At 47.7% G+C, this 72,089-nt stretch overlaps 1 protein-coding gene across 1 annotated transcript; it reads left to right on the top strand.

Moving 5' to 3' along the window:
• The first annotated feature begins 21,529 nt into the window (after positions 1 to 21,529).
• Positions 21,530 to 66,491, top strand: LOC119444750 (solute carrier family 2, facilitated glucose transporter member 8). Its single transcript, XM_037709100.1, has 6 exons — positions 21,530 to 21,903; positions 27,651 to 27,912; positions 35,742 to 35,981; positions 38,498 to 38,680; positions 54,966 to 55,148; positions 65,751 to 66,491. The coding sequence occupies exons 1-6, from the start codon at positions 21,530 to 21,532 to the stop codon at positions 66,489 to 66,491; spliced, it is 1,983 nt and encodes a 660-aa protein (XP_037565028.1).
• Positions 66,492 to 72,089: the final 5,598 nt, after the last annotated feature.

Raw genomic sequence — 72,089 nt, 5'->3', positions numbered from 1 at the left:
CTGCACAGTTTATGGAAAGTGCGTATGGTATTCCGGAATGCCGACATCGATGCTCGCCCTGCGAGGCAGTGCTTTTAGATGCGAAAAAATTGTCGGGGCTATGTCGGGGCTATGTCACTCCCTCCCTCCCTTCCTCCGCCGTGCGGCGTCCACACCTCTACTGCGCATGTACGCCAAGCTCCGGCTTCCTGAAGCCGGAACCGGAAGCCGGCTTCCGCTTCTGGTTCCGTTTCCGCTTCCACTTCCAGTTCCGCTTCCGGTTCCACTTCTGGTTCCGCTTCCGGCTTCTGCGGAACGCTTCCGGCGTTTTGCCCAAATGATCCCCCGGTGCTTCGCCCACTCATCATCATTCACTTCGTGGATATGCGGTGTTGAAAAGAGGGCTTGAGCCGCTGCCACGAAACAGCAGCGGCGACAGGCCGGTCCCGAACTTCGGGCTCGCAAGCCGAAACGAAACGTCAACGCCGCCGAGAAGCTGCTACTGATGCAACGAGGGCTCGCGTAATGGGAACTTGAGTCGACCCCATGGCTGCGTCGCATACTACTCAGGGTTCCCCTACGGGACGGTGGTGTAATTTTTTAGAGAGCATCATATATTTTATAGATGCACTAAAAATTCAAAGTGATCCTCCGGAGTGGATCAGTACGATGGCTGATATTGCTGACTTGAGGCATTTTTAATGAGTTCTCCGCCCAATGTCGGTCGGTGTTTTCTCTGAACATTTCATCTACAGTGGTCTTTCTTGTTTTTCGCCAAGCCGGCAATACAGAAAAAAAGAAGCGACAACCCAGCGCTCTGAACGACGACAGATGAAAATGAGTGATAACACTGAGCACGAGTTAGCAGGTTCGAAGCCAGGTGCGCATTACTTCTTTTTATTACTTTTTTGCTGCTTAGTGTGGCAGTTTGCCGCCAGATGGCATATCACAAAATGCAGGATATTAGTTAGGTTTATTGTTTTGTTTGTTTCCACCTCCACTAACGTTTTCATACAAGAATATAGCTGCTTTATTTCATGAACACGCGAACGTGCTTCCAAACTTCTTTTGCGCTTTAGATATAACGTATTTTATACAATAAATCCAAATAATATGTTTTGAAAGTTCATTTCTTTTTAAGCCGAATATTTATGAAAATATCACTAAGAAATATTTTTGCCTCTGGGAAAGGCGTGTTTTAGCCACTATTATGCTACGTGGAACGTGCCAGGAAAAAAAACATTTGCGTCCAATGTACGCAAGAAAAGACACAAAAACAGAGAAATCGCCAGCAGCCACACACGTAGTATTCGCTCTAAGGAATATTTTTGAAAATATTTGACGGAGTCCATTGGCGTTATTCCAAAGTAGGATTTTGCGCACCTGGTCTTGGGTGCCTATAAAGGCTGTCCGAGTTATTGCACAAGTTTGTTTGATTCGTACATGCGCATTTGGACGTGCACGTTACTGCATATGAATGCGAACCGCTACTTCCGTAGACAAAGATTCTAGGGAGGAGAAGAACAGCTTGTCTCAGCCCGCTTTGGAGGCTTTTTGAACAAAAAAAGTGCCTCTGTTTTCGGCGAAGAAGCCTCCACAAACGTGCGCTATTCTGAGCACGTTTTTATGAATGCGACTTTTTTAACAGGCACGTTTTTCTTGTGTGTCTCGAAGAATTTACTGCAGTAAAGCGATGGTGTGCATGCCTACCAAATGGCACATGTATTGCGGGTTGGCCTGTCAATAAACAGTTGAATATGATGACCGTGCTCTTCTGTTTTCTTTATGTGATTGTGTGCCACATTCATGCTACGCTTCTACAGACGAACGCCCACATAACCTTACAGACATAGAGCGAGCCTCAGCAAGCAACAAAACGTCACAGTGTGCTGCTCTCACGTGACCACCTTCAGCATCATGACTAGAGGCCGGATCTTTAGGCATTAAATAAGCGCGTTTTAGGCGCCAAAAATAGGCAGGCAAAGCAACATTTTAGGCCTCCAACGTCGTAAATATAGGCACAATAAATTTTTACATAAATGCAAATAATTTCAAACGAAGACTTGCGCGACCTGTATCTACGACTGGAAAACAAGAAATGTTATTGTTTATGATGGCACAAAGGCGCCAACAGTTGAACATATCCGTGCAATTGTCCCATAAAACTGCTGGACTAATGACGATCGTTTGTCGTAATTCAACAAGCACACTGCTCATATTCATGTTCAATGGCCACTGTACTCGAGCGTTGCACAAAGTGAAAGAAGCATGAAAAAGAATACGTGAAAGCTGGGAATACTGATTATAAAAAGCTCTACTTTGTCTACCTGACGCATTTAAATTAAGACACACCAAAACTCGACAAATAATAAATGCAAGAGAGACTACAATTTATTAAGAAATTAACATGTTCTTACATGAGGACTGTTAGGTACAACTCTGCTGATTTTCTCATGTACAATGACTTTATCGGAATTATAGAGGCAAAACGCCCCAAACTACCAAATACACTTCCGCCCATTTGAAGTGCACGTATTTGAAGAAATCTGTTTGGAGAGCACGCGGAACGTAGTCTAAGAATCACTGTGAAAATTGTGGAAACAATATCAAAATACCACCATCTCCAGATTTTTGGACTCAAAATTGTTCCTCTTGTCACTGAAATTGATCTTGTACGTTGAGAAGGAGCGCTCGACAGCAGTGAACACCTTAAAAAGTAAATTACAAACAAAACAAAAGCCACGTGCACATCACGTTTTTCTTCTTTTCCTCTTTACTCTCCTTTCCCCTGACGGCTCTCCGCGGTTTCGCATTCGCCAACCGCGGCGCGTCCCATTTCACTGCTGCTAGCGGTTGTTTTCCGAAAGTTGGTTGAACTAGATGACTAGGTTGAACCCCATAGAGTTCCGAACAGCCAATGTTGCCAGGTAACATGAATAACGGTCTCTAACTGCATGCACTCGAAAGCGAAACTTGAGGCTAAATAGTCTTCATATAGGCGCCGATATTGAAGATAGGCATTTATAGGCATTTAGGCACAAACGCCAAAATAGGCATTTATAGGCACTATAAAAACACTATAACAGCCCTTCTTAACCTCTAATTCATGCTCATATATCAAAGTGGGGCGATAGGAGCGCAAGGAACAAAACAGGCATTTGCCTAAAATGCGGTCTCTAATCATGACACATACTCCTACCTCCTTGGAAATGAAACCAATATTTGTTGGTTGCAATGCTCGTATAGGAAACTGTTTAGGCTGCTTTGAGGCTTCTGCATATATTTACGGCTGCAAGATCGGCGACTTTATTTCAATTAAGAAATAACGTCAAAAGTGTTATGCCAGTAGCTCTCCGCGTAGCAATTACCGGTACTCGCTCACGTCTTTTAGTTGCAATTTAAATTTGCCATTAATGACGATGTAATGTGAGATATGTACAAATAATTTGAACCCTTCATCCTGCACCTGTTGCGAAACATTTTTAAAATTATTTACTAATCTAAATGTACAATTTTACCTACGATCAAGCAATGTCAGATAATGCTGTATTTATTGTTCTTTCAGCTAACAAATATTGATTACTGCAGCATTACTGGTCATTGAGATTTGGTTATTACTATTATTATTGGCGTAGTATACGGAACTGTGCTTAAGGAGACATGCATTGGTGATTACGGCAAATGGAAGCAAATGGCGAGTAGCCACCATGGCCGCACCACCAAATAAACACTCTGACGTGATGCTTGGAAGTGTGGCGACGTTTCGCATGCTGCTTTTTTCGAGTGAGTGACAGAAAAGCTAGCTAGACTCGATGTCGCCGCCCATCGCCGGCCTCGACATGGTAAAACATGCGGCCTTTCGCATGCGACACATGAATTCAAGGGGAAGCTTGCTTCTGCGATGCTGGGAATATGCTAATTAAGGCGAAGTTGAATTTAACGCACCGACTGACGGGCCGCTATAACGTAACGACTCAAAGCCACACCTTCAGGCATTGTTGAACTAGCACTTATTTGCTCACCTTTGCAGTGATAACCACAGGCCACTGTCACCTCGAGAATGGCTGTAAACAAAAAAGATGCGTTGAAAACAAAAAATTCGTGGGCACCCATTATTTATTATTCATTATTTGATATTAAAATTAAAAATATTTGCTAGCATACAATGGTGCCTATGATAACGTTCTGCACGCGTCTAGTTAGTTTTATTTTGTTCATCTGCGTGCGTGTTGATCGAATGAAGTATAGCTATTTAAACTATTTCTTCCGCTTCCCGTTACAATGCTCCGACTATGATAACCCAACATTAATTCAACAATAATTACCCAACGATATGTCTAGGCACACTGCTATTTCAACGGTAACTCAACAATCACTCAATATTTACTTGCTCAATGGTGTTTCAATAAAATTTTAGTGGCCAATATTCAGGAGCTCTCAACGCTTCCGCTAACGATATTTCAGCAAAATTACAGAGTTCTCAATACGATAGTCAACATTGACCAATGGTATTTCAATTCTTTCTCAACGAATCTTCTGTAAGGGATAGCTGTCTACTAATTTGCTATCACAATCAATCCTTTGCCTTTCGGGAAAAACTGCGGCTTTTTGCCGCAATATTTTGGTATTTTATACTTCATATTTGTAACACATATGTTATTTCAGAATTACGAGTTACTAATTTAATTTAACCCCTTAAGGTACATGGGACATATGTGTCCCCGAATTTTAACCATGTCTCGATAAATACGTTTTGCCCCTAGTGACTTGCTGAGGGCAATTTACCGAACTAAACAGCTTCCATTACCGAAATATATAATTTCGGTTGACAAATCTATGACAAAACACCGACGAGGCGTGGCTGGAGTCGCACCTAAAAGTGCGCTTCACCACCGCCACATTAAGTACATGTCCTGTAGATTTTTCAACCAATAAATTAATAGAACGTTTGGAATACAAAGTTTGGTTACCAAGGGTTTGTAAAAAACCATGATTTTTGATATTAAGCGGGTATAAATGCATTTTTAGCGATAAAGAGGTGTTGGGACATATGTGTCCCAGTGTACCGTGACGAAATTCTCGATGCCATTTGGCGGCGTTCGCTTCAGGGCGGCACTTTCATGTGCCAATAGCCGCCTGAAATGAATAAACTTATATATGTTGTGCCGTTACGTGCAGCCTGGTCTATTTTATATACAATCTTATTTTCCGGAATTTTGGCAGAAAAACATTATAGAAATGTCTAATATCGGAAGAAAAACATTCTCTAAGATTTTGTTTCATGACAATGAGTCTGTTTTACAGCTTGACGAAGAATATGTTGACAACGTTAGTGCAGCATCGACGCAAAACACCCCGAAAAGCCATAACATTGAAAGCCACCAATAAGCGAATAAGGGAAGGTGAGCAAAACGTCGTGCAATTACTCCTCCCAAAATCGTGTTCCGTCAAAGGGTAATTGAATAGAAGAGGACGTGTAAAACGGCAGTCACAGGTGATTCCGGCGTGAAACAAAGGGAAATAATGTGTATTCCACCGTGCAAGCAACCAGCGGATCTTATATAACTAAAAAATTGCCCGCCAATCCACCCTGTGAAGGTGGTTGGAAAGCGAAGCTTTTTACGCCACCCTCACGGTGACTGCGGCGCACTTGATATTTCACAAACTACAACGTAACTTTAACCACGGCCTTTATTATTATTTACTTCACAACAATGTTCACTGCTGCTTTATGATCGGTGTGATATACACTACTAGACTACCCCATAGTGGTGTAGTCTAGAAAATGATCCGAAGCAGTTACTAGGCTGGAAGGGTTTCGAATGACGTCAACCCTCTTTCAAGCAGCTGCATAAGCTTTGCAACAGCTGCAATCTAATCTTACGGACCGCGCCGAGCCTGTTTCCGTTGTTTGCCCGCAGCCCTTATCATCCATCATGTTGGCTCATCACTTTGAAGCTTGTTTTTGTGGTTTTTCTTGCAAAAACGAGTGCTTAGTTGTACGCTGAATGCCTGAATTCAAGTAAGCTATACTGCTATACCTTCAATTGTTCGCGGTTCATCGGGATCGTTTTTTGCTTACAAAGACGGACACGACAGAACCCTTGGCTGGTAGAGGTACAAAGCTTCGCTTTAAAATATTTTCTGTTATGAAGGTGGAAAGCATCGTTATAAATGCTTGTGAAACAAAGCACTCGTTATGCTGAGAAAAATGCGAATGGAAGAAGAAATAAAACCTTTCTAGTTGTTAACCTTTTGATGAGTAATCACGTCCTGCCAGCTCAAATAAGGTAACTTACGATGTGTACTGCAGGTCAAAAATTGAATACTACCTTCGAGTGTTCTAGGAATTCCGGGAAATTGAAGTAAACGTTGCGTACATTATGTACGTCAAACTACAAGCTGACGAGCCCACTATGCCCGCTCTGACCTCCCTGCATTTCTGCCAAGCAGTCGCATGGATTATTTGGGAAATTTCTTGAGCCGAGATCGAAGCACAAGTCTTGAAAAGATATGCAAGCGCATAAGAATGTGTGCAAGGGAAGACACTCCTGCACACTAAATTGCAAAAGCTCCCGCTCGAAAAAGGTGCACGGATTGCTCCAACTGAACGCTTGAAATTCCCGCATTTCCCTGCTGCAGCATTTGTAATTTCACTTGTGCTCTCCTACCGCAAGGAATTGCTTCATGTAGTCTTGCGGTGGAAGCAGCTAAGAAGCCCACGTAATTTTTCGGTTCCCTTAAGGTACCCAGGGACACATATGTCCCATAGTGTAACTTATAAGCTATAAGAAATATGCTTTTGGAAAGTGTTTCAATGTTGTTTGAAAGGCCAAAATAAAGAACAAAAATACTATACATTGATAATTTGGCGGCTCATTGGCTTATGTACCTGAGGGGGTTAAACCTAATAAAGCAGTTGAGACTGCCTTTTTACTGCCCGCTTCATGGCCGATCCCGCCGAGTGGGTAGCGCCATTACGATAAGAAACATGCACAAAAACAATCTTGTGCGCCGCAAATGCTCTGTGATTTATTTCGAGTGACCTAATGTAATGCTCGCGCAGATGGTGTCTGCATTTTTCGCGTTTTTACTCAATAAACGCCTGTCGTGAGATGCCGCTCGACCAGTGCCTTTCCCTTTTGTGTTGCCGTTGTTTTCCGCACTGATTCAAAGAATGCAGGTAATATTTGTAATATAGGTTTTAGGACGAGTAAACAAAATATGTTTATGCAATAGCGAGCAATTTTTTTCTCGTCTAGGAGCATCTGACTAGAAATTTTGAGTGCGGTGATATATACAAATCAACGCGGAGCGTGCCCTAACAAAATTTACCAGCCGTGAATAGAGTTAGGCCTCTAGCATGCAGTACGACACAGTCGCTCCCCCCGAATCCCTTCAGTTTCACAAGCCATCACAGAGATCCGTTTTACACTTCATGTTCGTTCTGCCTCTTCTAAAATAGACGTCATCACTGAATTACTGAACGCCTTTTCTTTCTAGTTTAACTCGTTAATCTTGACTGAAAGTGGTACTCTGATCATTGCACTGCGATTCAAGTTGACAGTTACAATAATTATCTCATAAATTATCCTAATCGGCGTGGTTTCGCTGTATATGTACAAAACCATTGCAGTTAGGAATATGTACATGAATATAGTAAAATAACGAATGACTTTAAAATACTAGTGTTACGAAAGCGGTTGGAAATATTATGTGGAACCTATCACCCACCGAACGAAAATGTATCGCGATTTGTCGATTTTTTCTAACTGTTTCTAGATTATATTCGTACAAGCAGGTATCATATTATATGGACTGGTGACATGAACATTAACATCTTAGAATCAAGCACTGCGGCAAAACATTCACAAACACAATCTATGCCACTGGCTCCGTAAATCATGTCACAAAGCCAACACGCATCATTGTGTCTACTTTATCTGCATTAGATCTTACCTATATAAATATAAAAACAGTTATTTCACATGTTGGCGCGATTTCTTCCGACATCAATGACTACTGTCCGGTTTCATATGTTATCCATGTGGAACAGACGACTTGAATTTCTCACCCCAGGAACGTTTGATTTATCAGTATATATCCAACGAAGCCTTAGAAACATTCTGGCTGGCCGTCTCCACGTACGGCTGGTCTAGCGTATTAGATAAAACCAACACGGACGACGTCTGCTCTAAATTCGTCACGGTATTTGTACAAATCTGCACAAATCATTTTCCATTGGGCAAGATTGCGTGATTAAAAAAAAGCAAAAAATCCATGCCGGATACACGTCCATATTGGCATGATAAAGGAACAGAACAATGTTTGCCACAAGTTCATGCGCACTCGAGTACTAGAGATACCCAACGGTGTTAAGAAAGTAAGAAACTAAATGCTGAACTTAGATGGACGAAATCATCCAACAATCATGAAATTTTCGTCCGCATTAGAATGAGACATCTCGATGCTGCGTGGAAAATGATAAATGAAGTTTTAGGTTGACGACGATGCAATGCTTCAAATGATAATGCTTTTCACGTTGGCCAAGAACATGCTGGCAGACCACTAGCTGTTTACTTCAATTATTAAGCATTTTGTTAAATAGGTCGCATCAAACACAGTTGGTCCTGCAACAACATGTTCTTTGACTTCTTCTTGTTCTTTGACTTCTTTGCTGACAGCCTGTTTCTGGTACCGATTGAGAATTTTGAAGTTTATAGCTCACTCATCAAATTAAATAACAACAGGGCCCAAGATGCAGACAATCTCAAAAATTAAGTTCATTAAGTTCGCTCTAGAATTTATCGTACTTGTGCTGGTGCATATATTGAATTTGGTTCTTTGGTCGGGTGTGTTCCCTCCGACTATCAAGAAAACCAGAGTCGCCGTTGTTTACAATCCGGTTACAAACTACAGACAGATAAGTATTATTCCCACTTTTTCCAAAGGCCTTGAAAATATATTTTGTGTTCACGTAAGAAAGTTTTTCGACCACGAAAATATACCCTCTTAAGCTTTTTTTGAAATTAGGAAAGGTAGATGAACAGAAGATTTCTTCGCGATGTTCTGCGTAGTATCGCGATAAATTCAACCAGCCGCGTTCACAAGCCTCAGGATCTTCATTTTTTCGCACACTCGAACTCTCGGCTTCCCTCAATCTGAACTCGGGAGGAGGAGTAGGAGGAAAAAACTTTATTTTGACGGGGCAGTTGGGACCTCCCAGGTCCCCTGGGTCCCCGCGCGACCCCACCGCACTCAAAAGTTCATGTTTAACATGTCCATGACGCTAGCAGCCCGGCTGGCGGCGATCTTCTGCCTTGCCGGGTCCGTGGAGTGCTATGAGGTCTGTCAGTCCTCCCAGCTTTGGAGTGGTGTCGGCTCGACGGGGGGAGGAGAAGCCGGACAGGCCAGGTGTATGTGGGTGAGGTTTGCTTTCGGCGCATTGAACAGAGGTCAGGAAGGTGGGATGGGTTGGTAGTGGGAGAGGAGTGATGGGGTAAATAGGGTCCGTGTTTGCAGACGGCGCCACACGTGTTGCTCCCTGGTAGTGAGGGAAGAGTGGGGTGGTGGGTATATTTGCCTCTCGGCGTGAGCATTCGCGATGATCTCAGCGAAGGTACACGCACGCTCCCTCGAGAAACCCCCATGAGGTCCGCCTGTGCCCGGTTTCTCGACCCTCGGGCTAATGAATCGGCGGCCACATTGCCGGGGTTTCCCGAGTGCGTGGGCACCCAGATGAGCTCAGCGCTGGGGGAGAAAGGGGGGTTCTACGTCAGTATATGGAAGGTGGCAGGGTGAACTCTGCCTCTAGCATAATTTAGCAGTGCAGTCTTAGAGTCACTCAGGATGTAGGTAGCACTGGAGCTGCCGAGCGCTAACGCTATAGCGATCTCTTCCGCTTCCTCTGGGTCCGTTCCCTGGGGTAGTTCCTTTATTAATGGAGGTGTGTTCAGTGTGTAAGCAACCGCTGTGGCTCCGTGCTGATCGCATGAAGCATCTACCCATATAGCGTTCTGTTCATCGCCGTACCTGTTTATGAAGGGCTGCTGCTCTGGCTTTCCGTCGCTCGTGGTTTTGGTCGGGGTGCATGTAACGGGGGAGCGGTCGAATGCGTAGCGTTGACGAATTTCCGCAGGAAGGGCTTTTAGGGAGTCATGATTAGCAGGGATGTGAATTTGGAGTTTGGAAAGTATATGCCTCCCGGTAGAGGTACTGACTAGTCGGATATATTGTGCCTGTAGGTGTGCTTCGGTTAGTTCTTGTATGGTGTTATGCAAGCCTAACTCCACCAGTCGTTTGTTACTGGTGCATTTGGGCAGGCGGAGCGCAGCCTTGGTAGCTTGTCTGATTATGGAATTTATTGTTTGGGTTTCGGTTATATTGAGGTTTAGGTAGGGGGTAGAGTACAGTACTCTACTCATGATATACGCTTGTACTACTCGCAGAGTATCTTCTTCCCGCAGGCCGTGAGCTTTATTTGTTACTCTGTGTACTAGCTGCGTGGTAGCTGCTAGCCTGCTCTTTAGGCGTTTGATGGTTTCGGTATTTCTCCCATCTTGCTGCAGGTAGAGGCCAAGGATTCGAATGGTGTGGACCTGTGGGACCACCCTATCCTGTACGTAGATTCTAATGGGAGTATGATACGTTCTACCCTTTGGCGGGATCAACAGAAGTTCAGATTTTTCCGGTGAGCAGGTGAAGCTTACCTTGGTGACCTCTTCCTGTATTACCATTGCGGCTGTTTGCAGTGTTTCTTCGATTTGGGCGTCCGATCCATATGTAGCCCACAGTGTGATATCATTCGAGTACAGGGTATGGTCAAGATAGGGAATTTCCTGTAGCTTCCGCGCGAGCGGAATAAGTACTGCGTTAAAAAGGAATGGGGACAGCACGGAGCCTTGCGGTGTGCCTACGTTCGCTAGTCTGTAGCGGCGTGTACGAAGGTTCTCTACGCACATGCTGGCCGTTCGGTTTTGCAGGAAAGCCTTTATGTAGTTGTATGTTCGTTGGCCAACTCCTAGGTCTATCATGGGCTTTAGGATGGCCTCGTGCGTGACGTTGTCGAAAGCCTTCTTGAGGTGCAATCGCCAGTACCGCTTTAGTGTGCGCAGGTATGAGGGGGTCCAGAATAGCTGTTGTGAGTTGCAGCATGGCATCTTTCGTGGATAGGCCCGATCGGAAACCAATCATTGAGTGTGGGTATTGACCAGTGTCTTCCATGTGGCCATGCAATCTAGCTAGGATGACTTGCTCAAAGAGTTTGCCTAGGCTGGAGGTAAGGGAGATGGGGCACATATTTTCCGGGGTAACCGGTTTATTAGGTTTCGGGATTAGTAGAACCCTTCCATGTGTCCACTCCTCTGGCAGTGTGCCGCTCTGCCAATGCTTGTTGAAGATACCGGTAAGTTCTTGCAGGGAATTGTCGCCTAGGTTTCTAAGAGCGGCGTTTGTTATGTGATCTTCGCCTGGCGTGGTGTTGCGGAGTCTATGAAATGCTGCTCGGACTTCTTGTATAGTTATGTTCCTGTCCAGTTCATTATTAGGTGCGCCGGCGAACTCCGGCAGGGGAGTGGAAGTGCCCGGCGAGGTGTTTCGGCTCTTGAGTTTCTGTAGTAGCGCCTGCGTGTCATATTTATGGTTGTGTGTTAGTCGAGCGACGACATTTCTAGTGTGTTGTTTACTTTTCATGAGATCAATTAGATGTTTTAAAGCATGCCATGCTCGAGCAGTACTCAGATTGCCTCTGATACCCTCGCATATCTGCTGCCAATTCTGTCTACAAAGTTGTGTGCTGTAATCCTGAATTAGCTGTGCAAGCTCAGATATCTTGCTTTGGTGGTTCTTATTGGACTTTTGCTTAGCATATTATTTCATGAGACTTTCATGCACTTCTATTAAATGGGCCAATTTTGAGTCGATAACTGGGACTTGCTGTTCTGGGCTATATTCCTTGGTGCACGCCGCTTGGTCCTCGAGGACTTGTGCTGTCCAGGTAAGCGCATCCACCGGCCCTGTTTGTTAGTTTGTTTCCCGCTGTTTTCTAAATTTATCCCAGTTGATTAGTTTATGCTGTATTCTTTTTTGAGACGCTTGGGGACCTGAGACTTGAACTTCGATAACATAATGCTCACTGCCTAGAGTATGTGTTGTTCTATTCCATTCCAGGTTGTGGATGCGTCTGCACATCCTGAGATCCGGACTTGTGTCCATCATGCCTGTTGTACCTTGTCTGGTGGGGCAGTCGAAATCATTGTACACCATGAGCTGGGACTGTTGAGCTTGTGTCATGAGAACCTCCCCTCTGCCAGAAGTTTTCTGGTATCCCCAATCGATGTGCGCGCAGTTAGTCTCCGGCCATTATTATTGGTGTTTTATTTGCCGCTGCGGTAATTTGCGCTATTAGCTGAGCGCAGCGCGTTGCTGCCATACTGGGCGGATAATATATGTTGGCGATGAGTAAGGAATCCAGTTGAATGTCGATTGGGATAACTCCGACTACATTTTGTACTATGCGGGAGAATGAAAGTTTCGTATGCCTTATGAACCGGTTGATAAAGGTGGAAACAACCGGAGCCGTATCATTTGGTGAGTGATAAGCAGTATATCCTGGGAGCGATATGCTTGTCTTAGGGTCCTGTAGCAGAATTAGGTCTGGTGGGAGTTCCTCATTTAGTATGAGTTGTATTAGCGCTTCTCGCTTACGGCGTGTGCTGCGACAGTTCCAGTGCCAGAGTTTTAAAAGGGGAGGAGTCTTAGAATTATATGAATCACCTGCCATTTTGCTGCCCAGAAGTTTGGGAAGTGGGGGGGGGGGGGGGTGAGTGGTTTGGGGTTGGGGCACCGCCTGCATTTGGTTGGTTGCCTTCGCCACCATCAGGTCCATCTGTGTCCTGAGCTGGGTACAGAATGTATCTAGCTTGTTCTCTGAAATTTCAAAGCGTTCGTCATTGAGGCTGTCGATCCGAACTTCGAGAGTTGGGAATCGAGCCTCGAGTAATTGGAGGCGCTTTTCTAGGCATTGCTAATATTCGTCGGGCATCTGCTGTTGCAAGTGTGCTAGTTTCGCTGTTAATTTTGCCTCAAGTTTGGCTTCAAACTGATCCTCCATCTCAGCTGTTTTGTCTGATTGCTCCAGCTCTGTTGTTTTGGCTGATGGCGGAGGAACGTCTTTTCTTTTGTTTTTTGTAGGTGGGGTGGAGGTTGAGGTTTCTGCGGGAGATGAAATCTGCGTGTCTAAGGGTAAAGGGTGATCAGAGGATGGGTGTGAGGGTTGGGTGATGGTTTGGGTGACGGGTGATGGGTGGAGTTGGGTGATGGCCTGTCTGAAGCTTCTTACCTCCTCTCGAAGCCGGATCACCTCCTTGTCCTGGGGGTCTGGTTTGCGGACGATTCGTTCGGCCCATGTGAGCTCCTCGGGAGCCTTCGGGGGAGGGGGTTGGGGAGCTGATGAATTCCAACTACGAAAATCTTCTGGGTGTCACTGGCGTCTTCCGGTTGTTTCCCTGTTTACCGGCGGCGTCGTTGTTTGTTGTCGCTTCGTTGCTTTACACCATCCTGTTCCTGTAAGGTGCTCTCCGCCGCACAGAATGCATCAGGGCACGCACTGACGTGTTCTGTCTTCGCTGTGATCTTCGCCGCATCTTGGACATATCGGTATTTTCGGTTCTGGACACACATCATATCTGTGTCCTGGGGCGCGACAGTTCGTGCAGGCCTCTGGTCGCGCCGTATATGGCGTGCACAGGTGTACTCCCCCATAGTAGATGATTCTACGGGGGATGAGTCCCTGGGTAATGGTTATAAGGATGGATTGAGACTTGCCCATGCGCCTTGCTAGCAGAATGCCTGCTTCCGGATTTCTCGCTTGCAGATCTTGCAGAAGATCTTCCGTTTCATCCCAAAAAGCATTTGACATCACGCCTCTTACTGTGTCCGCTGCAGGGACTATGTACGCTGCCACCCCACACGCTTTTGCGTTTAGGGTAATGCTTCTGATTTTAACCAGGTTAAGGGCTGCTTCCTGGTTAGTGGTGGCTACTGTGCACATGTTGTTCATTGGGTGCACGCGTAGTTGCACTTCTACTCCTATCGGTATATTCGCTGTTTCACAGAGGCAGCGGAGCTGCAGCTGCGGCTGTATGTTGGGTAAGAATAGGCCTCCCTGTGAGCGGAAAACTACCTTAATCGCATTTTGTGGCAGTGGAGCCATTTGGTGACTTTTACGCTTGACTTGCTGCGTTGCACGCAAGTGCGCCGGGTTCGGGCCGTACGTCGGACGCCACGTCGACGCAGGGAGCGTTTCGGTGCGTTCCTCAGATTCCTTCTGTTTTCCGCGTACCCCGTTTGCATCCTTCATTCGGGCTTTTCAACCGGGACTTGCCTTGATAGGTTCCGATGACCTTAGTCCACTCTGCTGGGTCGTAGTCCTCTTCTCGGAGGGTAGTTCCTTCGACTTGTACTTCCATCATCGTGGGCTGCAGGTGATTCGCCGAGCTAGGCCTCGCGCCTGGTATGAGGCGGCCTGTACGACGTGTCAGGCTTCTCTGTCCAATAAGTCAGCGTTTGCTGGGCGATATGGTCGCCAAACTTGTTGAGTGGCCTCCACTCACCTTCCGGTAGCTGCACGGCAAGATTCTTGAAACTAGCTAATGATTTACTAGAAGGGCAGCATCGGTTTCACGGAGCCGATGTTGCATGCGTCCGCACTCGCCCGTTACCTGGACGCCTCCCTGAACTCGGGATATTCTCTTGTGCGGCACTTCGTTTCAGCTTCTCTAGCTCTCGCTTCTGTCTTTCGGAAGCGAAAAGTGTCCAGTTCTCTGGTCGAAAGCTGCCGAACCACCGCCAGAGGCATCGGCTGCAGTCACGAATACCGGGTGCGGTCGGCGTCGGCAGCAGCTATACGCGTCCCTCTGCCACGTGCCTCACTCCGCCTCTCCACCTCGCACCCGCTAAGCTGCGCGATGCTATTTTAAAGGCGGAGCTGTTAAAGCTGGCCATTATTCCGTATGTCCTCCACAAAAAATGTGGCCAGATCCTTGCGGTAGTTCAGAAAGAGTCCAAGCGCAATGGCAAATACCCTGTGAACTAGCAAAGCTGAGCCTGACTAAGTCTAGCTAAGCATGATTGGGACTACTTAAGCTCAGTCAGTCATCGATAGCCAATCGATAGCTAGTCGATCGATAATCTATAAATCAATAAATTCCGGGAAATGCTGGGGATGACTTGGTAGTGCTTAGCCTAGTCCAAATACGTAGGTAATACCTTGCGACAAACAATCAATAGCCAATAAATAGGTAATCGCTAATCGATCAATAATCAATAAATTTTGGAAAATGCTAGAGATGACTTCGTAGTGCTTAGCCTAGCCCAAATGCCAGGACTAGCCCGGTGCCCATCAGCTCTGTTGTTTCTTTAGCATTGTGCCTCCAGTGCAAGCTACGCTAGTTTTTTATACTCTGTTTTCACTCTTTCACAGCTCTCTTTCCTACAGCTGGGTGAACCTGCGGACGTCGGAATGATTATTATAGCGAGGTTCTAACAGCTAAGCTATAAAACCTTGCGCCGCTTCCACTTCCTCTTTTACGTTCCGATTGTGCGGAGTTACATTTTAACAGGAAAGCGTTAAAAGCTCCGTGTCGCAGAAAATCCGGCGTCGGTGTCGGTGCGGGCGCTAAGAATCGGCGTCTGGCGGAAATAATCATGCCGAACCACATTATCTTGAACCACATCCTCCCGAACCACCCCCACCATACATGCCCTCCGCGTGGCGCAAGGCGTTAGTGACCAAAAATTGAATTTTTCAAAACAAAATTCGTCATAAAAATGGTAGAGTACCACTTAACCACAACCTACAGACGCGACGGCGTCGGATTGTAAATTCAATATACGAGAAAAAAGCCTGATAAGCAGCCAGGGATCTTTGAATGCTATCGCGTTCCACTCAAAAAGGCGATGTTCAGGCGTCCTCCAATTATGATGGTGTTTCGCTCTATTTTTGTTCTCGGCAGCATAGGGGGGAATGTTGAAAACCGAGCCTTTGGAATTTTTGGACACGCGCGTACCTCGGGGCAACAGCAAACCATATAATAAAATAATAAAAAAAGGTCTAGGGCCTTTACATTTTGATATACGACGGCTGAAATTGCTCCTGAAAAAAAGTATTCACAGCAATGCATTTGTGTTTAAAAGTGAAGCCGACTTTAATGGGATCAGTGTAAGCTTGGTCTTTGTAAGCTGGCTTTCCCACCTTGTGTGCTGCAGTGAAGCCTACTCATAAAGAAAACTGTCATGCGAACGGAGCCCCATAAAGATATCGCTTTCCACTATTAAAAGCGAAGCTTAAGCGTCCTCCAAATTTTTCCTCCGGGGCCTACGAAGGTCACCGAACGAATCAGAGTGCGCGTTGATGGTACTGTTTCAATCGTGCGACGTGCACAGCTTGCGTCTTGCGTGAATGGCGGTTATCAGCCATCACTTTAGCGATGATGTAGGTCACTTCACTCAAGCATTTGAGAATGACGAACGGGCCCGAATACTTGGAGAGAAGATTTTGGCGAAGTCCCCTTTTCCGAACCGGTGTCCACAACCACACGAAGTCAGCTGCGGCGAATCTGACCGGCAAATGTTGTGCGTGGTATCGAGCATTTGCATGAGCAGTTTGGTATATGTCTGCTTTGGTCGAGTTGCGAAAAGGGCTGTGGCACACAGTGGCTTCCCGTTCAACTTGGCATCCATTGCTTCTTATGATGCTGAACACTGTAATCTAGCTCCATAGCATAGGTTCATTGACCAAAGAGCACTTAGGCTAAACAGGTCTTCCCACGTCACCTTTACAGTGTGCTGAGTTCCGGGCCGCAGTGGAAGTCAGTTCAACCACCTGGCCTACTAAATGGCTTACTCCTCACTTTTACCTGACATTTCAATAGCCACACTTTCTTCATACACTCGAGCTATGCTCCAAGCTCAGAAGTTCATTCTCAGACAAAACACATGTTCCCATATATACGCGTGTTTGTTCCAACTCCTTCCTCGCAACCTTCCTCGCAACCTCCCACATAAAAAGTGAACTTGAGTGAGATTAAACTCAGACCACCCGGCACAACAACCTGATTTTCTAACTATTAGGCTACGGTAGCTTTATTTTTCGGGAAGACTAGGGTGCCAAACGCCAGTGCAGCAAAATCTCACTCGGGAGCACTCCATAAACTGGCTATAGGTGCCTTCACTATAATTCGTGCATGCTTACCAATACTTCGCCTTGGGAACTATTGTGGCTCCGTGTCTTTAAACTGGTGGTACTTCTAGAATTCTACTGATCCTTTCTATTGAGTTCTGTTGATTCTATTGATGCTTGAAACCCTATCGAGATCAAGTCTGTGTCAGAATATCGAGCTGATTTCCAAATCACACCGAAATTCATCTTTATTTTCAACTGGTAAAAATAGAATACCAAAAGCATGCAGAGGCGTCTTTTTTAGCGTACATTGTAAGTTGACCCAAAAGAAAAGTGATTCCTGATAGCAAAAAATAAAAAAATATTGTCACGAGCGGCGATCCTGTGGTCGGTGCTTGGACGATGACGACGATGACGGGTGGTTTTTCTGGTGTGCACGCGCTCCCCTGAACGATTGTTGCAGCGTTGTGCGCCTTACCCTGTAAATATATCCATTCTATATATATTCTCCCCGTAACATCTTTGGTGGAGGTGCGGGGTACGCTCGATACAACACCGGGAACTGGATCTTCGCAGCGGACGGCGCGTTGCTGCCACCACAATGACCGACCAAGCGACCCAGTGTGACCAAGACCCGTCACCGGTCATTCTCTTGCACCCTCGTGATCCCGGGACATTCAACGGCACCAGCGGCGTGGACGTCGATGCATGGCTGGCAATGTATGAGCGCGTCAGCCGCACTAACAAGTGGGACCCGACCATAATGCTGGCGAATCTCATCTTCTATTTGCGGGGCACTGCGCTACTCTGGTTCGAGACGCATGAGGCAGATCTGACGAGTTGGGACGTCTGTAAGCAGAAATTACGCGATCTATTTGGGAGACCTATCGCACGACAACTAGCGGCCAAGCAGGAGCTCGCAGTTCGTGCTCAGACGTCTACGGAGCCGTACATCTCGTATATTCAGGACGTGTTGTCTCTGTGCAACAAGGTCGACAAGGACATGCCTGAAGTGGACAAAGTGGGCCACGTACTGAAAGGCATAGCCGACGACGCATTCAATCTGCTACTGTGTAAGAACTGCTCAACGGTGGAGTCGTTCATCGCTGAATGTCGTCGTTTTGAGCTGGCCAAAAGTCAACGTATCCCTCACCGCTTCGACCGACTTCCTAATACGGCTGCCACGTCCTCCTGCGAAGGTTTAGCCACGCTTCGGCAAGCGCAAGCTCCAGAAAACGTCACCAGGATCGTCCGTCGAGAACTCGAGGCCATGGCACCCGTTACACCTCATGACGGTATGCAAAGCAACAACCTGGCTCCGATTTCGCTAATTCAGGCCGTGGTTCGCCAAGAGGTCGCGAATATGGGCATTTTACCCACCTTTGATAACGGTCATACTGCTACCAACCCGGTCGCCCCTGTCGTCGCTGCTGCAAGACCGAACACGACCTTCAGGCCACGTTATCGAAATCCAGCCGATTGGCGCACACCTGATGACCGGCCCATCTGCTTCACGTGCTCTCGGATTGGACACATCGCCCGCCATTGCCGCAGCCGCTGGCCCACGTCCTATCACCCAAACACTTACAATCGCCCGGACCATGCACCATATGCCCCGTCGTTCCGTCCTGAGGCCTCAAGTGCTGAACGTCCTCCTAGGGAAAACCGGATCAGCCGCTCACCATCGCCCCAGCGCCGTCAGTCCCGCTCGCCCCCAACATCGCCGCTCTCGGTCTCCCTTTGGCCGCCTCTCGGAAAACTAGCCAGTGCAGCCCCGGGGGTGACGCTGCATTACGACCCGGCCTGAAAATCCTCTGATTGTCCCTTATACCCGATGCAACCTTCTTGAAGTTCTGGTTGATGGTGTGGCAGTTACCGCTCTTGTTGATACCGGCGCACAAATTTCTGTAATGAGCTCGAGCCTGTCAGCCTTTCCGCCCCTACCCGACGGCGACTACGTTGCCTGCCCTATTCCTGAGGTCGCCATGACACGCAACGTCGCGCTACCCTATACGGTGGTGACAGTTAGAAACAACGGCACCGCCTTTCCCATCCTCAATTTTGGCCTACTCGACGCAAGTTCTTCCTCGCGGCATATCACTCGCTCATCTGACCCCATTGGCCGGCCACACGGTTTCTGCCTTGACCACAGAACCTCCACCTGATGTTTCACCGCCGTCATCGCAGTCAGGTTCGTCCTGCGACCACTTCGCCCGCATGATATCAGGAGACCTCGCTCCGGCACAGTCCGCTGCCCTTCGCCGCGTGCTGGTTTCCTACCAGGATATCTTTGACTTTGGCGACCGTCCTTTGGGCCAGACTTCCGTCGTCACCCACCGCATTCATACTGGCGATGCGAGTCCTATTCACCGACGGCCTTACCGTGTGTCAGCTCCGGAGCGTGCTGTCATCCAACAGGAAGTGGAGAAAATGCTGGGCAAAGGCATAATTGAACCCTCATGCAGTCCTTGGGCCTCTCCCGTCGTACTCGTGAAAAAGAAGGACAATAGCTGGAGATTCTTTGTAGACTACCGCCACCTTAACCAGATTACCAAGAAGGATGTGTATCCTCTCCCGCGTATTGAGGAGGTGTTGGCACAGCGGGTGAACGGGAATGCCGGCTGCCACGTAAGCCTGTACCGCTATGGTACATTACTCGCAGCGCTAAACTCGAACGACCGGTCAACGCCGTTCAAGTGCACATAAATGCTTTCGCATTCAAAACTCATAAGTACTCACGTGTCGTAGGACTTTAATGGGTTAATTGCCGCAGGCGCGTTTTGCAAGCCCGCAGGCAGCTGAAATCAGCAGCAGCAAAGCGCCGCAGTGGGTTTTATTGCGATAGCAATTATATGGACACTCCAAAGCGGATTTCTGCCATCGGCGTTGTCGTCGCCGTTGCCGTCGCCGTTGCCGTGAGGTTCCATATGACGTCAACGGCGATGAAACCGTCGCCGTGCTCCTGACGCTGTATGTGCGAGTGAAAGGGCGCGAGGGACACGTGCTTTCACGGGGAGCGAACTCACGTCGGAAAGCAAACGCGCGTTATATGCCGTGCTCCCTGAAGGGCTGCTCTCTTTCCTCCGTTACAATCACCACATATAGAAAGCAAACGCGACTTCTTCCATGGGAGGGAGGGAGGGGAGGCGACGTTTAGCTGCGGCACCAAATGCGTATTTATATAAAAACGTTGCGAGGCGAGAAGGTAGGTAAGATTTCTGACGCTGCTCGACGAGTGTCCCTTTCTGATCTCGTCGAAAACCTCCGAGCCGCCCCCAGAGGCACCGGCAACAGTCACCAACGCCACGCGCGTTCAGTGCGAACGCGGATAAAACGCCGACGGCGTCGACAACAGTTCTGCGCGTTGCTGGTGCTGCTGCATTTCCTAGTTTATACAGCTGATAAAACTACTATCCTTACTCCGTATAGCTCTCTACTAATTTGCTGTCGCAATTAATGCTTCGCCTTTCGGGTCAAACTGCCACAATTTTTTTTTCAATGTGCGCCACCGACAACCTAGATGTAGCGCCGAGATGTTAGTGGCACATGCCCACTATGGGGGATTGGTCAATTGATACTAACGCGCGCGGCGATGGTGCTGCCCCGTACACCTAGAGGTCGCGAGAAATATATGTATGATGCATACCCACTCGGGGGCACTGGGCAAGGAACGAACTGCTTAAAAATATGTTTAGTCAAATCTAAAGAAGCGTTAATAATAATGCAACTTTCTTCTTCACCGCAGTGTCGTGAAACAAGATATACACTCAGCAAAAGAGACTTTTGGATATTCTGTATCGTAATCTAGGGTTGGATTTATGTGCTGCTGTTATACTTTCATTAGAAGCATCGGTGAGAGGAACCTTTCTCGTGCGGCGTAAATATTACCTCTGCGGAAGAAAATTATTTCCTGAATAATGTTCTTCTTTATTCATGCTCTATTGTATTTACACGAATCATCAAAATATCCATCCTCCATCAAAATATTCAACTTTATCTTATTTAAATACCAAATTATCAATTAAAAACAATAATTACTCATATCAATCTCTCAGAAATGCTGTTTAGATCAATCAACCTTTCCGTTAAGATAAATTAGTGTTATCAAGTTTTTAATGTTCCTTCTCGTTTATGCAAGCCCCACTACTCAAGTAGGCATTATTTCTTTTTTTTTTGATTTGTCATGGTTTCCTTTCATAATTTCATCTTTATTTTTGTTATAACCACAACGCTGTTATTGGCCTATCTCTCACAGTATGTTCGTGTGATTGTTGAAGAAATGATGAACATCATGTTCATCATTTACGCGCGCTGCAGAAAAATTGCACACAGCAGAGAGAGGACGACAAAGAAGAAGAACAGCCGACGAGAATGGCAGCCTCGCCGTCTTCTCCGCGTCCGGCCGCATCCCCGGCGGCGTCGCCAGTTGCCTCTCTTGGCCGAACGGCCTACGGATCTCCCAGTAGCCCCGGTCAGCGTTCGCCTCTCAGTTCACCGAGCTATGGCCGAACGCAGGCGGCCACGCCTACTCGCGTGGGCGTGGAGTCGCCGGAACTGCACATCAACGACCATGGTCCCGTGACGCTGTTCTCCTCGCTGATGGCCGGATGGATGAGCTCAGTGAGCATGGGCACCTCCATAGGCTACTCGCTGCCTGCTGGCCAAAGCCTCAGTCACGATAGGAGCAACATTACCAGAAGCGGTGACCAGCAACTCTTTTGGTACGGCTGCTTTGAAGTGGCAGGGTAAACGCATACATATTGTGGCTGTGCCCACCCTCTAAAAACGGTGACGTAGATTATAAGTGCGTATTTTCGCAATTTTTATGCGTACAAATAGAGGTTACATCGAAATAAAATTCAGAAATTACATTGTTTCAGTAATCATACTTAACCACAGATATTGCAATACTGGAACATTAGCCGATGAGTTCGCAATTGATATCCACTTGAAACGAATTCTCATGCTAACAGTCTCGAGATGTTAACTTTCAAAGTGTGCGACGAAATACCTTGGTGTTCCAGTTATCTTTGTGGTTCAATGCATAAACCAGCGTTTTATTTAAAGAGTATAGGTAGAACAACAGTGCATTTTCCAGTGCCAACCAGTGCCATTTTCAGAATTCATTCGAAGTCGACATGCCTTGCAAGTTCCCTTGCAAGAAGTTGTAAAGTGCAATATGTGCTGTAAAATAATTAGTGAATGACGTGAATAGTGATTTTTTAATTAGTAAACTACACATTTGATTGCTCGTGGAAGTAATGTCTGCCTCATCGAGAAATTTAGTTCTAGCATTAAAATTGCGCAGCCTGTCACAGGTGATTTCTACAAATTTGGGGCAGCTAAGAAAAAAAAGCACAGAATATATATTACTTGGTTTCGAAAGGGCGTCGCTACGGCTCTCAGCTTTATTTGAAGTGAAATACGCGCGTTGGGGTACCTGTTCAGGAGGTGGTCCCATAGCACATTGCTGAACGTGGACCTCCTGTTAGAAATTAAGGGGAGATAAATACAAAAATGGCATCAAAATAGCATTAAGCAATTAGTTGTAAGAATGGAAACACAGCGAATATACGTAATATACACCATAAGGATAAACAAAGAGTGAATAATGTAAAGGGCGCACAAAAAAGAAAAATGAAAAAAAAGAACGACAACAACATAGCAATGCAGATTAGTTACACAAGGTTTAAGAGAGAAGAATAAATGAAACAAGCTCAGTATTCGGTGGTATGACATTCCTAAACTGAACAGCCGCAAAAGTAACCGTATGTTTGCCGTAGTTAGTGCGTGCGTATGGTATTAAAAGTTGTTGAATAAATGTGATTTTTGCAATACATCCACTGCTATGGCACCTTTAGAGGCTTGAAAATAATAATTGTTTTGAATTGTGGTCGCTTTTCACGGGTTTCCCTCGTCACTTTTTGTCCTTTTTGTTGCTTGAAGCTCACACAACAGTTCAAAAGCGCAGTTAGGCAAAAATACGAGGAAAACGTCTTCGGGCGATTTTGACGCCATTCAATAAAGGTAACTGATATAGCGACAGGAGAAAAATAATGAAAACCAAGGGGCTTGATTTTACGGCGAAGCTGTTAGCCTTTTGGTGGTTGCCATTTTTCATGACTGTCCGTTAGCAGAATTTGTCATCATCCACAATGACTCATACCCCCTCCCCCCTAAGTATGCGAAAATGCAATGACTCATCCCTCTCATAAGGCAGAGGTGACAAGCGCTCATCAAAGTGAAGCGAATAGTGCAGACATTCATTGGAATCACACATACAACGTCAAGAACCAAGCTCAAATTAGCATACGAACCATTATTTGAGATACTCCCTCATCAGTCATAGTGGTGGTTTTGCAACAGCTTCGCAGGACATCCGCTTTCGCAGGGCCAGGATGACGAGTCAATTTTTCAGGCGAAGGTTGTATACGCTAGCCTGCGCCAGCGATGTCGCGCTAAAAAAAGTTGTAAACATTCGCTTACTAACTAAATAGACAAGCACGGTGTCACGCGCTCACAGGTAAACATGAACACATATCGCTCCATGGCCGATGAAACTCGCTGTGAAAACGCCGAAGTGAGAAAACACGCCAGCAGCAGCGGGTAAATTGATCTTCGAGTTGTCTCTCGTCTTCTTCAACGCGAACGTCGAACGCACAGCGTATACGAAGTTACCGGCACTCGGCGCATGCACTTTGTGCCCATCGCAGATCGCTTTGAAGATGAGGCCCGCATTTCGCCCACATTGCAGATTGCTTTCAAGATACGGCACCCGTGCGGCCGCGCTGTGAGCAGCAGCCGACGGGCAGAGCGCCCCCCTCCCTCTCCCTCACCTCGCCCCCGCGCCTCGCGCGCGAAAGACCGCGTGCTGCCGGTCTGCCTTCTTCGCTCGCGTGCGCTGCATTGAGCCGCGATTGCCGGTTCACCCTCGAACGCTTTCAGTCGCACACACAGCGTACGGCGACGATTTTTTCGCTGTTGGACTTCATACGGAATCTCACGACGACGGCGACGCCGACGACAAAAATGAGCTTGGAGTGTCCATATAATTGCTATCGCAATAAATACCAGCTAATCTCAGAACTGCCCAAATGGTCGGGTCGCCCTCGTGTACCTGCTCCCGCGTTCGTCGCGCTCGTTTGCTTCCACAGCTGACTGAATTGCCGATAATCATTCCAGCGTAGAATTTCACTTCTCTTCTGTCGTCGCAATGGGGAGGCCTTGTTTACGGGGGTATGAACCATTGCTTAACGGGATATGGGTGCAATGGACAAATTTAATTTTGAAGGAATGTCATGGAAATACATCCAGAATGCCCGCGCTTGGGAAAGGGCTCGTCGTTGACGTGCCGATTCTAGTGCGAGGGCTTCTGAAGCCCATGCGAAACGTCAGCGAAGAGCCGCGGACCCCGAGTTGAGGGAGCGCGATATTGAGACCAAACGTCAGCGTCGTCTTGCCCTCCAGGAATCCGACAACGGTTGTGCCCGCCTCGGCAAAGCTAGCGCCAACTTCCCCTGGTGCGACGCCCAGGTTTCAACGCGAGTTCCTGAACCGGAACTTTAGAGCCATCTGCAGTGCGTATGACCGGTTGTGAGTCGAGCACAACGTGGTACTCGTCAGTGCAATTTGTTCGGAGGAACACCAAAGAAACACACGACAAGCTTCGTTTACCCCAATTTCCTCGACAGTGGAAGGGCCACTAATTTTTTATTTATTTCCTACGATGTGTATCTAAATGATATATGACGTGCTAGCAGTTTCTGCACATGTTCTAAAGCGGAAACGGATGTATTCTAATTCGCCCAACTGTAATAGAACCATATGTGTCTTTGAGCGAGCATTTGCAATAGTCTAGATGCTGTATACCTGCTGATTTTAAGTTAAAACCAATGCAATCACGACGGACTGATGGCGCGCTTTTGTGATGAACCAGGCGTTCATAAGCGAGTGTTGTCACGAAAGGCCGTCTACATGCCAGACATGAGGTTCTGTTCTAGGTTGGAGCAACCTTATAGTTTTATTTTCAGTTTTATTCTACTGTAACAGTCTCCATGACATCTCAAAAATCCGTAATTGCCCTTTTCGCTTCTCTTAGGAAAAGCCAAAGTTTGCAAGCAGTGTACCCTCACTGCAGTCGTCGTACCTGTATTCACCTGTTTATATATGTTTGCTTGGAAGGCGTAGGAAGAGGCGCTTAATTGGAACCCGCAATTCGTTCGTGCCTCAGAGGCTTCCCTTTCAGAGCAATTCGCCGCTAATGCAAACACACAAACGAGATATTATTTAAACCTGCCAATTAAAATGTTAGAACATTAGCCAGAACTCTCCTAGAATAGGCTCGTTAACCCCTCTAACATGAACACCGTGTTATATAGAAAAATGGCAGAGAAACAGGCCAAGATCGCATGCTCCATGTAGTCATGCGTAGTCATAATTGTTACTGTGCATCCTTCCCCAAATTATATATGCCGCACATGAAATGGCTATAGACGTTTTCATGCGCTGTGTGTATATTGATACAGCCTGTGGAACTGTGACGTTGCACTTTCTGTTGGCTAATCTCTACAGAATTTCCGAAAGCATTCCACTAAGAAATTCTATTGACTGAAGGTCATCGACACCTACTCTAACGGATACCGATGCGTTGCAGGTTCATATATAAAAACCCATGAATCTGCATGGAGAAAACATTTACAGACAAACATAAAATTATCTGACAGTGTATATAGACATTACATAGCCTGAAGCCAAGCGCACAAGAACTCATAAGATACAGACCACGAAATATGTATGGTTCAAGTTTCCGCCCCGGCGTGGGAAGAAACGTTTGGGGAGTAAATGTTTAGTCCCTGGTCGAAAAGAGAGCAACGGCAGGACGAACGGCAACAGTTACTCCCCAAGCATTTTGCTGTTTTCGTCCGTGTCGTAGATTGGTGCGCCGAAAACCGTATTGTATATAAATCGCGAACATTTTGAAGTTCGTGCACTGTCTATTGAACTACATGCAAAGCAGCACTTTGTCTCTTCGTGAGAAAATTGTGTGAAATTTAAAATATGGAGTGTGAAGAAACATGCAAGTCATGTGCAAGCCATAAGTGAACCAAATCCATTAGACGCGCAAGTCATTGATGGACTGCCACATGTTCTTGGTCAATAGTACCCGAGTTCCAACCGTTCCAAGGCGATTACGAAATTAAGTGAAGCGATATGTGGCTCAAACTGGGCACGCTAAGTGACAGATAAGTTCGCCTTCTCTGTCGTCTTGCGTGCCCCGTACACGCTCGCTACACGTATGTGTACATTGTGTAATGTCTCATCGCGTAATCGGGCAACTTTCTTTATGCAGTCGCATGGTTGCAAGTACACACAGCGTTAGACTCTCCCCGCATAGCATACACAAAATTCCCAGTCTCTTGCACTGCCACACCTGCGTTTCGATCCATAACCTTGCCTCAGTATCCTGTATGGTTAAGCGAGCTGCCGTGGTATAGTGGGTAGGATACCCGACTTGTGAGCTGGAGGGCGTGAGTACGGATCCTGCTTTAGAAGCGCCTTTTTTGTCTCCTCAATAGCTTTTTTTTTCTTATCAGTGTGTAAATGGCTAATTTCGTCAATTCCATCCTTGCGGAGCATCAGAAAAAATGACCGTTACTCCCTTGAGGGGCATCGGAAAAGAGCTACCTGTTAGTCCCCTTGATGGAGTAACCGCATAGGGAGTAACAGTTCATCCCCTCGCAGTTACTCCCCAAAAGGACGAATGGTTGTGGCAGGTCAATTACTCCCCAAAAGGACTAACCTCGATACCCCATTTCGTCCTTTTTTTCTTTCAGTATACTGAATATTGTTCGTAGCATTTGTGCAAAGCGTGAATAACACTTGTCTAGAATAGTCAATCGGACTATTGAGCGCCACCTGATGTTAAGATACGTAGATGTTCTGTGTAAATATATTTTTTTTCAAAATGTCTTTATTATTTTTATTTCTATTCCGCATGCTCTTGAAAATTGTCACTTTAGTCAGACTGGGTATATATAATATGTGTGTAATTTCCCTCCAAAAATAAACTGAGTTGCGAGTCAGCGCCCTTTGCCTTATTGTCCTCGTTTCATGTGTGCGCTGCAGTTTCAAGATGAGTCAATCGGACGATTTGCTCCTTTTCTTTGCGGAAAGCAATGTACATGCCGACGGCACAGTAAGACCGCGCATGGTCATGCCACATGCTCGGCCCATATGCTGTAGAACAAACAGATGTGCAAGCCTGTGGCTACCGTCAGGTAGCTCATGCGGTCACAGCGCATACCGCTTGCAGACAGTCACTCGACTACTGCATATAAACGTGATTCACGATGTACTATAGTCATCATCAATCTTCTCTATCCGAGGAGGTGCCGTGATTCTTTCGAATCATGAATTATTGACGAGCGAGCAATCGGATGATTAGTGTAATGTATACCCATTCCCAACAATATACAACTCTCTTGACCTTCAGGTTCGACTCACTGCTTCCGTTAGCGGCCGTGTTCGGATCAATGTGGGGTTGCTGCCTGGCGTTCTGGCTGGGCCGCCGCTGGACGATGGTGATTGGTTCCATGGGCTCGCTGTGTGCATGGATAGCCCTCGGTTCGACCTCCACCAACACATGGAACCTCTACACGACAAGGTTCCTGGTGGGTTTAGCCACCGGTGTCGTCTCGCTCATCGCACCTGCGTACATCGCAGAAATCGCCAGCGCCAAGGACAGGGGCAAGCAGGTATGTTTATTGTCAACGAGAGACTGCAGCGCTCTAGGATAGGGATAAGGAAGTCGACAAACGAAGAGTCCTGGCAGAAAGAAGGCAGCAAATGAGTCTGAAGAAGCCAATCAAAACAATGTACAGCGTTCAACGATTCAAACACGATGGACACCCTGAATGGTGGACGTTACTTTTTCTGCCACCTATTACCTCTGGGTGATCACTGGAGGCTAAATACAGTCACGAAGCATATCACAATGACTTATGGCTTCACGGTATATCCCCATGTACCAGCTTGGTGGCACCAGCGTTCGCCAGTGGTGCAACAAATCATCGGCCGCCACGCAAGTCAATTATCGCGTTTGAATCACTGAGCAACGAAAGAGCTTTATCACTTAAGAGAATGGCAAGCTAACTATACTCATATAAAAAGGTCACGTCAGTCACTTCGCAAAAGCTAGCCACTGCTTCTCACAAAGTTAAAAGGGGTTCTAGTGAGGGCAGTTAGTAAAGTCTGCAGTAATTGCAGTTACTACCCAAAGGAGGTGGTGCATACGACTAGCTCACGTATTCCGTTTACGAACCATATATAATCATGACACCTTAATCATACATGTTTTCGTATTAGATTTCTGCCTGTTGAAAATGAAGATGGGGTTCCGTTTGACCTGATTATGCTGCTGGGACTCCTCAGCAGCTACTGATTTTGCATGGCAGTTCAGGACGTTAACATAGACTTGATCTCGACAGGGCTTCAAGTATCAATGGAGTCATCAATAGAATTCAATAGAAATAATCGATAAAATAATAGCAGATTATCCGTTTCAAAACAAAGAGCCGGAACGGCTCCCAAGACTCGAAGCATTGCGAAGCTTCCATGAATTTTAGTAAGGGCATCTAGAACCAGTTTATGGAGTGACCCAGAGTGAGAATTTGCTGGGCTTGAATTGTGCACCGTGATAATTAAAAAGCTACCGCAGCCTCATGGTTACATAATCTCTACATAACCATTATCTACACAACAGTTACAATATTATTATCTCTACGTATACATCAATCTTCCTATTAGGTAGATGACAACTACAGTTGAATTTGTCATTTAGTTTTCACCACGTAATGGTAACAGCGGGAACTGTTTGTACGATTTGGTTGTATTCCGTTAGGGCAAGTTTTAAGGACCAATACGGCTTCATTTATTATAGTATAACTGAGCTTTCAGTAGCAGACACTGGCTAGAGACGTCGGTAAATAAATCAATGTATCTACCAAATTACCGAAGGGTCTAGCAAATGAGCCGCAACGCTCTGAGTTTGGACTACGTTTTGGATTAGTAAAACGATGACAGACGGGTGGAAAGTCAAGGTAGTCGCAGTTATCTAGACGTGAAACTACCCGAGTGTAAGACAGGTTATTGTTACTGGCAGAAATGAGATAGGAACGGCCATTTAAACGTGGGCGAATGAGCTTGACAGCGCCATTTGTTTCGTGGTAGAGCTTTATATGCTGTAGATTGGTGAAGTAATCATAAGCGAGGAATCTCTGGCCAGAAAATAATGGCGGAGGACGCAGATTATGACGGCACTGCTTTATTACAGTAAATAGAACGGGAGTGAGAGCAGCCACACATCTTCTTTCTGGGGTTTTACGTGCCAAAACCAGTTCTGATTATGAGACACGCCGTAGTGGAGGGCTCCGGATTACTTTTGACCACCTGGGGTTCCTTAACGTGCACTACAACGCAAGCACACGGGCGTTTTTACATTTCGCCTCCATCGATCAAAATGCGGCCGCCGCAGCCGGGATTCGATCCCGCGATATCGTGCTCAGCAGCGCCTTAGATGACTAAGCCACCACGGCGGGTAGAGCAGCCACACAAAGCCGCACATACGTCACATATGCCAACAGCACATAGCGTGCTGCCATGGGCGAATTCTTCGCGACGAAGGTCTATGGCTTGACTCATGCAGTGTAAACGGTGCAAACCACAAGTAGAGCTCTGAAGATTGACGCCTGTCGTCATGTCTACTACATATGTGTATGTCATTAATTGACGCCCCTCTTCTATTAGCTTTGAAAGAGTCACGCAGTCTACATAAACGTTCAATAAACGGCGGCACATGGAAAGGATCAGCACAGAACTTTTGGATGATATGGCCGACGTGGCATAAACATTGCAAGATGTATCATTCAGTTCTCAAAGTGGACCTCGTTGGAATATTTCAAGGTAAAGAGTTCGTTCAGAGATGGGTAGCGATGGCGTAACGGGGAGCTAGATCGACGGCATGGCAGGGGAGTGGACTTGAATATGATGTGCGTAACAGATTTGGGCAGCTCATTGCGGACACGAATGTCGTTCATCTTGGTAAGATTACTTCTGTGGCGATCGTTGTAATCGGGACAGCAATTACGGCAATTACAAGATATGCGGCAACCTAATACAAATAGGACGGCTAGTGCCTCCCACTGGGCTGGATGTAGTTGTAGTCAAACCCTGATGAGCTTTCTGTAGCAGACACTGGCTAGAGACGTCAGTAAATAAATGAATGTGCCTACCAAATTACCGAAGTGTCTGGAAAATGAGCCGGAATTCTCTGAGTTTGGACTACGTTTCGGATCAATAAAACGACGACAGACGGATGGAAAGTCAAGGTTGGTGAAATAGTGTTGCTGGTGAAATCGAATTGAAATGAGGCCTACTAGGATCCCTTCAGCCAGACTTGACGTCCATGTTGACCAGGTCCAAGTTAAAGGTGTCCTAATCTAGTGACATGAGCTGGAATTATTCGACACAATGCGCGGACAGCATCTCGTGACATGACCTAGATCTGGTGAAACACAGTCCTGGTGGGGCTTAGATTGCAAATAGCTGGTGAGCAGATGGCGGTCGTCGAGCAATGATTTTGCAGAAGTGTTACTAAACACTAGAAATCTCCGTGGAATGCGATTACTCCCTATTTACTGAAAGCATCAGAATTACTTAATGTAGTTCATGGTCAAGTAATCCTTGAGAGATCATTACCGACGTCTTAGAGCACATGCCTAACTGTTTGATTGTAGCACATTTTAGTCCTTGAGGCAAACGAATAACACAAACTATTAAGATAACTTTAAACATGAACAATCAAGAACCCATAAGAGCACCTTTAACATGTAATTACACGGGAGTACGACGTGCAATCAATCTATAACCGGTTTCTAAGCATGATGTATCATAGACACGTTTTGAAAGGTAAGTTGAGCCGGTGTCACATATGCAGGCGAACATGGATACGTCATCAAAGAATAGTATTACGATATCCTCGAAAGATGTTCAAGAGACGAGCCGCCGCGAGAAAGACGATGAAGTGTGTCTGTACTCTTGGTGCGAGCGAGTGTGGGCCTGGCTGTCTGGCTCCAGTGTAAATAGCCTGTAAATAGTCTCTTAATTTCGTCTGTGTCCTTCCACACGTAACATTCAGGTGGAGGTGCTGGGTAGTAGGAGGCGGTAATTTTATGCTGTATTGAGCAGGCACGCATGATGTCGTCAATGGCTTTAGACAAGAACGTACGGCCACGGCCGGTGAGCATTTGACGCGGAGCACCATGCATCAAAATGATATCGTGTAGGAGGAAGCCCACGACGTCAGTAGCGCAACTGGTCGGAAGAGCGCGTGTTACGGCGTAGCGGGTCGCGTAGTCCGCAGCGACGGCAACCCACTTGTTTCCTCATGTAGATTCCGGAAAGGAACCGAGAAGGTCTAAGCCAACACGATGGAAGGGCTCGGCAGGGATGTCGAGTGGCTGCAGGTAACCAGCGGGGAGCTGGGAAGGCTTCTTGCGTCGTTGGCAAAGTTCACAAGCGGCGACGTAACGGCGTACGGAACGGGCAAGGCCCGGCCAGAAAAAACGGCGACGTACTCGGTCATAGGTTCGAGATACGCTGAGGTGTCCTGCCGTTGGTGCGTCGTGAAGCTCTTCTAGAACGTTTGAGCGGAGGTGTTTAGATACTACAAGTAGGAACTCAGAGCCGTCCGGATGAAGGTTACGACAGTACAGAGTACCGTCGCGGAGGACGAAGAGACGTAGAGTAGCATCGGCCGGAGAGTGTTCCAAACGGTCGATGAGTGCTCTGATGTAGGCATCACGACGTTGCTCGTCGGCGAAATGAAGGAGCTGGGATACTGAGAAAACGCAAGCAGCACTGTCAGTATTGCAGGAGTCAGAGTCATCAACAGGGTAATGCGACAAGTTGTCAGCGTCTTGGTGCAGGCGGCCAGACTTGTAGACCACGGATCAAGAAAACTCTTGTAGCCTCAAAGCCCATCGACCAAGCCGGCCTGTAGGATCTTTTAGCGATGAGAGCCAGCAGAGGGCATGATGGTCAGTGACTACGGAGAAAGGACGACCGTAAACGTAAGGACGGAACTTCGCAACTGCCCAGACAAAAGCAAGGCATTCCCTTTCCGTAATGGAATAGTTGCGCTCCGATAGTGATAAGAGGCGGCTTGCGTAAGCAATAACGCGATCCTGGCCACGCTGACGCTGGGCTAAGCGGCACCTACACCATGACCGCTGGCATCTGTACGCAATTCTGTAGGGGCATCAGGGTCGAAGTGGGCGAGAATGGGTGGTGAGGTGAGAAGGACGATACGACAGAAGGCGGTGGCTTCTGAAGTACCCTACGAAAATTGTACGCCTTTCTTCAGAAGATTAGTGAGGGGTCTAGCAATTGCCGCGAAATCTTGAACAAAACGACGGAAGTAATAGCATAGCCCAACAAAAGTGCGAACGTCTGCGGCTTTCTTAGGAACCGGAAAATGTCGGACGGCGCGAGTTTTGTCGGGATCAGGCTGCACTCCGGAAGCGTCGATGAGATGGCCCAGAACCGTAATTTGGCGGCGGCCAAAACGACATTTGGACAAGTTGAGTTGCAGCTTCGCCTTTCGAAATACATCAAGTATAGTTGTTAGACGCTCAAGGTGAGAGTCGAACGTTGGCGTGAAGACGATGACGTCGTCGAGGTAACAGACACGTAGACCATTTAAAACCTTGGAGCAAGGAGTCCATCATACGCTCAAAGGTGGCAGGGGCATTGTATAACCCAAACGGCATTACTTTAAATTGGTATAGGTCATCAGGTGTTATGAACGCGGTTTTTTCTCTGTCCATATTGTCAACAGCAATCTGCCAGCATCCAGAGCGAAGATCAATAGAAGATAAAGAGCTGGAACCGTGAAGGGAGCCAAGGGCATCGTCGATACGTGGGAGCGGGTAGACGTCCTTCGTAGTAATTTTGTTCAAATGATGGTAGTCTACACAGAAGCGCCATGTGCCGTTATTGTCGTTTTTGACCTTGGAGCGGCTAACTTTGCGCGAGCTGTGCGGCGTGCACCAATGTGAGCTAAATTTTAGGTAGGTTCGAGCTCGTTTATTTTATTTATTTAGAAAATACTGCAGGTCTTGTGAAGCCATGGTAGAAATGGAAGGATGAAGTAATACGTGCTGAAATGTACCCAAGGAACATTGGAATACGCATAAAGCAATAAAGAAACAATAGCTATACGGTAAACGCAACGCGCGAATGCGCAGTAACTGTAAAATGAAAATGACAAAGATGCAGCGTCCGAGCAATTTACAAAGCCGGGTGCAGATAATAACTTTGTAGACATGCTATTCAGTCGACTTTTCCCGATGCGGATTAAATTAGACCAATGCCGTGTCTTTCAAGTAAACTATCACCTTCAACGGTAATATGATGAAATCAAGAATATAGCAGAAACCCGTCTGGTCGGGAGGAGACATTGCAAGTATTTGAATGTTGGAAGCCGACCATAAAAGGCAGAAATAAAAAGACGTTTCAGCTCCGGTGGGGGAGCCGGAACATCTCTTTATGTCTAATTAGTATGGTTAGCGTCCAACCCTCGATGACTCACAGCATCATGATGACGCTCCATACATTTTTCACGGACGTTTTCCCGCATCTTAGGTCGTTCTTCGACGTCAGTAGCATCACAGCTGTAAAATGTACCATGATAGCAAAAGAAATAAAGCGTGACCAATGACATTCTATTGACAGTAACTTAGCAGCGTCTTTATCCGTCGCATTTTTCAGAGCTGAGACGAAATCTGCCACACAGTTCTGACTTACGCTGAGAGGTCGAACAGAATGCTGACCTCCACCAAAATATCAGAAATATTGTGTAACGCTTGGAGAAAGAATATTAACTTAAGGGATCCCCAGTACAGTGTTGAAGTGTGGTGGTGACAGCTAGCAAAAAACACTGCAAAAACAACTGCCGCTTCACTTCTTTGTCAATGCGTCCTGTAGCGCACCCACTTCTACAAAGATGCCCAAATGCAATGTGCTTTTCCTCTATTTTTTTGCAGAAACGCCAAATGTTATCGTGCAATATACGAAAAGCACCATTGCCACTGAGCCTGTCACCCATGAGAAAGAATGGCGATAAGCAGTATAGGCCAGTTACAACAAGTGCCGTATTTACTCCCGTCAAGCTCGTACATTCTTTCGCGGGAAATGCATCCTAAGTTGGGGCGTGCGGTAATTAGGCGAAAAAATTTTCACCAGTATTTTACAGGTGCTACATCATAAAAGAGAAGCAGTGGTTAATCGCGGTTGTCAAGTCGGTCACAATAAGCTCAAATAAACCATTACTTCCGAACTGCTGCTGCCACTATGATAATACCACGCGTTTTACAGAAGCAGGAACTTGCAAAGACATTTTATTTGAATGTACTAGCTCCACCTAGAGTAACTAGGAGAATAAATAAAGTGACTCTAGCCCGACTTATTCAGAAGTGGCGTCAACTCTGACGTCACTCATGGTGGCCTTATCGCTAGCCACGCCACTGCATCCGTAGTGTCATCGGGCTTCCGCTATCAACCAGCCGTGTAGCTTCCACAACGTCAAATGGTGAAGCGACGGGAAGAAAAACGATGCCGATGTTAAGTACCCACGCGCAACTCAAACTTACAACGCCAATAGTTTGCGTCACGTTCAACATATGGCGGCCGGTTGCCATTTGCTATCATCGTCACCCACCGAAACGTTGAGACCACAGTCGCTGCAGAAATTTTCTAGGGTTTGATAATTACTCGAGGAAGGAACTTAATTTTAACGCGATAGCGTTTAAGGTCCCGTGTCGCAGAAAATCCGGCGTCGCCTACCGGCATATGACCGCGGGCGGCGGAGAAAATCATCCTACCACATTGACCGCGCAGGCCCTCCACGTGGTGCAAGGTTTTGGGGAAGAAAAATGGAATTTCCCACAGTGAAATCTGTCATAAAAATGGTAAAGTACGACTTTACCATTCGGCGTCGGATTCGTCGTCGGATTGTTTACCAATCGGCGTCGGATTGTAATTTGAATGTACGAGAAAACCTAATTCTGCTACGAGGAAACTCAAACATTTCTACCAGACCAGCGCGCGTCAGGGAATAGCAAACAATGAATAAAATATTAAAAAAGTGCTAGCGCCTTCACATTTTAATATAAGACCACTTATATTGTCCCTGGAATAACGTCTTTCCAGCAATGCATTTCAGTTTAAAAGTGCAGCCGACTTTAAGGGGATCGGTGTAAGCTTGGTCGTCGTAAGCTGGCTTTCTCACGTTTAGTGTTCCAGTGAATGAAGCCTACTTGCCATATGCGAACGATGCGATGCGAACGCGTCCCGCTAACGCTATCGCGTTCTACTCTTAAAGGGGAAGCTTAAGCGTCCTACAAGTTTTAAATGGCTAATGAGGAGGGGTGGGAGCATACCACATACGGTATCTTTTTCTGCACTCTTTCCTTTCTAACGTTTCTCATGCATTATCTTGTTTATTCGCTGATTTTATCATTCACAGTGTGGGACGGTGCATACTGGAATAGCCGCGGGCGTGCTGTATACATACTTGGTGGGACGTTTCACGGACTGGTCGATGCTGGCCCTGTGGTGCGCAGTCCCATCGGCCTTGTCTGCGGTACTCGCCGTGTGGGCAGTTGAGTCTCCCCGCTGGCTTATGGAACAAGGCAAGCACGATGAGGCCCAGGCGGCATTGAGGCGACTACGCTTCATCACCTCTCAGGCAGATGGTGAGCTGCAGGTGAGTAAAGGTGATAGTGAGTTTCAATGTAAAAAAAAGCATAATGCAACAAATTGCGTGCTGTATTTCGCTGCTAGCACCAATGCAAGCACTAGAGGGAAGTCGTTTGGACAACATAGCGATGTATGATTAGTATTTAACAGTCAGATAACACCGTTAATGGAAAGGTATCTGTGTTTTATTTCAAGAAAAGCTTCCTTCCAACGTACGTGAATTAAAGCTTTTATTCCACAGATGTATCGCTAGATTTCCTTTACAGTAAAAATCGCATGCTCCAAGGATTTATGGATCCTAAGAAGGAGCTGCTAGAAAAGTGCGCGAATAAACGCATGTAAGCCTTGGACAAGCAAAGAACGTGTAGATAAAGCAGATGAACAAAAGCTCATTCATACAGGAAGCCGGGACAACGCGGATATTGATGTGATACTCACCGGAAATGAACCAATGCATCCTCGGTCCTGGCACCTATGAAACTGTCCAGATAGAGAATGGAAGCTGGCTATCGCTTATTAGCAAACAGGGTGTCCAAATTGCGTCAACTGCCAGTGAAATGCGGTAGTTTTGGACTCTGTCACACACAGCTGGGAGGTGTGTGACACGACGTTCCTGGCTTCCTGCTATTCGCTCATAACGCTACTATACAACACTGTTGCCATGAATCACGAACTTTTGAAGCAATGAATAAATCGACGAACTGTTCAATACACGTAAAAATACTGCATTACCGGTCAGGGCGATGTTGTACCTTTCATATATCACGTGCAGATCGCTCGCAGATATTTGAGAAAAGATTCTGCCATTGCTATCGACAACAGGACATCACAACTCAAAGTTCACGTTTGACCACGGTAGACTGTGAATGGTAGGTGCGGAGGCTAACTCAGAACATGGACAGCGCTAAACTCTAATTTATGCTCCAAGTTTGGCAGTAGCTCTCAATACGCAATCTTCTGAGCAGCAGCCACCTATACCGTGCAAGCCTCACACTGTCCCGCTGTTTGTTTCGTCTGTGCGCACGCGGCATCAACTTACATGCTGTTTTGCGTTTGTGCACGGACACAGATGTTGCATCGCGAAGTAGTAAATATACCGAGGCTTTAAGAACGCGATCATTTTCACACAAGAGATTTGTATGTAATTTTTTTTTTCATTTGAAAAGAGGTCAATTTTTTTTCCAGGCAGGGTAACTCACGTTCAACTGAACAAATATTACGAGAATACCGTGATTCATGTAGTTGTATATTTTGCGCGCTTGCGCAAGCTTGGAATCTGGCGTTGTGCAATTGATCACATGGTGGCACTCTGTTCCACACTCGCAAAACGTTTAACAATATCTGAGATGGGGATAGTTGGTATTCCACGACAAAACGTTTTTTTTTTTTTTGCGCTAGGAAACGGACGGTTGATTAATGTAAAAACTGTAAGACAACAAAAGCTCTATTCCAACGAAACTTTTATTACTCAGAACATAACTCAGCACAAGAATGCTGACTAGTGAACCAGAGGATAGTGGGAGCTGCACAAATGGCTGAGAGGCCACTGCTCATGCGTGAGTGTGCCATCAGTTACGTTTACGAGCAATTATTTGCGATATCTTGGCGTCGCGTGTGCCGATGATGGTTGATGCACAGATCCTGGCACGTTACGTACTTTTCCCCCAATTTTATATGTGAGCATGTTGACACTTTCTTTTTGGTATGTCCTTTGTGCACTTGTGTATCGCTTTCTTTATCTATGAATGACAAGGTATAAGGACAAATAATAAGTTGCGAGGTAGTGCTACTGCTTGCCCAACCCCTTTTGTATCCGGCATTCCTTGACATATAAAATGTTTCATTAAAAGTATAACAGCGCGACTTCTTGAACGAGGACCAAACCGAAAAACAGCCACGAACAAGCGCTTACTTACGATTAGCAGTTTTCATTGCTAACGAAAGATACTCGTATGGACATGTTGCGGATTGCAAGCGTAGAACGAAGGGATAAGCAAGACGAGCAGAACATATTGCAAGAGCAGCAGATGAACAAGCCGATGTCATCGCTCATGCATGATGATCAGCCGGCATGCGAAATCATTGCAACTGCCCAGAAGGTGCGTGAAGGCATACCATGTGTTTTCAAAGAATCTGTTAATTTATCGCAGAAAGGACTGTCGTTGTGTGGCGATGGCAAATCATGTTTTTATTGCTTTTTTTAACCTCTGCCCTATTCGCTTGTTGCTTCGTAGTTTGTACTTGGCAATATGTATATGCATTTCTGTTGCAATAAACACTCCAAGTTCAAAGTCAACACTTTTACTTGTCTGTTCGGTTTTCTTTTTGTTCAAGAAATTGCGTTTGATTGTTTTGAATTATGCAGAACTAACTACGCCATTCTTTGACGCTAAAAATTTGGTCGCGTATATTGCGCGATATCACTTGACAAAAGTGCGCCCAAGTGAAAACTCTGTCACTGTTTTTCCTTCTGTTTTATCGCCGCTCAAGATGCTTTCATTTACCTGACGATTTGTGCCGCAGGCGATCGAAGTCATCTATGTCAAGTCACCGACGCCCGTATGCCACTATATACTCGCCGTGATGATCATAGTGCTGCAGCAGTTTTCTGGCGTGAACATGATTATGCACTATGCCACAGGGCCCCTGCTCACCACCTCCACATCGACATCGCGGGACTTCTACATCATACTCGCCAGTGTGCAGGTGTGGAACACTGGAAGCGTGCTTCCCTGAACAACCCTGAGCTTACAATGTCCGGCTTTGGCGCTCTATTCGTGGGAGAGTGTTTGCGATTGGGGGTTGGTATACCGCCTCAGGATCCCCGTAGAACGTTAAGAAGATTGAGTATTTCAACTAATAATAATAATAACACTTTATTGGTGGCGTGTGTATAATACAATGAGCCTGCCAAACCGCAGTGGGCTTGAACGGCAGTGCCTGGCAGACGGTGACAGAGCAATCAGTAACACGTTATTAGCTTGTAGACAACAGTGAACAATGAAAAAAAAGAAAACAAGACAGGCTTCCGATCACGCATTAATTAATGTGTCTAAGAGCCTTTCTGAGATCACATTTCGCGTTCACGTCTTGTATGCTTTGGGGAAGTAAATTAAGCACTGCGGGGATATAACAATTACGGAGTCTTCGACCGTATCTCGTCGTACAGCGGGGTGTAACCTAAGGATTCTTTGGTCTCAGGCAACGAACAGGCACATAAGGAATTTTATACTGCATGGATTATCCAAAAATGCTTTAAGGCTACAGTTTCTAGCAGCAAATAATAGAAATCAGGTAAAGACAATGTTTTAAACACTCCAGATTTGGGGGGAGACATCATATGCAACATTCTTCAGAATACCACGAAGGACGGAATTGACCCGGTCTATCAAATGTGAGCGCCATGACAATATGTAGATATTCCATACCGGATTACACTGTAGCATAAGGCATGTACTACAAGCTTTCGGACAGACAATGTCTTGTAAAATTCAATATTATACAAAACACAAGACACTGCGCTTAGTTTTAGACAAATATGTGCGAAATGAGAATTCCAGGATAAATCACCGTCAAAGAAACACCAAGGTATTTAATTGAACGAACGTTTTGCACAGGGTCACACGAACAGGTATTGCAATGTGATGTGTGAAATATAATGGGGACGATAGGGTAACTTGCTTCACAGGGTATTGGAAACAGATTAGTTGTTTTTTGGACGCATTGATATCGACTACATTATACCGAAACCAATTCATCACTTATGTTGTTGCCATTTGTAAAGAAGAGATGACGTCAGTGTAACTTCGAGCGTATGAAACAAGGACAGTGTCATCAGCATACTGATATAATTTTACGTTCACAACATTAGATAAATCGTTGAAATATAAGTTAAATAATAACGGATTAAAATTGAACCTTGCGGGCCATCTTTAATTTCGGTCAGGTTGCTACGAAATTTTCTAATAGACACAAGTTGGTGCCTGCGAGATAAGAATTTTTTCAAAAGCCGCAAAAACGCACCCCGAAAGCTAGTATTTTGAAGGGCGGAGGCCTTACAGGACAGTACCATTTAAGCAGAACTGAGCTCGTCCAAGCAGGCTCAGAAGTTTACGGGATGGAGGTTCGGAAAAAAACCTCCGGCGTTAGCCCACTTTTCTCAAAGCCACTCCTATAATATCGCCCCATGTATAGGCCACATTTGAAATACAGGCAGCGTGTATAGCTTAGGAGCTATTCTGCTTTTTTTGAAACTGCGCATCGCGTAATCGTTTGACTTTGACCTTGCATTGGGAGGTACGTTAGAACAACGCCAGGAAATACGCAGACTCCAGAAAACAAAAGTCGGAGCACGGGCAAAGCCAATGGCGTAACATATAATTGCTGAATGAACTGTGATTTAAGTGTTCGAAGGGACAGGCTTGTGATTACAACAACACACGCACATACTCTCTCAGAGAGGTTATAGTACACATCACTGTTGGTTTGGCATAATAAGTGTAGCTGCTGTTCAGGTAACGGCACAGAATCAACGCTAACGGAAAATGTTTCTCTTCTATTCTATATTCGGTAATTTTCGCATGAGTTACGAGAACACTGGTAATGGAAGCGTTTACTTTCTAGCCACAGTGTTAAATGGATTTCCTGGTGAACGCAGGCCTCGCGTTTTCTTTAGATCAGCTATAAACAACATATTGAAGCTCTCAATCTGCACAGATCAAAAGGCGGCAAGACACTCATCTCAGCCTTCTTTCAGTTGCTTTATGGAAACAGGGGTTATATTTTCTTTCAGCAACCGTCAGAACACACGTGCTACTGTGTTGAAGTCATCGCTTTTTGTTTCTTTCGTAGTCGCGTTTCATTTATGCGGTTGTCCGTCGAAAATCTGCACTATTGGAAACGAACGATGTCATAGCGGAGCTTTAGGGATGCTTTTCTCCTTAGAGGATTTTGTTCGTCTATTTAAATGTGGTCGGAGAGTTCTGAATTCGGGTCGATCACGCTAAATTGTGCTCAGATCCAATTTGTCAGTGTAATTTGGCCAAGGCGAAGGAAACTTTCTTCAGACAACGCCCTTCACACGTTAAAAGTCCCCGAGATTACGCACTTTTGTTATTCTGCAAGGCATTTTACAACTGAAATGAGGTTTATTGATACAGACGTTGAACAGTTACGTTGGGCAGCGCTCTGAGCCGTAACTTCGGCGTCGTCTTTCGCGGAGCGATCACGATGCTGCTACTGTTGGTGATACGCATTATCTTCAGAGCATGTTGTTCGTCCTCTTCATCACAATCACTCCCGGGAGAAAAAGCAGACATCCTGGCGACTCAAACAGTAGTGATCACGAGCGGCTCACGGTAAAACGTAAGACAATCGACGTGAACCTTGTCAGGGGGGTGTCAGTGGTTCGATGAGGTAATTCACCGTAGACATGCGCTGGACAATACGATAAGGTCCATCGAAGTGAGGAAGAAGTTTTCAAGAGAGGCCAGGAGCATGCGCAAGTACTGATAGCCAGACGAGGTCACCGGGAGAGAAGGCAGGTTGCTCACAGGGAGCGTCATGGAGCCTTTTCTGGCGCTGTTGCTCAGCGGTGGTGAAGTGGCGCGCTAACTTGCGACACTCATCGGCATGACGTGCTGCAGTCGAAACGGGCACACACTCAGAAGCATCAGGCTGGTAGGGTAGCAGGGTGTCCACGGTATGGGATGGGTGACGGCTGTAGAGCAATAAGTAGGGAGGAAAGCCAATGGTAGTCTGGGTTGCAGTGTTGTAGGCGAACGTAACAAATGGTAGGATAAGGTCCCAATCTATGTGGTCAGATGCGACGTACATGGCCAGCCTGTCACCCAAGGTCCGGTTGAAACGTTCAGTGAGTCCATTCGTCAGGGAGTGGTAGGCGGCGGTTGTCCTATGAGTAACGTGGCACTGAGCCAGAAGAGCTTCGACAACCTCAGACAAAAAGACGCACCCTCTGTCGCTGAGAAGTTCATGAGGTGGGCCATGATGGAGGATGAAACAGCGCAACAGGAAGGAGGCGACGTCGCGCGTCGTGGCTGCAGGTAGTGCCGCAGTTTTAGCATATAGCGCGTAAGATGGTTGACGGCGACGATTATCCAGCGGTTACCGGCGGGTGTCATAGGAAGCGGACCATAGACATCAATGCTCACTCGATCAAATGCTCGGGCGGGACTGGGAAGGGGCTGCAAAGCTCCAGGCTGAACGGGAAGGCGCAGATTTCCGACGTTGGCAGTCCGTACATGAGCGAACGAATTTGCGGACGTATGCAAACATTCCTCGGCAGTAGTAGCGCTAACGAAGTCGTTCATATGTTTTGAAGACTCCAGCGTGGCCGCACTGCGAGTCAACGTGAAAGTATGCGCAGATAGTGGACCGCAGGCTGCGTGGTATGACGAGTAGCCATTTACGGCCGTCAGATGCGTAGTTTCCATCGCGTCCATCGTCGCGAACGGTGAAGTGAACAGCTTGGCGGCGGAGTGCGGGAGAAGGTGGCCGCGTGGGCGTGTCAAAAAGTACGTCGAGGAGGGCCGCTATCCAGGGGTCGTGGCGCTGCTCTGAAGCAATTCTGTCGATGGTGAGAGGCGAGAGGATGGGTGTTAGTGTTGACAGGCAACTAAGGTCGGTAGGCAGAGGAGACCGTGACAGAGCATCAGCATCTGAATGCTTGCGGCCAGAGCAGCAGACGGCGTTGATGTCGAACTCTTGAAGTCGCCCATCGGGCAAGGCGGCCACATGGGTCTTTCAAATTTGATAGCCAACGAAGTGCGTGATGATCTGTGACGACGTCAAATGGGCGGCCGTACAAGTAAGGGCGGAAGTTGCTAAGGGCCTATACGATGGCTAAGCATTCTTTTTCAGTTACAGGCAGTTGGTCTCCGCTTTGGTGAGGGCACGGCTGGCATAAGCAACAACGTATTCAGGATGCCCGGTTTTTCGTTGTGCTAGGACGGCGCCGAGACCTATTCCGCTGGCGTCTGTGTCGAAGCTGCAGGATCGAAGTGACGCAGAATAGGAGGTGAAGCGAGAAGACGTCGTAAAGTAGTGAACGCCTCGTCGCAGGCTGGAGACCATGATGACAGGTCGCCGGAGCTACCCGGAAGCTGTGTCAGAGGGCGTATTATAGACGCGAAGTTGCGAATAAAACGTCGAAAGTACGAACATAAGCCGACGAAACTGCGAAGTTCTTTGAGATTTGTCAGTCTGGGAAAGTCAGTAACGGCACGCAATTTCGCGGGATCAGGTTGGACGGCGTGCTTAGACACGACGTGGCCAAGAATGGTTAACTTTTGAGCGGCAAAATGGAATTTTTTGAGATTAGGTTGGAGCCCAGTGTTGGTAAGGCACTACAGATTGCACCTGTGGCGCTGAAGATGTGTCGTAAAATCCGGAGCGAAGACGACAATATCGTCGAGGTAACACAGATACGTTTGCCATTTCAAGCCACGCAAAACAGTGTCCATCATTCGCTCGTACGTTGCGGGGGCATTACAGAGGCCGAAGGACATCACGTTGAACTCATAAAGCCCATCAGGGGTAACAAATGCAGTTTTGGGCTTGTCAGCGGCGGCCATGGGAACCTGCTAGTACTCTGAGCACTAGTCGAGGAAAGAGAAGAATTCAGACCCCTGTAAACAGTCAAGGGCATAATCTATTCTCGGTAGAGGGTACACGTCTTTGCGGGTGATCTTAGTTAGGCGGCGAAAGACAACACAGAAGCGGATAGAGTCATCCTTCTTCATAACGAGAACGACCGGCGAGGCCCACGGACTGTGAGAGGGCTGAACAATGTGGCGGCGAAGCATGTCATCGACATGCTCACTAATCACACGGCGCTCCGTAGCAGATACACGGTATGGTCGTTGCCGCAGTGGTGAATGGGAGTCTGTGTCGATGTGGTGCGTAACAGTTGACGTGCGTCCAAGGGAAAGCTGAATAGTGTCGAAAGAAGAACTAAAATGGTACAGGACGGCAATAAGCTCCGAACGCTGCTCTGGTGTAAGGCCGTCAGCGATGGATGGGCTAAAGATGTCGGTGCAAAACGTCTCGGTAGCAGAAAGAGTGCAGATGTCAGTAAGGTCTTCGCGAGAAGTAGCATCTGGCACGTCCACGATGTCCAGGGACTGAATGGCTTGGGCATGGCCGAGACACTAGCTACGGAGCAATGTGAGCGGAGCGGACAAAAGGTTGCATACGAAAATGTGGCTGAAACCAGCCAAAAATCGAGGGTCGCGAAGTGAAGCAGTAGAGTATTTTTTGCGATGAATGTCTCTGAAGGGGCGAACAAAACAATGGCGTCAGAGATGCTTCCACAGGACACAGGTAAAACAACAGCGGCGTGTGGAGGAATGTCGGTCTCCTCAGCGACGAATAATTTAGGGGGATGTTCGGGAGAATCGTCTGAATGGAGATCGCACAAAGGAGAAAGTTCGACTTCAGCCCGCTCGCAGTCGATGATGGTTTTGTGTCGTGAGAGGAAATGCCATCCAAGAATGACGTCGTGAGAGCAGGATGGCAGCACAATGAACTCAATAATGTACATCATGTCCTCAATTACAACTTGGGCCATGCAAGCTGCTAACCGCTGAACATGCTGCGCTGTTGCAGTACGGAGGGCTATACCAGCAACTGGCGTCGTCAATTTCCGCAAGAAGCGACCGAGTCATTCATTTATAACACAAACGGCGGCACCGGTATTCACAAGGGCAAGAGTTGATACTCCCTCTATAGAAACAGCAAGTACATACGACGAAGAATTGTGAGGACTTGGACGCTGTGACGGCGAAGCAGTTCTTGCATCATGAAATGCGGCGTTTAGTTTTCCTCTTCTGAAGGCATGGGACGATGACGCATTGGGGAGAGAAAGCGCCGACATGGGGACGGAGAGCGTCGGTCGAAGGACGCATGACGACCAGGAGTACAATTCTAGCCACTGCAACAGGAGCGCTTGGAGGTGATCCTGGAGTGTAGCGGAGCGGTTGCTGGTCGACATAGCGAGTCGTTGGTTCATAGCTATATGAGGCGGCCAACGGCATGCGGCGGCGACAGTAGCGAGCGATATGTCCGGGGTGGCCACAGGCAAAGCAAATTGGTTTGTCGTCAGGAGTACGCCAAGGGCTTGCGGCCATGGGGCCAGCGCAAGGAGCGCGGGGAGGAGTCTGCGCGTGCAGTGGTTGACGATATTTGAAAGCAGCGTGCGTTCGAGGCCGTGCGACGACGTCGGCGTACGTGAGAGGAGCAGCTACCCGATTCGGCTGAGGGGACACTCGCAGAGCGTCGGCAATTTCTGCTTCGATCGCCTGCCGAATAGCGGGTGACAGGTAAGGAGCAGGACGCGGCTGGGGCTATTGCTGAGGAAACTCCACCAGTGATAGCTGCCGAGCTACTTTCTCGCGTATGAACGCCTGGAGCTGTGGCAGCAGTGTTGACTGGTCCGAGTCGACGGCCAAGCCTGCGAGGCTGTCATCCTTGGTAACCAGGCGACGAGTCAAGGCCCGCTGTTTCCGGAGTTCGTCGTAGCTCTGACACAGTTTGATGAGTTCAGCTACGCTGGTCGGGTTTTTTTTTGCAAGCAGCATCTGAAAGACGTCATCGTCAATGCCTTTCATGATGTGCTTGATTCTGTCGGATTCGGGCATCGAGGCATTGACGCCCTTCGAGAGGTCGAGAACGTCCTCAATATAGCTTGTGAACGACTCGTCCGGCTGCTGAGCGCGCTTGCGCAAACGCTGTTCGGCGCGCAACTGGTGCACGGAGGGCTGTCCGAACACATCTATGAGGGCGGCCTTGAATGCAGGCCAGGTGGAAAAATCTGTTTCGCGGTTTTTAAACCACAGATGAGCCACATTTGAAAGGTAGAAGAGGACATTGTTCAGTTTAGCGGTGTCATCCGATCGGTTGTGGACGCTTACCCTATCGTAAGTCGATAGCCAGTCCTCCACGTCACTGTCGTCGGTGCCGCTGAAGACCACCGAATCCCTCAGGTAAGGCACCCCGGAGCAGATGACGGGTGGAGGGGGCGTGGACGGCGGGCCCGTGGACGGTGGGGGCGTGGTTGCGTTTTCGGGCATAGCGGGACGAAGCGTACGAGTGCGGAGTTCCAGGATGGAAACTTGGCAGGTAGTACCTAGCACCTTCCACCAATTGAAATGAGGTTTATTGATACAGGCGTAAATGTAGATCCTTCGGATGTACTGGAACGGAACGGACGGCTAAACAGTTACGTCGGACAGCTGTCTGAGCCGTAACTTCGGCGTCGTCTTTCGCGGAGCGATCACAATGCTGCTACTGTTGGTGATGCGCATCACCTTCAGAGCATGTTATACGGCTTCTTCATCACACAACGAATTCTTTGAGAACTGTCAGACGTATCGAAGTGAGACTCGGTTTCAACAATATGGGTCTTTTAGAAAAACTCTGCGTGTACCAGGAATGGCGTCAGAGAGGCAATCAGTGAAGCTGGTGGAATTGTTACGGAGTGATAACGGCTCAGCATTTCTACTCAAAACATTGTGCATGCTTATAAAGTGGAATCACTGTGCGCTTATAAACAACCTCTGAAAGCATCTTGCCAGGTACGGAAGTCTTAATTTAAGAGTGCTGTCATTTATCTTTATTTTAGTTATTCGAGGTACTCTTAAATGCCCTCAATTGAGGGCGATAACTATAAGCGCTAGAACGTTCTCAGTCACCGGCGCCAATGTTAGAGCTGTGGCAGTGCTACAGGGATAATCCACAAGGGCTGCGAAACAGGGGCCGAATTCACAAAGCATTCCGTTTTTATTTCCCCTTTGCCACTGGTGGTCTGCCTTTGCTGATGATATATCCTGTGGTTATATTTGCTGACGCTTGCCGTTACGAAAATTCTAGCGTAAGGGCTGTTATATGCGGGCCCACTCCCACAGGAACCGGAAACGCCTTGTTGGTGGAAACGGGCTGTGTTATGTCAAATTCTCCTTCGCGGGATCACATTGTTATAAAACGGCCTGTAACGTCCGTCCTGCTCTGTCTTGTCTGTTGCGCTATTATTAAACAGTTTTAGAATAGCGCTTCCTAGCAAGCGTAAACGTATTACGTATAGGGATGGTAATATCTATGAACGGTTAATCGATTAATCGACTAAAAGTATGCCGCAAAACGATTATTCGTCATCGATGGCTACCTTTAATTTAATCGGTTTAATCGAATAAACCACTTCCAATAATCGTTTTCGAGACAATGACTAGTGTGAAAATTTTGAAATCGTGCTCTAGAATGCGGAGTACTAACAATGACAGCGCGGCTGCGAAGACCGAGAGCGAGTGTCGACTGTTTTCCCGAGTCCTGCCGAGATGGCCAAGCGCTTTCCCGCTTTACGCACACGTCACACAGGCTGCCTGGGGTCTAAGGAAGCCCGCCCCCATGGAAGTAAGAAATAAACTACGAAAGAGCATTACGTGAGGCAGCAATTCTTGGCAAGCACCCTGCAGCGAGGCAGCATTAAACCTATCGCGCGCTTTGATGTGGCGATCACGTGTTGGGCCGTTACTTCTTGGTATCAGTCGTGCTGCGGTGCTCTCTTCTAATTTATCCTTCCCCATGCCCACCCTCCTCAGTAAGTGGCATTTTTAACATACATGGTGTTCAATTTTAAGTTTTACGGAATTTTTAGAAAGCGCCTGTGGCAGGTAGCATAATTCCTATCATTGATGAGGCGGGCATTAGTACGAGAAATCGAAACACATATTCAACTTATTAACAAAAATACTATTAAGTTCATAGTTAATTATTTACGACACATATTGCAACTTACCAATTGCAACCGGTGAACTTATTTATTTATTTATTTATTTATTTATTTATTTATTTATTTATTATTTCACGTACTTTCCTGGCCCGCACGCGTTATAGAAAGGAGTGGAGTCAGAAGCGCAAGCGACGCGCGATGCGCCGCTCGGTTAGCACGGTCCCAAACAGTGTCGCCGTCTGGTGGCCTCCGGCGGAAGGCATCACCGGCGGTGCCAGCGTCTCCCATTAGAAACGCCCGGCGGTCGGCACACTAGTAAGTATATTCTAGGCACTATAGTCGTAGTGATGAGACCACCGAAGCGTTCACTGTCGGTGCGCGTTAGTGTCATAATGCAGTACTTCTCTTTTCTGCTCGTAGGCGGCGGCACCGCCCCGAGCAAGAGCGCAGGTACACGGAGGAGTGTTAGATATATAAGGCGCGTCTGTGTAGCTCTCTGCAATTGCGTTTGTGGCGCAATGGGTTAAACGCTCGGCGATCGATCGTCGCGGACCCAGAGGTCGTGGGTTCGATTTCCAAATTTTGCATGTTTGTGGAACTTTTTCTTCTGGTTTCTTTCTTTGTATTATGTTCGTGTACATTGTAAGCTGACGTATTTCCGTGACGGAAATACGTCACTGAAGTCTTGGTGGACCCCGGAATAAAACACTTTCGTGTTAAAACAAAAAAAATAATGCTGCAAAAATACCAACCCAAAATATTAACAAAAGGCCTTCGAACAGCGGTCTTCAAGTTGGTAGAGTCGGTGATGAGTGCGACTGATGCGGAAAGGCGATTCCAGTCCGTGCTTGTCCTAGGGATGAATGAGTCACTGTACCGGTTCGTGCGGCACAATGGCTCCCCGACTTTAAGGCTGTGGTCAGTGCGGGACGAAATATATGACGGAGGCGCAAGAAGGGTTTCTTTTAAAAGGGGGTTCAAATGAAAAACTTTGTGAAAAAGGGAAAGACGGGAACATCTGCGGCGTGACGAAAGATAAGGTATGTTAAGAGTTCGTTTCATTGATGAGAGACTTGCATAGCGAGAATAAGACAAAGCGTGCACCGCGGTTTTGAATACTTTCTAGAGTAGAAACTAATGAAGACTGAGTCGGATCCCAAATGGCTGAAGCATACTCCTGATTGGAGCGAACTAAAGTTTTGTTAAGAGTAACTGACGTCACAGTTGCACCATGACAGTGTTACGAGATATTCGCAAGTCCTTGCATTTATTTGAATTTAGTTGCTTGCACCAATTAGAACACCACTCAGTTACGCGGTTAAGGTCAGCCTGCAGTTCTTGGGAATGGGAAGGATTAGTAATTTTACGGTAGAAAACACAATCATCTGCGAATAGCTTTATGGAAGAACAAATAACGCAGTTCGGAAGATCGTTAATATACCGTAGCGATATAGATTAAAAAAACACCACCCAAGCACTCCGTACAGATGGTTAACCAGCGAAGCTGAAACATGCGGCCCCGGTGTTTAGAAGTGGGTTAATCCTGAAGCTGTATTGAAACGCTTCTCAATTATTGGTTACACGTTTGTGTTTCTAGTAGAACGCAAGCGCCAATGGCGGGCGGATGCTGCTAACCACGACGCCGAGTTAACTCGAGATATCGAACGCATGCGACAACGGCGAGCCGAGGAGGAGGCGTTGCGGGCAAAGCAGCGTCAACGTGACAATTCCGGGAACGCGTTCGCTAACGATGTCACTAACGGCGCTGCCAATGGCGCACGCGCTTGTGTGCGACGTAAAGAACGACGTAACTGACGGCGCAGCCAATGGAGATGTTTATCGAAGCATGAAAGGAACAGTTTTTCGTTTCGCCTAGCTATATACAGCTTTCGCTGTAAAAGAGAAGTGGACCCAGGACTGAGGAGCACGTGCTGGTATATTAGAAAACAGGCGTATCCACTTGGAATGAATTTCCAGAGCTATACTAGTTTCGATATATGCAAGAATAAACTCGCCGTAAAGAAACGCTGTTGTTCTACTTACTTTTTTACCAAAATGCATTGAAGAATAAAAGTAACTGGAACGCCCATGTATTTCGTCCCACACTTTGAGAAATAATATCTTGAAACTGGTGTCATCCTGGAAATTCATTTCAAGTGGATGCGATGCGTCTTGCAAACTCACCGGGTAAAATTCATAAATTGCAATATGTGTCGTAATGTAATTAACTAAGGAAGTTCATTAGTTAATGTCTGTTAATTAGTCAAATATGTCTTTCGATTTTTCGTGCTAGTAATGTCCGATTAACTCAGCACAACGATAATAATAACTTCGATAATATTAACTTCGCATAACCCAGCACAACGGTAAAAATTGTGCTACCTACCACAGGCAATTTTGAAAAATTCCGTAAAACTTAAATATGAACACCCTGTATATTGTTTATTCCTTCACGAGTCACTAGTGGCAATTATAGTTGGCCTTTAGGAAATTAAACATTATTCTTTATCAAAGGTTATACCCTTGTATTTCTTATCCTGATTCCACCTTTCAAACGTTATAATAGGTACTTACGTGAGTAGATAACCGTGTTTCCGCCTTTTTAAAGCGCCCGAAAAAAAAGTCGCTTAAGCACCGAAGAAAAACCCCGCATCGAAAGCGATTGATCGATTATAGGTTAAACCGACGAACTAGTAATCGTTAATCAATTAAAATATTTAATCGACCATCCCTAATTACGTACTAAGGAAATAACGTTTTGTATATATCACATATTAAATATGTTGTTCCCATATAAAGTGATATTATATGCTTTTGAATTACTCAACGAACGTAAGGTCAGAAGTGCTAGCTAGTTAACCAACTCACACAACCGAAATTTCAGTGATACAGCTGCGTCGTTTAATTGCTTTGACGCAGTGATACGCCACTACCGAGTCAAAGCCATCGAATTTGGCTGCGCAAAACAGCGCAGCTATGTTTCTTAGGGAGATTGGCATGAAAAATAGGGATCGTTTGCATACACGTGTACCAACCATATGAAAGGAACTTAGCACATCGAGAATGTTAAGCGCTTGACATCGAAACGAAATACACCATACTCTTTATTTGTTTCGGATATTGCTGAACACGGTATGTCATGTTGTATTGACTCACGTACAGGTCCGTCCACTGTTATAGGGAACACATGAGTGCGTGGCTCACGCTCCGCGCAGCGCCATGCACGGGAAGCGGCGAAAACCGAGCGCATGCGCGGAACGGCGCGCGGCGTGAGGCGCGGCTGTGCGACCACACGCCTTGAACCGCGGTTGCGATGAACGCAGTCAAAAGTAGCAAAGTTGCGCTTGACTTTCCAGCCAGCTGGGTGCTAAGGATATAGCAATGCTAGATCTCTCAGAGCATTATAAGCGATATGAAGCGCTGTTTCTCTGGAGGAAACTTCGCGTTCGGATGTTATCGCACGGCAGATCGAAGCACGTTCACTTCGTGGATGGCGCGTGGCGATTGACCCAACAAAACCAGCGCGAGTCACACCGCAGTTTATTTTGGGACCCGTTGTGCCCGGAATGTTTCAGTAATGTCTGGCTGCGACGCGCTAAGTCTGTCGAGGTTCTGAGAGATACGAAATGCCGTGCAACGCTACCGCTGGAGAATCGGGAAATGTGAACGTGTATATAGTCATTCGAAAGCGTCGCCCTTTTTTGCAAAATGTTAGTGAGGGAGTGACTCTAACGTATATAAATAAGCAAATGCATGCAGAAGAATTCGCAGTTACCGGCCTTGTTGTGAATGCGTTGCCGTCCACGGAATGCTCGCGCGAGACGCAGCACAGCGTCTCCAAAAATACTGTTCTCAGAAATGTAGTTATTCCGCTGCTTATTCGCATTCTACGCCATGCCCTCGCAGTAGAAGTGAGTGTATTTATGTGCTTTATACGTCTCACGGATGGCAGTACATGGAAGTAAATGTTTCTCCTTGAAGCGGGGGGCTCTTGACGTGCGCTTGCACGGCAGGGCGGCTACACGCGAGCAAAGCGAAGGGGCGATTTGGTAGCAGACGAAGCACGGCATGCACCGCCTTTGCGCTGTTAAGCGCATGCGCTTGATGTTCACCGCTTCCCTTACATTGCGCTGCCCGAAGCGTGACAGTAGAGTAGCAGTCTGGGTCAGTTGGTACATACTGAATAGTAAAAACCAGTCAAAAAACGAAGGACAGAGAAATAGACGTGGCACACACGACGACTGGACTAACAACTGTGCTTTATTGAAGAACTGGTTCTTCAATAAAGCACAGTTGTTAGTCCAGTCATCGTGTGTGCCACGTCTATTTCTCTGTCCTTCGTTTTTTGACTGGTTTTTACTATTCAGTATGTACCAACTGACCCAGACTGCTACTCTACTGCAATGCATCTCTTCTTCGCTGGGTAACCTTTTAAATGTGCACTCCCCCGAAAGTCAGGCAACGGTTTGCGTCAGCGCAATTGCCTTCATCACATGCCGAGCGCGTGTTTTGTCCCATTGCCTCAAGGTGAACTAGGTACCCAAGGAGCTCGTGGCCTTCTTCGGCTTTTTGGAGCCGTCTTCGGGGCATTGGAAGCGGATAGCCAAGATATGGAAATCGGAGTGCTGGAGACAGGTGAGACTCCTGCATGACTGGCTTCGGGTTTTGTGCCTTTCCGGACGTGGCGAACCTTCCGGCGTCCGTTGCCTCCAAGAACACCAACGTCTGGCAGGCCAAGCAACTGAGGTGTATTGGAATCAGGTGCGCCGGCACTTGCCAAAGAAGGAACGTCCTATGGTCCACAGAGGCTCTGTAACCTATCTGGAAGGTGCATCGGTTCCTGAGGATATTCATGAGCTTCTTCAGAATGGCCCCAAATACAGTTTGGAGCCTTGTGTCAGCGGCCATGAACTTCTTGCCACTGTACGCCGCGTAGCAGAGAAAGCTGACAAAGATGAGAAGCAACGGTGTCTGTCTGAAGGGATCGACGCTCTACGCAAAGTAGATGGCAATCAACTAAAGCGCAGTAATCGTGTCCTTCACCGTATCGTGGACCACTTCATCGATAACCATTTGACTCTACTTCAAGCGGACAAAGAGGGAGGGTTTGTGGTCCTTCCCACAAGCACCTTCGGCGAGAAAGCATTGACTGCAGTGGCCAAGAACTTCCAGCCTACGCAACGGAAGCCCTCAAATCTGAAGTCTTCAGCTGTTAGTTTCCTAAAGGCCAATAATTTGTTAACCCTGTCTCAAAAGGTGAAGAAATGCAAAGGAAATCATCTCCAAGTGTTCTTCACTGCAAAAACCCACAAGGTTGAGTGCCCGTTAAGGGCTATCGTTACAGAGGCAGGCACGTGGCAGAAGGTGGTGGGTCAGTTTTTGCAGCTTCACTTGCAATCCCTTTCCATTCCGGACCCTTACAGTGTAGTGAATCCTTCGGCAGAAGTTGAAGTGCTCAGCAATTGGCAACATAGAGGACTTGTTTTATAGCATACCTCATGGTGAACTGTTTGCTGCGGTGCGTGAACTGATTGATCAGAATGGCCTAGTCGCCTTCCAAAATGCTTGTGGAGTCTCTGTTGATGCTTTCTTGGAACTGTTAACAGTGTACCTTTCCTCCACCGTAGTAGTTTTCAAGGACTCCCTCTTCATACAGAAGAAAGGAATCTGTATAGGAGCTAGCGTCGCACCAGTCCTATGCCAGATATTTTTAGCGAAGTTTGACAACTTACTTCAAGGCTCTCTTCTTGACAAACGTGTGTGCCAAGTTTTCAGATATGTTGACGATTTCTTGATTATTTTAAATCTTTTACCGAATGACTCCTTGCCTGTCATAGTAGACCAGGTCTTAACGGTTTTTAAGGCTTGTTCAAGTGCACTTTGCTTCACACATGAACTGCCTACTAACCACTCAATTAGATTTTTAGAAATTGAACTAACTTTTCTTGACGATGGCCATGTGTGCTGGTGCTTCTTGCCGATGAGTAAAAGGCGTTGTTACCGTACGCGTCCGCTCACTCTAAAGTCGTTAAGAGAGGGATTGCTATGAATTGTTTTCGAAATGCCTTGCAAAAGAGTTGCCACCACAGCATAAAATCAAGTTTTGACAACCAGTTCGATCGTTTGGCGGCCGCTGGTTTCCCAAAAGCGCTTTTGAAGGCTGTGGCAGAAACGCTGCTGCAAAAGATTAAGAGGCGAGAGCGAAAAAGGGCTGACCCAACGGCGCCTGAACGGAATAAACTTGAAGTGATGCCCTATGTACATAGGGTCTCCCACAACGTCAAGAAAGTTGCTGCGAGGCAGGGCGTTAACGTTGTTTTTTCTGCTCCCTACAAACTTTCAGGCCTTTGCTCACGCGTGGCGCGCGGCAGAAATAGACCCCCCGCGTGTCATGACAACGGTTACATTTCTTGTGCTACACGTGTGGTGTATGAGCTTCCGCTAATTTGTGAAAAAGTTTACATCGGTCAAACAGGCCGGTGTATTAATGAGAGGCTGCGAGAACAGTACAATTCTTGGAATTCCTCTGATGGAGCAAATCTGCCTCGCCATTGTCGGGAATGCGGCTGCGTCCCGCTTTTTTCCAATGTTAAAATCCTTGGTAGGGGCAAGGACAAGGCGGAGCGTGAAATTCTCGAAGGTTACCATATCAATTTGCAAGGGGATAATTGCATCAGTTCTACCTCTCTCTCACTGATGCAGAAGGAACTTAGTTTCCTATCGCACTGGCGTTAGCTACGTGGCGTTTTGCAATCACCTTTGTTCGTGTGTGGGTGTCGGCTTTTGAGCTGCGCATGCTCGCCGGGTTTTCCTGAGAGACGGGGTTCTTCAATAAAGCACAGTTGTTAGTCCAGTCGTCGTGTGTGCCACGTCTATTTCTCTGTCCTTCGTTTTTTGACTGGTTTTTACTATTCCGGAGCGTGAGCCACGCGCTCGCGTGTTACCTCTAACAGTGGACCCACCTGTACATCTGAAGCTTGATGTTACAGAAGACATTGTAGCTGATGTTTGAAACACACTCACAGCAATGTCATAAGTCCACATTTCGTTCGACGCCCTAAATAAGACTTACAAGAAACGCAGCAGGCACTCGGGCTTCATCTTTTCACCGCGAAAAAGCTATTCTGAGCCGGACAGTTTCTGCAAAAGGTCGCCGGAGTCTACACGTTGCGTTTTCTAACCTTGTTCATCGGCACTTATCAGATGTCTCGTTCCAATCAACTAACTTTTTTTGTTTTTGCGATGCAGCTGGTGACAACGGCACTGACCTCTATGCTACTGGACATGTTCGGCCGCGTAAAGCCGCTGGCGGTTTCGGTGACTGTCTGCACGTGCAGCATGGTCGCTCTGGGAAGCGTCTTCACGGCCTTCTCAAACGCTGACGGGAACCTGGACAGCGCCCTGGGACTTGACCTCACCAATGCATGCAAAGTACGCTTATTGTAAAATTCAGGACGTTTAGGTGCCATTTTCTAGCCCCCACCTTCACGTGACACACAATCGCTCTCACTACTAAGATTGTCAGCTTCGCAGCTCTTGTGACCACGCATACAGGGAGCGATATGAGTGTGCTACGAAATAGCAAACCTAAGCATCGCCTCGACGGCGATAGCGACTTACGGTAGAGTCGCATCAACAAAAACATCAGGTTCGCGTTATCAAAAAATTGTACAATTTCGCATACAAAGCGATAAGAAGGTTTAGTATTCCGCGGAAGCTCTTCAGACAGTGTTCTAATAATATGTGAGAGTGGCATGTTGGCCCGACACACGTGGCAACTGCTGCTGCGCTGCACAAAGGACGACCTTGTAGCTGATAAGCGTCTCAGAACGCTGGTGTGATGAGGTGCGACTGGTGTGATGAGGTGCGCCTACATCGGCACTGCAGGCATAGCAACTCAATATTGTGCGAAATTAGGTATAAGGAAATGCGCCAGGGGTTCTGTAGCTAGAAGTGTACTGGCTGCTCAGCTCGGATTAACTTGTGCACCACGGTGGTACATGCACACAGCTGCTCAGAAGCAACGCTAGTGTTTCAGCGCACAACCGGCACAACGCTCATGGGAGCAGCAGAATAAGTATCCAGGGGCTTTGCAGTCAATTCTGCGAATACACGGAGAATTGCCGCGCGACTGGCCGCTCGAGGCAGTTTGCGGGCATTTGAGGGCTTCTTTCACGCTCGGAAAAACACTTTTATGTGTAGTACGTATTGAGCAACAAAAAGCTGTATTGGTAGTTTTTCATGTTGCTCTACAACTTTCTCATTGACACTTTGATAATTAGGACAGTACTTCTCGAGTTAGATAATTATTTACAATTACGTAATTAAATCTCAGTAACGAAAAAAATTACTGGCGGCAACTCCACTGTACTGGAAACAATACACACTAGGTTTGCTTCGCGTAACGCCGTTCCTCTTTTTTTAAATCATGCTGCGTGATAGCTGGGACACCCTGTATAACAATATATGAACATGCCAGAAGCTGACCGCTCCCTCACCACTGTCAGGCGCCAATGACGATGCACCACCTGCAGATACCACATCACACTGGTCGCCTATAAAAATGCTGGTGTCCCCAAATAGCAAAATAGGCTGAACCGAGCTGTTATTCGACAGAGAAAATGCTCGGAACTGCATCTGGCTTTAGTCGTTTTCTTCCTGCTAGACTGTCTTCTTCAATCTGATCATGACTGAAGTGATCCTTCAGATGTACAGAAAAAAAGTTGTCGCAGTTTCACCTGAAAGGCGAAGCATCAATTGCGATAGCAAATTTGTAGAGAGCTATACGGAGTAATGATATTAGATTTATCAGCTGTATAAACTTGGACATGAAGCAGCACCGGCAACACGAAGAACTGTTGTCGACGCCGTCGGCGTTTTGCCCGCGTTCGCTCAAAATGCGTGCGGCGTTGGTGACTGTTGCCGGAGCCTCTGATATAAATAGGCACTTGGTGCCGCAGCTAAACGTCGCCTCCCTTCCCCCCCCTCCCCCCCCCCCTGCAATAAGGCGGTGCATCTTTTGAATGCTGGCCCGAGTTGCACACAGAACATTCATCATGTCCCATATTTTAGATACAAGGAAAAGGTTGCAGACGGAGGCGCGCGAAAACATTGATAACTGCCTCCTTTGCAATGCAGCTGCTTTCTCCGTCGCCCTTGACACTTGCTCATACAAACATTCACTTGGATCTCGATAACACTGAAGGGGAACGCCGAGATACTGCGTTGGCATACAAGACCATCGCAGTCGGGCGAAATAATCGGGCATCGTTTCCCAGTCACCATGCCAAAAACCAAAGCTCTTATCCCAGTTTATCAGACACCCCCGTTTGCTTGCAAAATTTATCAACCATAGTGATCACTTCAGTAATACTGTCTCTGTTCGAACAGAATACTGCAATGTCATCCGCATAAGCGAGGATTTTGACATGTGCTGACTGTAAACGAAAGCCCAAGATGCAGTCAGTTTTGATAATAGCCAAACATATATCGCGGCTCTATGTAAGACGCAAACAGGAGGGGCGACAGTGGGCATCCCTGCCTAACTGACGAACGCGCTACCAGCTTGTCTGAGAGGTCACCATTTACAATAATGCGCGTAGTGCAGTTTCCATACGCCATTCTGACGCCTTCTATGATCACACGTCCTACGTTAGCGTGTTCTAGTATGCAAAAATAATATCATGTGAGACGCGATCAAAGGCTTTTGCCAGATCTAGTTGCATCATTGCAATGCGATCCCCCAGCGCATCACAGCATTCCAATACCGTACGTGCGACGTGTACATTCGTGGCAATGCTACGTCCCTTGATTCCGCAAGTCTGATGCAGTCCAACCAATTTTGTTATCACGCCCTGTAATCTCTTCGCTGGGACCTTCATGTATATTTTGTAATCAACGTTGGTGAGGCTTATCAGGCGATAGGACCCTACCAACAAACGCTTCTCTGGGTCATCTGATTTAGGAATAAACACTATATGCGATGTGGTGAATGACAGTGGTACTTGTTTTCGTTCATACGCCTCAGTCAACACTCGTAGCAGTAACTGAGCGACTATGGGCATCTTGTCTAGGGTGGTTAAAGGGTCCTGTAAAACTTGGCACATAGTCCATCAGGTCCTGGAGCTTTACCAGTCTGTGGGTCTTCTATTGCAGCTTCAATTTCGTTTTCTGTTATGGGCATCTCAGGACGCTCCTTTACATCGTCCTCAAGTTTTGGCAGGACAGACAAAAAATCAGAACAGTAAGCATCACCCATCTCTCTCGCATGGCCAAGAAGGTCGCTGAAGTACTCTTTAAATAGCGCCTGGATTGCATTATCGTCGCTTGAAATTTCATCACCGTTTCTTATATGCCTGATTTTTTTTTTTTTGGTAAGCATACCGTTTTTCATCTGTTAACGCTCGCTTCGTTGCTGTTTCACCGGCCCACAGTTTCTGCGCTCTTGCGCGTATAACTGATGCTTTATACCTATCAGTGTCTAATCTTTCAAGCTGGCTTTTTACATCCCTTATATCTGTCGCATACTTCCCAGGCTCGGTGATCTCCATGCTTATAAAAAAAGTTGTCGCAGTTTCACCTGAAAGGCGAAGCATCAATTGCGATAGCAAATTTGTAGAGAGCTATACGGAGTAATGATAGTAGCTTTATCAGCTGTATAAACTTGGACATGCAGCAGCACCGGCAACACGCAGAACTGTTGTCGACGCCCTCGGCGTTTTGCCCGCGTTCGCACAAAATGCGTGCGGCGTTGGTGACTGTTGCCGGAGCCTCTGATATAAATAGGCACTTGGTAAGTAAGTGGTGGTTCTTGAGGGAAAGGGAAAGGTTGGCGCTATCTTCTGCAGCCCTTGAGGGAGCACGGCTCAGCGCCAAGGCACTTGGTGCCGCAGCTAAACGTCGCCTCCCTTCCCTCCCCCTCCCCCCCACGGCCTTTCGTGCGTCAGAAGAAGGCGCGTTTGCTCTACATATATGGTGATTGTAAAGGAGGAAAGAGACGCCTACTTCTGCAGCCCTTAAAGGAGCACAGCACAGAACGCGCGTTTGTTCTCCGCCGTGCGTTCACTCCCCGTGAAAGCGCGCCTCCCTCGTGCCCTTTCACTCGCACATACAGCGTTCGGCGGCGCGCGGCGACGATTTCATCTCCATTGACGTCATACGGAACCTCACGGCGACGGCGACGGCGACGGCAACGGCGACGGCAACGGCGACGGCGACGCCGACGGCAGAAATCTGCTTTTGAGTGTCCATATAGTTGCTATCGCAATAAAACAATAAAGAATAGTTAGGGCATGAAGCATTGTAGCAAACATTTTGTTGCACTAATGAAGCAATACGGCAGCAGTAATGTGCATCTGTGCATTAATTCAATTTAGCATTGTTGGGAACACGATAGCTCGCTTTTTCATGTTCTAATGTAGAGTTTAGGACTGTTCGGCACTTTTGCTAGTGCGCCGTGGTGCAGGAGAAAGACAGAGCCGCTTGGGAGCATTTATAAGAATCAAAAGAACCTTCAAAAACAAGACACTCTAAAAGAAAAAAATGGTAAACTCGGCGTTAATGCAGTTCCACTCAACGTGAAAGCTGGGGAAGTGCGCAGCAGGGATTCGCCGGTGTTTCCCTTGTGTTTTCCTTCTGTTTATCTTGCTTTAACCTGTACTTAGCTTGTATTATTGCGATAGCAATTATATGGACACTCAAAAGCAGATTTCTGCCGTCGGCGTCGCCGTCGCCGTCGCCGTGAGGTTCCGTATGACGTCAGAGGAGATGAAATCGTCGCCGCGCGCCGAACGCTGTATGTGCGAGTGGAAGGGCGCGAGGGGCGCGCGCTTTCACGGGGAGTGAACGCACGGCGGAGAACAAACGCGCGTTCTGCGCCGTGCTCGCTTAAGGGCTGCAGAAGTAGGCGTCTCTTTCCTCCTTTACAATCACCATATATGTAGAGCAAAGCTATACGGAGTAATGATATTAGCTTTATCAGCTGTATAAACTTGGACATGCAGCAGCACCGGCAACACGCAGAACTGTTGTCGACGCCGTCGGCGTTTTGCCCGCGTTCGCTCAAAATGCGTGTGGCGTTGGTGACTGTTGCCGGAGCTTCTGATATAAATAAGCACTTGGTGCCGCAGCTAAACGTCGCCTCCCTTCCCTCCCCCTCCCCCCCCTCCCCCACGGCCTCTCGCACGTCGGAAGAAGGCGCGTTTGCTCTAATGATGATGATGATGATGATCATTAGAGCAAACGCGCCTTCTTCCCATGGCCTCTCGCACGTCGGAAGAAGGCACGTTTGCTCTAATGATCATCATCATCATCATCATCATCATTAGAGCAAACGCGCCTTCTTCCGACGTGCGAGAGGCCGTGGGGGAGGGGGGGGAGGGGGAGGGAAGGGAGGCGACGTTTAGCTGCGGCGCCAAGTGCCTATTTATATCAGAAGCTCCGGCAACAGTCACCAACGCCACACGCATTTTGAGCGAACGCGGGGAAAACGCCGACGGCGTCGACAACAGTTCTGCGTGTTGCCGGTGCTGCTGCATGTCCAAGTTTATGCAGCTGATAAAGCTAATATCATTACTCCGTATAGCTCTCTAGAAATTTGCTATCGCAATTGATGCTTAGCCTTTCAGGTGAAACGGCGACAACGTTTTTAGCTACTCTTTTCACGATGTGTGGGCTTACCTGCCCTGGCGGGCAACTTCATATTCTCGGGCGCGCAGTGCTTGATTAGCCCTGCGTCGGCGCCGTCTTTCACGGGCGAGCACCCGCTGTCGCTCTAAGCGTGATTGCTGCTCTGCGTCCATGGCCTGAAAGAGCGTCTTGGAGCGCGGTAACGGCTAATGCCACCCGAAAAAAATTTCAGAGTATCACATTTGTTTTCCGGGCGCCACCTCCTGCCGCGGCCGCCGGTGATCCGGTAACTCGTGTCACGTGACCTTTTGCCGCCATATCCCTTCGAAGCGCTTTCAGTAGGCACGTCGAACACGCATCGGACGCAACACGGATGGAGACAGAACCGTTGTTTCAGCACTGTGCCGTTGTTGGCGAGAACGCTTTGTTTCAGGCGAACACAGGCGCCAGAAATTACCGTGACATCATGTCTGGTTGCAGCAACCGGACGGAGTACGGAAATGCATTTTTCTGCGTTCTGTGCGAGAAGGACATCTCGGGCACATAAGGTGCTCCGCACTTAAAATATAGAGAGTTTATAAGCTGCATAACGGCATTCAGTATGTCCACACACATGAACACGAGAATAAACCGGTTGAAGCCGTCCCGTGTTGAGAGGCTTTCACGGTACTGTAGAGCCCCGTGCTTGAGTCGGCTGCGACTACAACACGTTCAGGCCCCGTCCAGCACGGTTCTCGGGCACGCCACGCTCAGGAACAGCAGCGGCCGCAACCAGGCTACGCGTTGTCCAGCACGGCATTAGTGTGCGGCTCGTACGCCGCTCGCGACTCACGCACTACGGTCGCACGTCTAGCACTTGCCTCGGTGCCCAGCTCTTAAGCCATGCACTAGCAACCCTTGTGCGGCGGTCGCACGTAAAGACCGCGTCTAACACAGCAAGATCTGTGCCAGACTGGAACGCGGTTCGGCACAGCTCAAGTTGTGGCAGCTCCATAACATAACCATATGTGTTCTTTGTTTGTGCTTCAACTGTTGCTCGTGTCTATATTTCCTTCAGTATGGTCATCGGTCCTCGAATGTATCGACCATACAGTAGGTCGAAAGGGGAAAGCCAAGACTCGACTTAAACTGGTTTTGGCACGTAAAACCCCAGAAAGAGGAAGAAGAAGGCTCGACTTAGGCATTTCTTTATAAGGAAATAATAATGGCGCCAAGTATCTGTCCCAATTCTTTAGGCATTCCTGGCACATGCGCCGTATCATTTGGTTTAAGGTGCCATTGAAGCGCTGAACAAGGCCTTGCGTCATAGGTTGTTATGGTGTTGTTGGCATTGTCGGTAGGACAATAACCTGCTAAGTTCTCGCATTAAGATTGAAGTAAGCGATCGACCTCGGTCGCTCACGATTTCCCGTGGAATTCCCACCCGCGAGAACATTTCGACCAAAGCTTCTGCTATCCTCTCCGTTTCAATGTTTGGTAATGCAACGGCGTCAGGATAGCGCGTTGGGCAGTCCACTATTGTTAGGATAAAGCGATTTGCTTTTGCCGATGTGGGTGAGAGTGGCCCGATTATATCAATCGCCACACGTTGGAACGGCTTGTCAATCACTGGCATGTTCCCTAGGGGGACACGTCCGACTAGGTGTTTCGGAACAGTGCGCTGACAGATGTCACAAGAGTGCGTAAATCGTGTCACCTCAGCCTGCACGCCTGGCCAATTGAATGCTTCCAGTATCCTGTCAGTGGTGCGTTTGATACCTTGGTGGCCTGCCAAAACTCCTTCGTGCGCCATCATAAGGACGAACTGGCGGAGTCTTTAAAGAACAACCAGTTGGTTGACTTTCGTCCTCGTCAGCGATATTTACTGTCGGTAAAGTATGCCCGTGATCAAAACAAATTCTACGTTTGCTGATCGCTTTGTCGTTTCCTTCCCGATCAACGAAAAACTGCCCCCCAAAGTATGGTTTGCTTCCTGCAACTCTTCCAGAAATTCTTGATTCAAATACAGTGCGCTCGATGCCGCACCAGGTAACTTCGTGTCCTTGGCACCTATCGTTGTCGCTGCAGACAAGGTGGCTCCATCTTGGGGCACGCTTTGGCATCGAACAGGCTCATTTTCTGGTGCCAACTCTTTATGCAGTCTTGCAACATCAGACGGGTCACGTGACATTTTAGACCCAGTATGGTAGAGCACCCCGTTTATGTTCCCAAGAACAACGTCATAGTGTGGCCTTTCCATGCAAACGGCCAGTGTCGCTCCTCGGAAGAAAGGAGAGTCTACATAGATTTTGCCTGTGGAAGCTGCTTAGAACAAGCATCCAGAAGGTAAACAGTACACATGGTACCGGTGAAATTCTTTTCCCGTATCAACGAATGCCTAACGACCGCAGTATTGAATCCGATATCTCTTAGCACCCTTACAGGTTGTCCATCGAGATATTGTTGCCGTCGGCATCTCTCGCCTCATAAGACCAAGACAAATAAATTTTCCATTTGTTTTTGCATATGAGCTTGTTTTCTCTTCTGGTTAGTGGTAGAAGCCCCATTTTCTTCATTCCGGGTGGCAGGAGTCCGGTAGCAGTCAGCAATAGCACTTGCCGTCTCCTTGTCACTCCTCTTTACGTTCGGACACTCGTCAGCTTTATGGCCATGTTTCCTGCATTTCCAGCACGACGTGGGCTTCGGTCATTTTCAGCACATAAAAAGCACTCAACTTTTTCTTTTGTGGCCTCTGTCTCGCAGTTATTGCTCTGAAAGGATGGTTTACTAGTTATTCTTTCTTATTTTCCTCTGGCGAGGTTTGTCAGGCCTTGCGCCTCCGTGTAATGGTCAGCGGCTCTGGCTAGGTTGTCGAGGTCTGTGGATACCGGAGCCCAGCACCCGTAATTCACAGGGGTATGCGCCACTGCGCTTGGACCCTTTCTGCACTATCACCAGGATCGGCCCCATTTTTTCTCGCCCAGAACAAAATGCACAGAAGCCCAGCCATAAACAGCATCACTGTAAAAAAAGTCAGTTTCGCCCGAAAGGCGAAGCATCGACTGCAATAACAAATAAGTTCACCGCCATTCAAAGTAAGGATAGTAGTTTTATCGGCCGTATAAACTTGTAAACATAGGCATACCAACTAAATTAACAAGTGTGGTGTCACGCGCGCAGAAGCAAACATGAACATATTCGACTCGATGACCGCGGAAACTCGCTGTCAAAACGCTGGAGTGAGGAAGCGGGGCGGCAGCAACGAGCGAATTGGCCTTTGTGCTGCGTCTCGCACCACGCGAACTATACTCCATCTCACAAGCTGGTTGCAGCACAGTGGAAGCTTTGCGAATTTTTAGCCAATAGGAAGGCCGAATGCCCCTAGATATGTGCTCAACCGCGCCGCGTCGTATGCTCAGCTTCTGCTCGCCATCCTGTTACATGCTCCATGGTTGCTGGATGGACGCAAGAAATGTTTTGACACCGTAACCATAAGCTGCGTTTACATGCATGCGACAGCAGGGCTTTGCTTTAGTTGTACGATTTGCCTGCAATTATATTGCATCCTCCTTAGCAAGTAGTACGGGCAAATGCGCCTACAAATGTTGACCTGCGACACAGCATCTGCTCGGCGTCTACTTGGCGTTTGCTCGCTACTGTCATCAGGTACCATCCTAGAGCGGAGTTGTAAATTAATGATGCAGGGAAGAATTAGGCTTTTATAGCGTTCCGCATCGTCTGCGCATCACCAGTTCCAATGCTGTGGCATCATCTGCTAACTAGAAATCAACTAGTATTGTGGCTTGGTAACGTGTCTCTTGTCCTAGCAGCGTAAAAACAAACAGCTGATCTCAATAATTACGACCGAAGATTTCTAATGCTTCGACCTCAGCTTCAGATATAACTTGGCGATGACTCATTTTCCCGCATGTTTCTTGCTGACAGGGCGGAGAGCCCGTAACAAGCGCAAATTAGGATCGAAGCGGCTGATCGGTGCTGTATGGGCGGTGCCATGTTACCACGTTTTGGGTGGCATTACGGTTACCGGTGGTAACTGCCGCAGTAATTCTCGGTATACGACGTGCATGCGCAAATTTCCTAAAATGTCACGTGTCGCAGTGCCGTATCATGTAGCGAGCAGAAATCAAGCCCTCTAGTGTAGCCAATAATCAGCCAGTTGCGCCCGGAACTATATATAGCTGCTTAAGCATATTGCCTGTGTACGCCTCGTACCTTCGGGAGTGCTGCAACGAGCTTGTGAGATTGAGTATCAGTCGTGGAAATACAACGAATACACGCAAAATTGCCACGCGACTGGTCGCTCGAAGCACTTCGCGTGCATTCGCGGGCTTCTTTCACGCTCAGAAAACACTTTTATGTAGCATGTACTGAGAAACAGAAAGCTGTATCGGGAGTTTTTCATGTTGCTCTACAATGTTCTCATTGGCACTTTTCAACTAATTATAATATATGAGAAGATAAATTATAAAATGAAGAATAATTATGTAATTAGGCGGAATGCAATAAATAATCTGAATATTCCCATACGACGCCAAACAATGTTGCCTTGGTTCTGTGCAGCGACGTGGCATTTCTGTATTGTGAAATCTTCGTGCATGATAGTTGGGACCTGGTCTATATGTCTGGGCTAGAGCACTTGTGTACGTGTATGTGGCGGGGCAGGCGTAAATAGTCACCTAGCATGCACCACCTAGAAGGTACAATAACGCTTTCAGTTATCGCAGCCCTTACGTTGGCATCAGCGGCTGATAGGTGTGCGCAGAAAATTAAACGGCATTCCAAGCGACAATGACACATGTGACACAGCTTCACTCACCCCAAGCTGGGAAATTCTTGCGCTTCTGATCTCATTGCAAAGATGCTCCGTCATTCGCAGATACGCTACTTTGACGTGTTCATGTGTAAGGCATTTTTGCCTCACGCTAAGAGATAGGAGGTGCTTGGCATCTTTCAAGTCGACAATGGAAAGCTTCAGGCACAGGGTGGCTATAAGAAAGATGAACCATTTCATGGCCGGCTATTTTGGCCGGTCAATATCGGGGATGCGATAACTTTTGATAGATTTCCCGAGACTGAGCAGCGGGTGCTTCGAAGTACACGGTCGACAACGTCCCCGGCCCTGGCCCGCGCTCGCTAACTTCAGACAGTGTCACGAACGTTGTCGGCCGTATACTTTGAGGCGTCCGATGCTGAGTCTCGCGATAGTGATTGTATCCTAGACAGTGATAGCTCTACCATATCACCCCTGGTCATTGCGCGAAAGAAAGGAAAATAGACAATGAAAAAAACGCTGGGTTGTAAAGCTCACGAATTATTTAGAAGGAGCGCCTCAGGCTGTCGTCTTTTCATCCACGTGCTTTTTTTCGCACCTTGGTACATGACGATAACCGAAGACCGTGTTCGCAGGTCGTCTTCGCCATCGGCTACTCCGTTGGCCTTGGTCCCGCCACCTGGGTGCTGGTCATCGAGCTGGCTCCGCTTCGAGGTCGCGGCTTCGACTTCTGCACTGTCTGCATCTTCCACTGGGTCTCGGCGCTTGCCGTCATCAACCTAGTGTCGGCGCGCGGCCCCTCCGCCACCTCTCAGGCAGTCCTCGCGTGCGTCGCAGGTGGCGTTACGTTCGCTGGTGGCATCGCCGCGTTCTTTATCCTTCCGGACACCAGTTGTGTGTCCCTCGAGACGATACTTCTCGAAGGCCAGAAGAACCGACCCAAGAAACCCGCGGCGCCCCTCGAGTTCGCTTCCTCAACCACGCAACTGCAAAAGGAGGAGCAGAAAAAGGAGCAGATGCAGCGCAAGGTGGCTGCCTTGCTTAGTGGTTCCTCAACCACACAACTGCAAAAGGACGAGCAGGAAGACGAATGGAATCCGAGCAAGGCTGCTGACTTCAGACATGCCTCCATACACCCAATGGCGGCGGTTCGGACAAGTAAACGAACGCTGCAAGCATCGTCGCACGCGGAGCCCAAGTCCTCCCGCGTTCACAACTCTCGTAACGATGCCAGCGTGGAAGACCCTAAGAAAGGCCCGACATCGCCCAACATTTATGGCGGCGGAACGGCGACGCCTGATAAAGTGGTGGGTGCCACCCTCCAGAGCAGCCTAGCGTCAACTCTATTGCTGAAGCAGCAGCAGTGGGAAACGTAGAAACGGCTGTTTTACCTAAGCCTGCAGGCAGCTACAGGCCGATGTGTTGTTTCGGATTGTTTATGACTACATTGCATCACTTCCCGAAGTATTGTGCGATGTCGACTATAATTTATGTATTTGTAACTTTTTGTAATGTTTCAACGATAACTCGTGTTTCGGGCATGGACTTTCCACGTCTTTTTCGCGGCTATTTATTTGCTTCTTACCAAAGAAACAAACAAACTCCGATCAGTTGTCAGTGTTTATTTTCCTTGTCCGCTATGTTGCTGCGCTCACTAATGTCCAACAATATATTTCTCAGCTAGTAAGAATTTCTTACTTCAATCACACAAATATTACCCTTCTAGAAGGTGATACCTAATGCTATACGTAATATTCTCTTAGGTGAACAGCCTACTGCAAAGATAATGGCACATTGCGCAATATCGCAATGCAGTTCAATTTATTACGAATGAATGAAAGTTCCAAAGTAGTTTTAGGCCGCTGCTAATGTATTAATGTAATGCTAAATGACACAATTACGTACATGAATTTTGTTGAATGCTACACCAATATTTTGGAGGCTCAAGGCGAACTTTCGCTGTGCCTGTAAGGTTCCGATAAAGCGCAAGTGCAATAAGATGGCGGCCCGCACGTAGTTTTGGGTGCGCGGCAAAGCGTGCGTCCAGCAGGGGCGTCCACATCAGCCAGCACTGAGTGTGCTGAGACGGCACCGACCCGAGCACATGGTGGTTGGACCTTGCCGCGCACACCCGTGCGTAACATAGGCATGTCCAGGGAAAAGGGAGCCCTACGGGTGGATCTGGTGCTGAGTCAGTGGACCTTTAGGGCCCTTCGGAGGTGGCAACACGCCTCTTCAGCCTCTGCTTCAAGAAGACGGCACCTCTGAATTTACTCATCCAGGGGAGATCGGTCGGTCGCGCTTTCCTGTCCCCCTCTGACCTTTTGCTATCGTGCATTTTCCTGACATTCCTCCACGTCCTCTTTTCAATGACTTTTTCCTCGTAGCCATTTCCTGGGGGCCTGGGTTTACCTTGTATGCTGTAACCAACTTTGTGATGTATCACATTGGGTTATAGCGGTGGTGTACAGTGGGCAATGGCGAGCTTATTTCTCATTACACTTATAGTATCCTTGTCTTGGGTTCGGCGGTTTCTACCGCTGCCGAACGCAGACCAAATTTTATGGCTGCACATTTGCCTCCCTTAACACCTGATCGTTCCCTGAACAGGGGGCGCACCGACGAAAACCTAGTTTTTTTTCCACAAAGCAAGGACACCCTCCCGCGCTTCAGTGTTGCCCATAGTGACATGACAGAAATCCCAGTAAGAAAGCTGTCCCCGGCCTTGTTGCGAGATGCCTAGTAGAAACACTAGGGCTTGTATATCAGGGGAAGAAACTGGCAAGCGGCAATCTTCTGATGGAGGTCCGAGACACCAACCAGTGTGGAACACTTCTCCGTCTGCAAACTTCGGGGACTCCCCACGAATGTGACGGCACACCATTCGATTAACACCGTTCGAGGGGTCTTATCAGAGGATTATTTGCTGGAGTTGAGCGATGAAGAACTGCTCGAGGACTGGAAAGACCGGAATGTCCTCAAGTTTCAGAGAATTAAGAATAAACGAGACAATACGGAAACACCAACCAAGCACACAGTTTTTACTTTTGGCTCCAGCATTCTCCCTGAAACACTCGTAAGACGCTAGGCAAAGATCCGAGCACGCTTTATATTCCCAAACCCCGACGATGTTTCAAGGGGCCAGAGGTGTCACCGTTCACAAACATGCCGAGGCCATTTCAGCTGTCCCAATTGCAGATCGAATGACCACTCTTCCGAAAGTTGCAAAAGTGCACTCCACTGTGCGAACTGGGGCGGCAGGCACGCTGCCTACTCGTAGTCATGCCCGTCTTGGAAAACAAAAATGGACGCACTAGCACTGAAGGTTCACGAGAACATTACATTTTAGGAAGCATGGGGACCTATGTTATTCCTGCAAGGCACAAGACATGCTGTTGCGGCGCGTGAAGGGGCCCACCACAGCAGCCTCAGGCTGCTCCGCCCACGCTCAGTGAGCCGGCGCGTGTTGCCCCTGTGCCCTTGGCGGCCGAGGGTAAATATACACCGCCACCTTCCAAACTGGGTCCCTAATATAGGTTGTCGTGTACGGAAGTCTCTTCACACGTGGTGAGGCCTCTAGCAAGGTCACATAGTCTGAACAGGCTGGCATCTAGTGCCTCCTCTAGGCAATGGACAACACTCAATGCTCCTCGGCGTCATAGGCGTCGAAAGAGCAATGCGGCTTACGTGAATATTCAAAAAGAAAAAGTAACTTGAGTGACTGCGCCAGGAAAATGCTCGAAAACCAAGAAATTGCTGAATGCAGATAACTTTCCTTTAACAAAAATAGATACCCAAGTAATCAAGTGGAATGCCAGAGGGCCGGGTTATGTATAATTGAGAAGATGGTAGAAAACTCTTACGCGAATTTCAACCAAGGTTATTCTGCGTACGGAAAACACATCTAAAATCATCTCAAACTAATTTTATGAAAACATATTCCACATTCCAAAAAGCCCGCAAAGGTTGCCTCTCTGGACATGGTGTGGGGCAACCACAGCACAGGGGTCTGTTGCTCGCTGACATCTATGCATATAAACAAATTTAGAGGCAGCCGCCATTAGAGCTATACTATTTGACAGGCTTCTACGTCCCACCGAACTTTTGTCTGAAGCTTAGAGAGATTTAGAAAAATTTACCAGCCCCCCGTTGCAAACACACCGACAGGAGACATAAATGGTCATAACACACTGGCGCGATCAGCGTTGCAACGTAGGATGCCGTGTAAAGGCCCAACGACAAAGAAACAATTTTTGACTAATTTTCGGGGGCGGCCGACGGCACGCGCCTTCGATGCTCAACGACTTCATTGACTGCTCTCAACCGCAAGGTGAGGTACTGGCAAAGTAAGCGTGGTGCAACGTGGCCAGATCCTCCCTTCTTAATGGTCCCGAATAGAAGGTCGATTTTGCAAATTCTTCCGCTAAGAGAACACTTGTTTTATTTTACGAAGCCTTGTTTAAGTTCTTAAACTCGTAAAAACAGAATTTACCTTTATCACAAATATATGGAGTATGTTGCTTGTTGTCTGCTCAGAAATACGTAGTGTAAGGAAGATGACGAACGTCGACGCAGAGTCAGCAGCATCGGCAGCATCAAGCGCGCAGCAGAAGCTCGAGCGAGAGGACTGGGCTCGGTACATCCTACGACCCGCTGTCGCTACGAACCCCAATAAATCCCCTTTATAAGTGGTGGAGGTGCTGGGTAACGTTCCACTCTACCATCCTGGAACTTCGTTCGCGGACGCTACCCTCTGCCATGCCGGACGCCGACCAGCAGACTCTTCCATCGCCCCCCGTCCCTTGCGCTGGCACCGTTCGCCAGCGGGAACCTCCCATCTTCAGCGGAACCGACGACAACGACATTGAAGAGTGGCTGTCATCTTATGAACGGGTGAGCGTCCACAACAAATGGAATGACTCGGACAAGCTGGCTTACGTATCCTTCTATCTTGCGGGCGTCGCCAGTCTCTGGTTCAGGAATCATGAGAGGGATATCCGAACGTGGTCGGCGTTCAAGACGTCGATTACCGAAGTATTTGACCGACCCGCCGTCAGGATACTCCGAGCCGAGCAGCGTTTGCGTACACGCGCACAGGACACGGGTGAGACGTTCACCAAGCTATATAGAAGACGTCCTCGATTTGTGCAGGCGCGTGAACGCTGCCATGACGGAAGCGGAAAGGATTAAGCACGTCATGAAGGGGATCGATGATGACGCGTTCCAGATGCTTCTGGCCAAGGACCCGCGCACTGTTGGTGACGTTATCAGCTTGTGCCAGAGCTATCATGAATTGCGAAAGCAGCGAGCTCTGACAAGGCGACATCCCACACCTAATGCGGCGTCACTCTGCAGCCTGACCACCGGCCCCGAACAAGCCTCCCTGATAGCCCAAATCAAAGATTTCGTCCGCGAAGAAGTCGCACACCAGCTGTCTCTGGTGTCCATCACTCCGGAGTCTGCCAGCACTTTGCCGTCTCCTCTCCGTAATGTGATCCATGAAGAGGTCACGAAAGCGCTGCCAGCGGTTCACCAGCAGGATGCCGTGGCTGCACCGTTAACTTATGCTGCGGTTGCTGCAATGGCCCCGCGCAGTGCGCCCGTACCACGTTTCCAGCAGCCTGTGCACCGCCCTCCTCCTCCCGCTCCCTGGGCCAGCATTGCCGTCGCTAACCCGTGGCGTACGCCGGACAATCGGCCTATATGCTTTGCATGCAGGTATCCCGGTCACGTCGCAAGGTTCTGCCGCCGCCGATCGCAGGCGTTCGATGACGATCGACGAGCGTCCTATGTGCCGCCCGATCCAAGTGCGCCTTACGGACCCTTCGATCCATCACCACCTCGCTCCCAGACTGATCGCCGTCCTCGCTTCGAACGCTTCCGGTCACCCTCCCCACGTCGCCGATCGCTTTCCCCTATGCGTCAGCGACTCGTCTCTAACGAAGAGGGAAACTAGACGACGCAGTTCCTGAGGCAAGAACTGCGCAAGTGTCGACATGCCGAAGTCCTCCTCCTTTACCTGCCAACGTCATTGATGTGTTTGTCGAAGATGTCGCTACAGTCGCCCTCGTCGATACCGGAGCCGCTATTTCAGTTATGGATGCCAGGTTTTGCCGCTTGCTTGGTAAAGTGACGACGTCTCTGTCTGGATTGTCGCTTCGAACGGCAAGTGCTCAACCCATTCGCCCTACCGCTGCTTGTACAGCCCGTGTAACCATACAGGACGTTTTATAGACGATTGAGTTCATAGTTCTTTCATCGTGCTCCCACGCCGTTATTCTAGGATGGGATTTTCTCTCACGCCACAATGCCATCATAAATTGCACTCGGGCTGAGATTGGTGACCTGGCCTCGGTCGATGCTCAACCTGCCGCTAAACTTCTCGTGCAAGAAGACACCTGTATTCCCCCGTGCTCTTCAGCATTCGTACCGGTCTCGTGTAGTGCTATATCCAACGAGACATGCTTATTCATGCCCTCTCATCACTTTGTTACCCGAAAAGCGCTTCCTTTGCCCTTTGCAGCTCTTGACCTCGCCGCCGGTGTCAGCACGATGCCCATATACAATCATCTTTCGTCGCCGCTATCACTGCTCCGCCGCGAATGCCTTGGTTACGTCGAGTCGGTTCATTCAACCCGAATTGTCTCCGTCCTCGACGAAATGCCTTCTACTGCCGTTCATGAACTGAGTGCCCTCTCCGTAGCCGACTCAGCATGGACAGATGTGTTCAGCCCATTCATCGCCGACGATCTGACACATTCGCAGCGATCTCAACTTCTCGCACTCCTTCAGCACTTCCACCGTTCTTTCGACGTTGTGCAAACATCTCTTGGCCGTGCATCGACAGTCGAGCATCACATCGACACTGGCTCTCACTCACCGCTGCGACAAAGACCATATCGCGTGTCTGCTACGGAACGCCGCGTCATTGCAGAACAGGTCGATGCCATGCTTCGTCGGGGCGTCATTCAACC

The sequence above is a fragment of the Dermacentor silvarum genome, chromosome 3 (assembly GCF_013339745.2).
Source record: "Dermacentor silvarum isolate Dsil-2018 chromosome 3, BIME_Dsil_1.4, whole genome shotgun sequence".
NCBI lineage: Eukaryota > Metazoa > Arthropoda > Arachnida > Ixodida > Ixodidae > Dermacentor > Dermacentor silvarum.
This window is presented reverse-complemented; position numbering and strand designations above follow the sequence as displayed.

Bases quoted from the DNA above. Each gene is read 5' to 3' on its own strand.
- LOC119444750 (XM_037709100.1), top strand. From the start codon at position 21,530: ATGGCAGCCTCGCCGTCTTCTCCGCGTCCGGCCGCATCCCCGGCGGCG. The intron at 27,913-35,741 runs GTATGTTTATTG...TATCATTCACAG, and splicing joins CCAAGGACAGGGGCAAGCAG to TGTGGGACGGTGCATACTGG. The intron at 55,149-65,750 runs GTACGCTTATTG...CCGTGTTCGCAG, and splicing joins ACCTCACCAATGCATGCAAA to GTCGTCTTCGCCATCGGCTA.